Source organism: Bidens hawaiensis, unplaced genomic scaffold (assembly GCF_021521415.1).
Source record: "Bidens hawaiensis isolate Kalapana, Puna unplaced genomic scaffold, B.hawaiensis_p1.1 tig00015054_1, whole genome shotgun sequence".
Classification (NCBI taxonomy): Eukaryota; Viridiplantae; Streptophyta; class Magnoliopsida; order Asterales; family Asteraceae; genus Bidens; species Bidens hawaiensis.
The window spans coordinates 177209-249297 of NW_027492335.1; the positions used below are offsets into that span (position 1 = coordinate 177209).

General features: G+C 34.5%; 4 protein-coding genes across 4 annotated transcripts; 2 read left to right on the top strand and 2 right to left on the bottom strand.

Moving 5' to 3' along the window:
* Window positions 1-20245: 20245 nt before the first annotated feature.
* Window positions 20246-24158, top strand: LOC143548320 (calmodulin-binding protein 60 A-like). The gene is made up of 7 exons (XM_077039523.1): window positions 20246-20377; window positions 20595-20673; window positions 20756-20808; window positions 21061-21551; window positions 22011-22171; window positions 22384-22590; window positions 23391-24158. The coding sequence occupies exons 1-7, from the start codon at window positions 20271-20273 to the stop codon at window positions 23928-23930; spliced, it is 1638 nt and encodes a 545-aa protein (XP_076895638.1). The 5' UTR covers window positions 20246-20270; the 3' UTR covers window positions 23931-24158.
* A 5628-nt stretch (window positions 24159-29786) lies between these two features.
* On the bottom strand, window positions 29787-30299 carry LOC143548333 (uncharacterized). Its single transcript, XM_077039531.1, has one exon. The coding sequence runs from the start codon at window positions 30297-30299 to the stop codon at window positions 29787-29789; it is 513 nt and encodes a 170-aa protein (XP_076895646.1).
* Window positions 30300-33115: 2816 nt separating this feature from the next.
* Window positions 33116-35129, bottom strand: LOC143548321 (calmodulin-binding protein 60 A-like). Its single transcript, XM_077039524.1, has 4 exons — window positions 35060-35129; window positions 33940-33980; window positions 33405-33862; window positions 33116-33327 (listed from the first exon to the last, which is right to left on the bottom strand). Exons 1-4 carry the CDS (start codon window positions 35117-35119, stop codon window positions 33149-33151), a joined length of 738 nt encoding a protein of 245 aa, XP_076895639.1. The 5' UTR covers window positions 35120-35129; the 3' UTR covers window positions 33116-33148.
* A 14010-nt stretch (window positions 35130-49139) lies between these two features.
* LOC143548323 (calmodulin-binding protein 60 A-like) lies at window positions 49140-51361 on the top strand. Its single transcript, XM_077039525.1, has 5 exons — window positions 49140-49258; window positions 49330-49802; window positions 50189-50346; window positions 50424-50633; window positions 50740-51361. The coding sequence occupies exons 1-5, from the start codon at window positions 49212-49214 to the stop codon at window positions 51262-51264; spliced, it is 1413 nt and encodes a 470-aa protein (XP_076895640.1). The 5' UTR covers window positions 49140-49211; the 3' UTR covers window positions 51265-51361.
* Window positions 51362-72089: the final 20728 nt, after the last annotated feature.

The following is a 72089-nucleotide window of genomic DNA, read 5'->3' on the forward strand; positions in this document are numbered from 1 at the left end:
AAACTGAATTCCACGATTAGGCATACCAGTAGTATTATAAAGTGTTGTCCATTTAAACTCCTAGGGAGGCACGACGTGGCAGGTCATTGTTGGAGGCTTGAAGTAGTAAACGAGACGCACAACCACGATCCTGTTTGCTTTGAGCAGGGGTACGTGCAACTTAGGAGAATGATCAGCGCTGAACTTGATCTGGTTGCGACGTTACACCGGAACGGCTTAAGGCCGGGTCAAATTTACACAGCCGTACGTGAGCAGCTTCCCAGTTGCAGATGCAAAATCAAGAGCATTTACAACGCCGTGAGTAATATTAAAAGATCAGGAGAAAATTGGCGATACCCCCATGAAGGTGATTGAAAACCTTCCTATTTTATTATATAAAACCAATATTTATAATATTTATTAAAGTTTTATTAAATCCAATGCAGCTATTGGAAAACTTTTTCCATAACAATGGTTTCATGTTCTATACCCGGGAGAATTCTTCCACCGATAGGATGGAGGATATTTTCTTCTGTCATGATAAGTCGTGTAAAATTTGGGATGCATTCCTCGGGGTGTTGTTGATTAACATGACCTACAATACGAACATGTACAAGTGGCCGTTTTTTTCAGCTTTTGGTGTGGCGTCAACATCAAAGTCGTTCTGTATCGCCCGCACATTTTTAATTAGGGAAAAAAAGAAGAAATTCACATGGGCCCTCAAGAAACTTAAGGAATGCTCGAGGATTGTATGGAGTCACGCATGATAGTGACTGATGCGAATCGAGCCCTTATGAAGTCATGTAGTGTAGTCTTCCCTAATGCCACCAAAAATTTATGTAGGTGGCACATCTCTGAGAATATAAGGAAAAGGTTTAAGAGTCTTTATAAAACAGATATCGGGGAGGAATTCGCATACTAGTGGAAGGTTCTGTACAGGTTTCCGACGACCAAGTCTTCGACTATAATTTCCGTAAGATAGAGCGTCATTTAAAAAAACACAAGATACACGGTAAATCTTTCATGCGTATACAATTACTAAGATATGTTACTAATAGTTACTAACAGTCTATGATAGACATTTCATTAACATTTCCTTTTGTTTTGTCAGAGGCCAAAGTTTATATTCATGACAACTGGTTGGAGCCATACAAACAAAAGTATGTAGCTTGCTGGATTAACGATCGTCGAAACTATGGCGAGCACATAACAAACCAAGTTGAGAGCCAGAACGCCAACTTGAAAAGGTCAGTTTCAGGTCAGTACCGACTACTCTGACCGGTATCTAAGCTTCTGAAGGATGACCCCGCCTCATAACACGGTCATCTATTGTCATTTTATAAATGATTGTGACATCCGGGCTGTGACAATCGAGTACATCGGTGAGGGTACACCCTGGAGTTGATGTTTTACCATTTCCTACACCACACATCGGGAGCTCACACTAGAGTTTTACTCTACGGTACGTGTTAGGTATCATTTGCTTTTCAATTAACTTACCTGATATGGTTTAAAGATATACTTTTTAATATTGTTTCAGGGCTCGCACGGCGGGTACGCCGGAGACCGCGATGAGGTGTCAGGCGAGGATGTAGATGATCATCGTGGAGATTTCTTTTCACATGTTCGGGGACGATATTCACCTTTCTATGGAGGAGTTTTCCATGGCGATCGGTCTATACACAGAGGCGGAGGTACGGCTTCCTATTTACACAGAAAGCACACACCAGTTACCAGATGACGACCTGCAAATCTGGTGGAGCACGACTAGCGATGCTACTTTCGGGCCTAGGGCTACCAAAGCGAAGGTCTCTGCCATCATGGGCCCGTTGCATAGGTACATGAACAGCTTAACTCCAGCAAAGGGCTCTGCCCCATGGACCCTGCTAGGGGCTGCCACCACTAGGACCTCGCAACCAGGGTCGCTGCCCGTCGGACCCCAGTTCGTTAGGGGCTTCACTAACCTAGAAATATGATATGATTAGGAGTAGTTAAGTGATGCTTGTAATTTGTTACACAGTTATCCATGCCGATCTAAAAAGAGGTGTGACCATAAGCTCCGAAAGAAACAGGATTCAGGTGAGTTTGTAGCCCCTTTTCTCTTTTATGTTTTTCAGGGTTATGTGCATACTCCTATGTGCTTAGTTAATACACTTACCTTAGGTGATAAGTCTATGCTATATGAATGACTAATGATTGATATATAAATGATGTATAAATGTAAAAAAAGGTTAGAAGTATGTATGTAGATACACATGCATGATTATATATAAAGAAATATGTGTATGGTTGTATGGTTACGTGGGTGGAAGACCCTAATAATATCTGTGTAAGGAGGGTGGCAGAACCTAATAATATTTGTATAAGGAGGGAGGCAGACCCTAATAATATCTGTGAAATGAGAGTAGCAGACCATAATAATATCTGTGAGGTTATAGGGCGAAAGGCTCTTTAAAACGTAGAAATAATTATGTATGTATTAATAAGCTAAAACTAGAAAGTATGAAAATAAGAAAGAGTGTAAGTAAGAAAGTATAAAAGTATAAAAGTATGAATGTATGAAGGTATGTATAAATGAAAAATAACCAGGCTAAGTATGTAATATGTATCTCCGGATACGTATAAGTAAGTATGTGAATGTAATGTATGCTGCCTGATTAACTAGAACTCACTCAGCGTAACTGACTTTTAGTATGCACGCATGCAAATAGGTTAAAGCAGCTAGCTTGAAGAAAGCACATGGCATGAACGGAAGAGACTTGCATATGAGGAGGGACTGCTATGATGTTTTAGTTATGATGTTTGGAGTTATGTTTAAAGATAAGATTTGAATGTTGTGTATTGAATGGTTGACTTTTAATTATTTCGTGAAAAGTTTTAATTAACTCTGATATTTAGAACGGTGTTTATGAGTCAATCTAACATCTAATGTAGGGCATCCGGGCTCAGGGCCTTACACTGATGTGGGGAGCGGCGCGGATGCAGATGCTGGTGGGGACACGACTCTTGATCTGGATGCACATGAGATACATTTATTATATTATTGTTTAGGTTTACTTTTAATTCGTATAACTATTAAAAATTTTATTATTGTTTTGATATCAGCCACTGCCGCAGTACGTTCCCCATACATATCACGTCGTGCGTTTAGATACCAACACTGGCGCCCGATTACAACTCATGGAACGGGGGATGCTACAGATGCAGCAGGGGATGCTACAAATGCAGCGTCAGCTGACTTGGGTCGTTGATTACTTGGCTGCCACTCAGCGTGGTGAGATTTACACATGACCCCCCCCCCCCACCTAGTTTTGACCACGAGACGAGCACATCGGGCGTCAGACGCGGATGAGGAGACGGCATGGACGACACCGGTCAAGGATCAGGCCTTAGACGCATGGGCGACGATGACGACGACTTTCATGATGCGGCATTTTGGGGGGACAACGATGACTATGTTCATGAAGCGGCGTTTAGATAGATTTTTATATTTTGTTTTATTTGTACGAACTCGTTGTTTTGTATGAACTACATGGTTTGATGATATATGTGTTTATTGTTTTGAACAAACTCCTAAAAATCGAGCCGATTGTTAATAACAACTATTTAAAATATATTAATAATACATCAAAAAACAAAAATCAATAAAAGAATCTTTTTAAAAAAAATATTATATAAAAAGAAAAAGAAAGGGAAAAAAACATAATAAGACAAAAATGTGAGGGCTTTGCTTAAAAAAACCTATATGTTGCGTATAGATACATGCACGGCGTATAAAAGGGTTTTTTTTAGCAAAATCCCCGGTGTCTCTAGAAAATCCGATAAATTTTCAACATTTTGGACTATGTGTCCCTACATCAAACCAAGCTTCTTGTTTTAAACCACATATCATAAATCAATAAAGTAGTCACAGCACAAATAATGCAAACTGCACAAATTAGTGAATACATGAAAAATGTAAATTGTATAAATTAGTTAATACATGAATTAAAAGGGATTTAATGAATACCTTTATATGGAAAAATACACAATATACTCGCATGGATTTTGTTTAGAGGTCAGTTTATCCACTTTTAAGTTTCATATACAGTTTCTAAAGGCTGGAGTTTCCCGACCAAAAGGGTTTTTTAGAGCATTCTCAGTCCATTCTCTTAAAATATGTGAGGAAAATTTATAAATTGTATGGTATTGTTATGAGTGGTTGTGAGTAGAGGAGAAAGAAAATGTTATATGGGAAAGTTAAATTTGAGAATTCACTATTCATACCCTATAATTTTTTAATATTTTTGAAACGTGGATGTGAGTGGAGGAAAGAGAAAAGATAATGATAAAAGTATAAAAAGTATTATTTAATTAAACATGAGAGATAAAAAACAATAATTTGTAGTGTAATTATATGATATATATAAATATAGGGCAGGGAATGGATTGGGAATGCTCTTATGCTCTCTTTTGATACGTAAATATTTAAGGCACCATTTTCCATTGTCAATATTTAACGGTGTCCCTTTTCGTACACAATGACCAATAGTCGATCTTAAAGTCCCAAAGTTAAGCTTCAAGACTAGATGGGGACCATCAAAATAGATGACTAGCTAGACCGATTGTGGGTAATATCAGGTGGCACCAACATTGATAGTTTGATACCCTCTTCTAGGTTCACTCCACATATAAGCCAAGCATGAGTAATCTCAAAGAAATATCATATCGTCTATACTTCTAAAATCTTATTGGAGAGGGAACCATTTAAACACCCCTTCGATCAACGAAAGGCCGGTCAACATGAATATTAAGTGAATTAATACCATGTCCCAAGAATTCGACTTCAATCATGTAACCAAATCTACATTTGGATATATTTTGTTTTATTTTATTATTATTACTAGGATATTGGCTTGTGTAACACACGGGCGGAAAATAATAAATTTGTTAGGTAAGTTTAACATTTAAACTTATAATTTGTAACCTTAAAATTACTAATTTTTAAACTTATAATTATAAGGTAAACCTTGAGAAAACATAAATTTTATACGTTAAAAGCCTAACAATTTGTAAATAATGAATCTTTTAAATTATAAGTATTACAAAATAAATATTCATGAAACCGTTATTTTATCACTTGTCATTAACATTAAAAATCTACTATTGATAACTTTTAACAATAAAATAATATTGAAAATACCATTTAGATGTGCATGTTTATCAAAACCATCCAAGTTAATAACTTTTTTTTTGTAATAAAATTACATCTCCAAATATCTATATTTGTTAAAGCATCATACAACGTTTGCAAAACTTAAAAACTAAAGAAACCTTTGAAATCGGAAAATCCACTGCTTGGAAACGTTAGCTTGAATTCAATTCCCCTGCATTTAACAAATTTTAAAAATGAACTGGAAAATAAAATGCTTGATTTAATAATAATGCTTGATTTAAAAAACAAGTCAGCAAGATCATGAATAACATTTACGGAAAATAAAATAAGGAATCATCTAAAAATGTATAATATTATATCATTGTTTAGTAATTACCAATTTACCATACACTATCGGAAATCTTGATATAATGTAAAAGATTGACTTTGGAAATTTTTGCAACAATATTAATGTTATATATTTGAAATATTATTTTTGTTATTTTTTTTCTAGAATAAAAACGTTAGTTAATTATCATAATTAAGAATGTCAGTTGCGTATTTTAACTTTGAATTCTATTAACAAAAGAGTTTTAAATTGTAAAAAAAAACTATTTTAGAAAATTGAATAATAAAAGTAATTAAGTGACTATTGAATTTAACTAGTAATGATTAGGTGAAAATATTATAAATAGTAATTGATTATGTGGCATCCTATGTGGACAAGCTAGTATGGTGCCATGTAGACAATATGTTTTGTTTTAATAGTATAGTTAGATAGATAAATTATTATTATTATTTTTATTATTATTATTATTATTATTTTACCGCTTTCTTTTCTCCAAGTCGTCGGTATAACCCACAAATGTATAGCTTTCATTTTTAGTTTTAAAATAAACAAGAATAATGTATATGAACCCAATATAATGGATCAATAAAACACAAGGCCACATACTGATTCTTAAGCGTACTCCCGCATTATGAAGTGGAGTCCGATTGGTGTCGTTTGCGAGGGCGGACTAGAATCCAAACGTCGATGGTGGGCACATTTCACTTTGACTATTTGACTTTATTAAAATAGAGAGAGAACTTTCGTTTTCGTCCTTATAATTTGATCAAATCTGTGATTTTAGTTTCAAATTTGCGGTTTTCGTCTAATGGTTTTGTTTTCACTTGCAATTACCCGACCCAGGCTACCCGTTAACTCTAGTCGTTAAACCCATCAGTGTGCCCCTCACGTGAGGGTAATTTATTGGTTGTGTAATTGTTTGGCCCGTTTATCTACCAAATGTGTCATGATTGAAGTCACCATAGATGAATAGTCATTTGTTCTGTAAGGTTTGTGGAAGACGAACGAAACAACAGAGATATGCAATGGGATTAGGGTTGGGTTTATTTTGGGAGAAAAAGGATAAAATTGTCCCTCACGTGAGGGGCACGCTAATGGGTTTAACAACCATAGTTAACAGGATTAATTGGGTCGGGCTTAATTGCAAGTGAAAATAAAACTGTTGAACGAAAACCACAAATCTGAAGCTATTTGACTAAACAGTAGATTTCGTCAAAATACAAGGACGAAAGAACAGTTTCTCTTAAAAAAAATTAGTACTCCCATTGGCTACTTCATACCTTAAGAAAAAAATATATAAAGTGAAAAAAAAAACATATAATACACACTCCAATATACTTCAAACTCACACCCACAATATTTTTCTCTAAACCACTCTTACGCCTTCAAATATGAGCCCTGGTGATTATGAAAACCCACAACATTCTTATATTTAAATTTACGAATTCAATATAAAAAATATAAATTATTAAAAGCAATCTGTTTTATATTAAACAAATGTTAAAGTTGGTGTCGATAATGAGGTTGAGGTTTGTGGAGGTTTTATGTTCTAGAAAAAATAAGGTTTTTTAAAAGAGTTTGAAATCTGACGTAGAATGTTGAGGTGGAGGCTGGTAGCTAGGTTTCACTACTACAAAAACGTCTATTAACACCGGTCTATAAAATAATTTATTATAACATTGTGAGGTGTCCAACCGTTGAATGTAATGCAGAGCACCGTTTTATTTTGAACAATTATCCCAACCTGCTGTAAATATGAAGCAAACTAGCATTGTTTTATAGACAAAACCTTTAACAATAATTTTAACTATTATTTTAATACGGTTAATATCTTCACGTTAGATTCCGTTAATATATTTATTATTTGTAACAGTTCTTCAAAGACTCGTTATAATACTAAACGTTATAAATACTACCTTTTATTTTTTTAATAATTAAAATTACGGTTAATATTAATTTTACACCGGTTATAATGTAAACCTATTATAAGTTTAAAATAGTTGCGCGTTTATAAGTTGAAATAGATGTGTGATTTAAAATTAGAAGAGAAACGCATTTATAATAACTGGTTTTAATAAGGTAGGGCTAACTACTAACAATTAATACTGATTAAATGAGTTAGGTGCAACCATAATAAAATCATATCAATAAATAGAAGATCGATTACTTTGCAAATTTCAACTTGCTAACGCACTCTTCCAATCTACCCTGTCACTTTCAAAATTCTCTAATATTTCCTCCTCCAAAATTCTGATTTCACCAAATTATCTATAACATTCTGCTACGTCCTCTTTCAAAGCCACCTTACCATAGGTTCTTGAACTTTTTTTGTAACTGTTGGTCTCGGAAATATAATACCTTTTGAAAAACCTCTTGTCTATTTTGATTTTTAGATCGAACCCAGGTAATGAGAAATGGAAGGCTATACACATTGAATGAGTGTATCCAATGTGTTGGCCATCCAATGTGTAACCTGTTACATTTCTCCTAGATCTCTATTAGATTTGGAGTTTTTTGCTTTCAATGGTGTCTGAAGGTTTGACTTGGGGGCGGGGGGGGGTATTTGGATAAGCTTTTGAAATTGTTTAAGCTTAGCCCAACACCCTCTAAGACTGATGACCGTGTAGCCTTTGAAATGCTAAACGGGATATATTGGTGTAATCATGTTAATAAACACTTACTCGAGATCCCTAAATGTTATTTAATGATGGAGAATCATATCCAACTAACATATGCATCGGTGTAAGCGTGTTGATAAACGCTACCTGAGATACCAAAGTGTTATTCAAAGTTGGAGATTCATATTGTCATGTAAGTAATGATATATAATGTCAGATTGTTCATCGGAAACAGATCGTTGATCTTATCTTTGGCGTCACGGATGAATGCTAATATGCATTGGTGAAATCATGTAGATAAACACACATACCCGCGTGAAATTCCAAAGACTATTTTTGTTTAGAAATTCTTGTTGTACTAAATCCTTTATACCATTGAACTAATTTTGTTAGTGTTAGGAATATTGTGTTACTTATGTTGAATTACTTTGTTGTATATGACCAAATAATAATATAATGAAACACATTGAACATTATTTGTGTTTGACTTTAGTCAACTAGTCTCACAAGCATCATATCTAATATTGTTTGTTCATTTATATTGTAACAATTACTAGAAACTATCTAAAAGCACATATAAATATTATAAACAAATTAAAATAATTATAACTGATAAGGTAGAATATTTACAAGTAAAAAAAGATAGAAAGTAGAAAAATAATATTAGTCTAAATATTCTAACAGTTCAAGTAGAGTGATGGAGAAATGTGTATCTAAACCTAAGGTGGGTTTAATAGGAAGAGCACTTAGCAGAAAATCATGATCTTGATTAATTATTTCAATTCTTCCTTGATTATCCGACAACCCTAGCCATGGCAATTGTGACAAAATGATTCTCATAATTAATCTGGATACAGAAGTATCCCTCGTTCCTGTTCAATGTTGTCACAGATATCTCCTAGCAGATGCTTAGAGTAGTTGTAGGGTTATTGTTTCACAACAGCATGAACTATTTGCTGCACTTATTGTCGCACAAACTCCCATTCACTAACCTTGTGTGAAAAACACAAACAAAGTTGTGTGCAAAAAAATTATCAATCTTCATATAGGTGCTTTTTGTTCACCTTATTACAGTGAAATGTTCCGGTATAACCCATTTCCCAAAAAGTCTAGCTCACTTCATCTTGAGAGAAGAACTCTTTGGCTTGAGCATCATTTACTCGTAGAGCAGCGAGAATTTCCGCTTGACCGACAACGATTTCTGATCTATTTACCACACCATGAATTTCTTGTTCTAAATGCCCATTTATTGTATAGGTTTGAATAACAACGGAATCCCAAAATTGTTGTATCCATCATCGGTATACATCGACTTGATCACTTAGGGCATAGACAATAGGACTCGTCTCAGGAGTTTAATCATATTTTTGAAGTTTTCGAATTCTCTCCTGGCTTTCGTTCTAATTCGCAAATTGTGAGTTAACAGAAAAATGTGTCAAAAGTCGTAAGTATTGTCTTGAAACAGGAGTGTTAGGGTTTTTGCTTGTGGAAACCGCGATGAGAAATGTGTGAAGTTGGATGAAGAATTTATTGTAGATGACATTGGCGCTTTAGTTTCACAAAATGCGGAAAAAAACTAACGAAATGTAGTGAATTTACAATGGTTATACACAAAAGCGCGTTGTATAATTGTAAGACGATTCATAAAACCGTTCTATAATGTAACCAATACACGGGGTAACCGTTCTTTCTTATCACACATACATACATACATACACACACATACATGCATACATACATACATAAATACACACATACAGACATACATGCACACATACATAAATGCATAGATACACACATGCATACATGCACATACGCACATGCATAAACACATACATACATACTTCCACACACGTACACATATACACACACATACATACATGCATACATACATACATACATGCAGGCAGACATACATACACACATACATACATGCATGCATACATACATGTATGCACACATACATAAATACATACATGCATACACACACACACATACATACATGCATACATACATACATACATACTGTAACATCTCAAAAATACCCCATTCAAGTATTGGGCTAAAAATGACAATTCTAAAACTTAAAGGGGTTAAAATGAAAATTTTGAGTCTCCAAACCCATCGCGCTACGCGATGGGTGGACAGATTTGATCATCGCGCTATGCGATGCCATTCCCTAGAAATTCTTAAAAAGGGGGCGCCGCGCTACGCGATGGTCCAGGATCAAAAGGGCATCACGCTACACGATGACCCCATTAAGCAATCAGGGACACGTGGCCAACCACGTGTCAACACATGGCAGCCTCTCATGGATTGCGGCGTCGCGCTATGCGATGGCCGTAGGGAAAGCCCCATCGCGCTATGCGATGGTGGCCAAAACTCGCCTATAAAAGGGCAGCTACGGGTTCAACCCATTTCATCCTATTTTCATATTCACAAACACACACTTAGTGTTGGGAAGCGTGCTAGCTTTGCCGAGAAGTTCCGAGGTCCGTTTTCTTGAAGTTCGTGCGAGAATCGGAGTTCTGATGCGTCGTAGATCAGTTAAACGAATAGGAAACAAGGTTCTGCCAATCAAGCCATCATTCTTTATTAGTATTAACATTCCCGAGTACTTATTAAGGTAGGGGTTCTGCCTAAATATTATTTTATTATTTTATATGGCTTAGACCATAGTCAGGGGTATAGCCCAAAACCTTGATCATCATTATTATGATTATAAATGAAAAGGTTATAGTTAAAAAGATGTTTCTTCATGATTAAGAAACATAAGCTTTTATATACAAGCAGATATAGTAGTTTCTTCACAACTAAGAAACGTAAGATTTTACATACCAGGGTTATAGTCAATTCAATGTTTCTTTTTAACGAAGAAACTATCAATAGATGTTTCTTCATGAAGAAGAAACTCAACACATGATTTTTAAACAAATGAAAAGACTACGAGTCTAAATATTTTATTCAAACAAATGATTAGTCAAGGTTTAAAGCTATCAAAACCAGACTAAAGGTCTGCAGCTGGATCAAGAGACGATCCGGGTATTTATATAAACCTATTTTGTTATAGATCAGTCACCATTCATTCACAAGGGTTTTCAAAAGAGATCACCACATCATTCAGAAAAGACAATCACAATCACAGGTGAATACGTTAAACCTTTTTCAGTCAGTCAGATAAACGGGTTGTTTATCTTAAACAGTCAGTCAAACTTGAGATTACGTGATCTCTAATTTTTAAGGGATTACGTGATCCCTAAGTCACAAGGTAGATAATAAAAACAACTCAGACCGAGTACACGTGTGTCTGGATCCAAACATATCTGTTAACCTATCAATCAAGGCTACGTGACCGCAGGCTAACTGACATAACGAAAGTTCTCCAAGGAGGCATCAGTTCTTGGAGAACCATAATTGTGTGTGTATGGTAGTGGCACAAGTTCCCAGAAATAAGAGACGTTTCTGCTGAGTTAGTTTCAAAACTATCTTGTCAGTCAAATGTTTTCAGAGTCAACGATTCACCAGCATATAGCTGACGTACTTTTCCCCTCATTACAGGAAAGCAAGTATAGCACAGATAGCAAAGGATAGGAGTTACTCTTGGAGATAGATGCTCGCAGATAGAGATGGCTCAGTTTTTAATAAATAAAATATTGTAAACAAGAATAAACAAAGGTTTGTAAATCAAATACTTGAATATTTATTATTCAAGAGGTTTTCAAAATAAATTAATATAATCAAAGACTTCTACTAATAACCCGCAACTCTGATATATTTTCAAAACAGGTACCAACTACGGGTGTCACGCCTAGGCCCTAAGTCGGGGTGTGACACATACATACATACATACATACATACATACATACATACATACATACATATATACAAACATGCATTTATAGAGATATATACATACATAGAGATATTACACATACATAGATACATGCAAGTTGCATACCATAAAGATACATACATACATCTACACATGCACATAAACATACATACATATACATAGATGCGTACATATATACATGCATACATACATAGAGATACTACAAACATACATAAATATACTACACATACATAGATGCATGCAAGCAGCATACCACAAACATGCATACATACATACATACATACTTGCATAGAGATTCTACATACATACACACATATATAGAGATACTACATACAAAATATACATACAAATATCCACACACACATACAAATATACATACATACATACATGCATACGTAGAGATACTACATACACACACGTACATACATACATACATATATACATACGCTAATTTATTTGTATAAGATGTGATATTTATAATAAACGAGTTACGTGAGTCATCTGCCAACTCTACATTTAATTAAAACTTAAATGAGTTTGTTGAAACAATGTTAAATCTTAGAGGGAATGTTTTAAGCAATCCGTGCATGGCTCGATAAAATCACATTAAATTTAGAAAAAACATACTATACGTCCAATTAAGTGCATGGCTCGATAAAATCACATTAAATTTCGGTAGAATATGAAACGAAGATTAACTACTATAAATGATCATATTCAGTCGATAATATTTGCATAATTTTCTCCAAAACTAATCACTCAACAAATTAAAATACTCTCTGTTATGGCAAATCTACAACTTATGTACTGGAAACATTCAAATGGTTAATTTGTTATCAAATTCACCAACATGAGAAAGAGAATATGCAAGAACCCTAGGCAGGTAATGGCGATGTGCTGGAGAGTGTGTTGAGGCAGATGTACAACTACGGGGTGACTCGTGATAGCTCATGTAGAGCCTTTGATGAGCTCATGCAACTGATTCGCCACCGGTTCCCCAATGTCGTTAGTGATGATGATGATGATGACGACGACGACGATGACGACGATGATGATGATGATGATGAGGTTGAAGAGAATTCGGCCACGATCACAATGTGGGATTGGAATGAGGATACGTGGAAGGTGATTGTGACTACTCATTAAAATTATACCGTCACGGCTATATTGCTGTGACATTCGTGACAAAACCGGATACACCTTGGTATTCACAAACCGAATATGCGTTTAACGGCTTATTGCGTAACGAATGAATGATTAACTGAACGGGTCTGGTTATGACCCAGATATCTCGGGAGGCCATCTATAAGTGATATACGTTTATTATAAGCTAAAATATTAGTATTATGGCCTTAGTTCGATAGCAAACAAGTTAAACGAAAACATGTTCGTTTAACTACCCGCTATAAATTTAAATGCGAAAGATAGTTACAAACCAAACATTGTATCATCCGTTAAGCCGAAAAAGATTTACAAAACACTTAGTGGGAATGTTTTAAGAAATCCGTGAAAATATTTTCGATTTTTATAAACATATAGTATGTTTTTCTAAATTTACACAAAAATAGCCGAAAAACACTCGTTTTCGCATTGTTTGTCGTACCTGATATATTTTTCAAGCCAAAAACCGAACCCGAAGTAAATTTGGACTTGGCATTTCACATTCGGGCACGTAAATTGAGAAAAGTGGGCCAAACGGGCCCAAAAGAGGGCCCAACAAGCCCAGCCCGCCAAAGTTGACTAAGAACCCTTTGTTTTCCTTTCACATATAAACTAGTTTATAGATATTTTCACACATATTTCCACATAAAACTTCTGGAACTCTTCTTCTACAGCCAAAACCAGCAAGAAAACTAGGTAAAAACCGTATGATTAATCGATTTTTGATTCGTTTAAACTCGTTTAACAACATATAAACATGTCTTGATTGTTAAAAATCATTCCTAACCATGTAAAAATCCTAAAAATGGTCCATAAACATGTTTTGATCATACACATGGTAAGGAACCTGTTTTGATAGTTTTTTTTGGCCATAAACACGGATTAAAAAGTTGAAACGGCGTTTTTACGGTTCAAAAGTTCGTTTTTGTGCACTAGCCGAAACCCTAAGTTAAAGGGCTGTTCTATTGATAAAACCTGCTTGGTTTGTGATATAGGACTTGTATCTTGCTTGCATGGAAGCACAAGAACCTGAAAACTTGATTAGAAAGTCGGAAACGAGCCAAACCCGCTAAGGTAATGCCGAAACACTCGCTTACGGACTATTTAGGTTAAGGTTATGATGTGAATATTATTAGGACTTCAAATCTTACAGGGACATCAGGGACCATGTCAATAAGTCCCTGTTCAAATTTGGTAATTTTTCGACCATCCGAGAATATTTAGAGAATTTATTACCGAATTGGGACGTTTATTTGGGAAAAATAGCTAAAATACTTCAAAAATTATGAAATTTTTCTGGGAACTCAGATTTTATGTATTTTGATCACATATGAATTTTGGGATCATTTGGAGAAGTCTAAAGGTGTTTTGTGGATATGCGTTTGTGTGAATTTTTATAGCCGAATTTGGGCCGAAAAGAATATCGCACGATCTTTTTACATTCTGGAATTAATACAAGTTGATTTGGGACATGAATTAAGCATTAAGGAATTTTTGTGGAATTTTTGGAAATTGTTTGGGGTAAACGGACGATTTTCAGACAAAATATAGCTGATAAAATGAATTTTTATAAATTAATAAATCAGTAAATAATTTCAGAAATATTTTTATAAAAATATAAATATTTTAATTGATAAGTGGCTAAATTTTCATAATTTAATTATTAACGGTTAATTAATTATGCTAATTTAAAGATTAAACAAATTTAGTTTTTATAAAAACCGGCAAGTTCGCGACTAACGAATCTGCGGGAATATCAAAACACCAAGAGTGATCAAAAATCATATTTTTGGACTAATTAAGTAAAAACGAACTTTTCTATGAAAAACCTGGACAATCCGGATGGATTGTGCGCGTTTCTTCTTAAATCAAACTGAATAAATGGAAACGGGCCCCGTGGCTAATCCGGGACCCCAGTATGTGATCCTTCTTTATAACTTAATCATATTATTAACCAATACATTTACCCCTGCTTATTTTCCCATAACTGTTTTCTGAACGCGTAAACGAACAACTTGGCTCCGCTGGGAAAACGGAAATCTGAGCCGAGTTCAGTTTTAAGTATTAGACATTGAACAACATCACAACCTAAGCCTATTGCCACTTTCTGGGCGTTCCAGCTACACCCAGATTAGTTATATAGCCCAGTTTAGTATTGAGATTATAATAATATTAAAATATTAATATTATTATAATATTGATTATAGGAACTACTGATAGCGGACCGAACAAACCACGAGCTGATACAATATTGATTATCTACTAAACCGTGAGTTTCATGACCCCACTCTTTAAACAATTTTACGAACTTTCGGGGTGAAAAGCATGTTTGTTTATATCTATATACTTATCTGAAATGTACGATGATGTGAATTATCTAAGTGCTAACACATGAAAGTCCCCACTAACACAGTGATTAACTTCGAGCCAGTGGCTTGTGAATAGTACTATTGGTTTGACAAACCCAGGCGGGGCCAGCATGGTTTGCTGAGACATTATCCCGTTTACACATGTCCATATTTTTATGAATCAGCTATGTAGTGTTAGACATAGCTACTTGGGGCATAATGTGGGCGGAAGGCGAGGCACAGTGGTTGATTGAGCGTGGGAAATGGAGGCACACAGCACGAACAGTCCAGGCTTCACTGTAGCTTAGCATAATTACATCATTTACATACATACATACTTATTTCATGGTTACAAGTGTTGACTTGTGAATACTCATTACTGTTTTCTTGAAACTCGTGAAACTCACCAACTCTAGTAGTTGACCTGTTTTAAACTGCTTTTCAGGTATACCTAAATCGGAATGATTTGGTGATCTGTTAGTTGCCCAAGGTGTGTGGTTGATGCTATATGAATAGAAGCAAGGATACTAGTAGTAAGATAGTATAGTCAACGAACTAGCCTTGGTTGTATCACCTAGACTGTAAAACAATGATAGAACAAAGAAATGTAATATATTGTAAATTAGTTTGTAATGTTTCTTTATAAACAATGTGTTGATACCAGAGGTGTTTGTTAAATTCCCGTTTTACGCTTCCGCTTTGTGCTAGTCGGGGTGTGACAATTGCATTCTTCATGTAACATTCGTTACTTTTCAAACCCGAAAACCTGACCCATTCGAATTTTTGGATTTTTGTTTTCAAGTATTTATATATATATATATATATATATATATATATATATATATATATATGTATTATTAAATTCCCAAGATTTTGTTGACGTTCGTCAATGTTTTTGACTCGGTTTCTTGTTCAATGCATTTTTGTTCATTGTTTATATTCCCGACGTTTGATGTTCAATGTGCATTCGAATATTATTTCATAGATTCGTTTACAAAATCTCGAACTTATCATTAATCAACTTTCGGGTTAAATACGTAAATATCCAAAAGTCCTAATTATAAATCATAAAAATATAAATAAACTCTATTTTAATAGTCAAGGGTTATTTCTGTAAATTATATTATCAATTCAAAGTATAAAGAGTTTATAAGTTCAGGAGGGTAAAATGCAACATTTTCAAAATATTATAATTTAACCCAGCCCCACCCCTTACCCCGTTTTTCTGTCAGATAAGTCCGTTCGCCGGAATCGGGGCCGGCGAGACCCAAAACACCATTAAACGTACATTTTTAACTCAATTAGTTGTTGTAACGGCTTAAGTCAACGATAATAAACATTAATCAAAAGGTTTATTGCTTTATAACGTCTTAAAGCGTAGTTTAATCCCGTAACCATCACCGGGTATTGAGCCGTGATCAAATCATCAACATTAACTTGTAATTGACTCAATTGGTAGTATAAATAGACCAATATCATAAGCCTAAACCCACACCAAACACCAATTAACATCAAAGTACACCTAGAAGTCGTAATCAAGATTAATTCTGATCGTTTTCCAGCCATTTCCGTTCTCCCTCATTCCGGCATCATTAGAGGTAATACATATATGGTTTTAATTAAAGATTAACATGTAAAACAAACCCTAATCTAATTTAAACGTACATAGAACCAAATCGGAGAATTGAACATCTTGGGTTTTGAGATTAAAGTTGATCCAGGAAGTGTATTGATATAAATTCGTTTTCATAGTCTAACTTGAATATGGTCTTGGTTCAGTGGTTAAGATGTTCGTGTCCAAATGGTCAAACCCGGGTTCTAAACCCCGGATCAACCCTTTTTGTTATATTAAATATAATTATTTTAAAACTGTTGGTTATTATAATTAATATAAATTATTACTTAAACGAATATGTGTCTAGCTCAACTGGTTAATGCATTTGACTTATAAACAACCAGACCCGGGTTCAAAATTCCGAGTCAACCCTTTTATTTTTAAATGTTTTTAATTAATCTTATATATTTATATTAAGTCTAATAAATCATTTTTAAAATCATAATTAAATTATAGAAATCAGTTTAAATTAAATAAAAGTTATATAAATTTAGTATATATTATATCTCACCATTTTCACTTAAAAACCAAACTTCCACTCTCGTAAAACATTAATTAAAAATCGTTAATAATCTATCGTAACGTTTAAAATATTAAAACTTATTTCGTTAAGACGTCAAATAAATTTCTAAACTTATAATTATTAATTCAAGAATATCGAACTTTATAACCTTCACGTCGTCACCTATAAAATAATAATATAATATTATCGCATTTCTGTTAATTAAAATAATAATATAATAATCAAGATTGGTAAAACTTGTAGTATAATCTCAAAACCTCAATATAACTTATCAATATATAACCCCGTTATATTATCAATTGAGTCTCGTATTTGTTTATCCTAGCTAGTGCGGATCTTTCAAGTCGGCTTTTGTGACGCTTTCGGTTTGTTCGCCGTTTACAACCTTTACAACGCGTTTGGTTATCAATATCGTATCAACTCATAAGGTGAGTTTTCTCACCACCCCTTTTTAAACGTTTTCATATTTTGGGGTAGCATATGTATCTATTACAAATTCAAGTATTATGATTTCGATTACGAACTACAATTCACTATATGGACTTGTGTGTTACTTGATTACTTGCTTGAATTTACTTGCACGTGGTAGCCTCAATAAGTATGATCATACGCTCCCCTTTGCACTCAGGTCCATTGTATCGAGTGAAAAAGGGCCTCGTTATCAAAATACGTTGGTTGCTACTAACTAGAAAGGACCTTACTTGCGCGATCACCCGAGTACGTTGGTTGATACCAACTGGAAAGGACTTGACTTTCTCGTTTATCACTTGTCCATGAATTGTATGATTTTTAAGTATTATATCAAATTGTGGGAATCTCACTAGCTATGTTCGTAACTGACTGTATTTTATACATATGTTACATGTTACTGTGTAGAGATACGATGATGAAAGTTAGAAGACACATAGCATGCTTATAGGATATTCAAAGAAAACTTATCATTTTGTTTATTTATTTGTTACAACTTGTATTATTTGATAAACTTGTGTTACATGAAGATTTAAATAAATTAATGTTATTATGGTCTCCTAATAGTGTCACGTGTGTTTGAGCAATCTGTACGTCACACTCAGGTGTTTCCGCTTTAGCCGAGGTGTTACACTTCAATAAGATTGGTTTGAAGTAACTCAACACGCTTGAATTGGTCAACCCTACAAATGATGTTCGGGGAGTCGAGGTCGTGAGTTTTGGTGAGACAATTGGCTCTCCTAATAAGGATGAGGATGTGGATGAGGAGGATGAAGCTTTTGCTGCTGCTGCTGCTAATGAAGGGCCTAACCCTAATTAGTTTACCTATATATTAATCTCATTGTAGTTGTAATTCTTTATCACTTAATAGCATGCATACCCTAGTTTCTGTGTGTTGATGTAGGTCAGTTTAGGTCAAATCACATTAAATTTATTGTGCTTGTTTCTCGCTTATCACGTTCGATTATTTTTTCGGTTCTGGTTGCGTGTGATGTACTCCTAACGCTCGTATTATAGTTAAGTGAAAAAATAAGCATGAAGCATGTTAGTTTTGGTGCAAGAAAAAGTTTCTTAAAAACCGTCTAATGTAGAAGAATCATTGTATACTTAATAAGTCAATAGATTCAATAATGCGTTTTAGATAAAAAGAAAAAAATGCCAATTAGAGTGAGTTAAGAGTTTTACAAGCGTTAGAATATCCTCACGATTGCTAAGATCACATGAAAAGAGAGACGTGCCAAACAATGACTTAATTTTTCATGACCTTGAATATTATGTAAGTCGTAAACTAATATTCAAAAACCTGAAACAGTGATATCAAAAATGTCTTTTGAGGGTCTAGAAAGGCCATCTTAATTAACGAGTATAGATTAGCTCAACTTCTTGCTCTTTATTCTAACATGTCGGTGTAATAGGTACTCCTGTCTTTTGCAGGTCGAGAGTTTAAGTTCTACGGTAGATGGGTTATGTTGATTCAAAATTAGATTTTTTTTAACAGTTCAAAATTATGAATGCTAGCTGTTAAATGATAATAATAATAATAATAATAACAATAACGATAACAACAACAACAACAAATTAGATGGTAACTAAATAAACTATATGCGTGAAGATTGACACGCAGTTCATTTTCGACAACAAGCCGATAAAGATTAACAAAGTGTTAAGAGATATAAAGGTGTTAGAGATTTTTATGGATTAAAAATGTGATGAATTGTATGAATCTTGATTGAATATGTGGAAATCGTTGTTTTATAGTTTGTTTCTGTTTTTTTGGTCCCTGCATTTGCTACTGTCTCGATAGGAAGGGTTTTTTGTTTTTGTTTCATGAATGTTGCTATTAAAAAAAACAAAAACAACTATGTAAGCATTTAATGGTAACAAGGAGAATAGGAATATTTAGCCCATACTTAAAAGATTTATTATGTACTCGAGTATTTTAGTATAGGGACCAACTTTTGGCAGATCCCGTACTTTGTCCTTGCGAATGTAGCCCTTAAACTAATTTGTATTTTCTCAATAAATTATCAGAAACAGCTTCGGTAGTTTTGTCTTGTAATCTGACACCGCATGTTGGTCGTGTTTGGTTGATACTGTTCATCCTCACCGATTCATTCTTTTTTATCATTTCTTCAAACTCATCATCTTCCACCTGTAAATATATAATACTTCCACCATTCAAAACCCTACCCACAACGCCGGTGGTGGTGGTGGTTCTAATCATGTCACAGAAGCGGCAAAAGCACGATGACACCACGCCGGAGGAACATCAACAACAAGAACATGAACATGAACATGAACAAGATCGAAAACGCCCTTCTTTTAGAAGGTAAGTCTGACAAAAACCCTAGATTTGATTGAATATGTTTTGAATATGTTTTTGTTGATAGATGCTTAATTGTGGACTCTAGGAGATTACAAACAAACAAACAAACAAAAGTACTATAAAAACTAACATGTGATATATGAATCAAAACAGTAGCAAAACAAAAGGTACTGAAAATAATAATACAGTATATGTTTTCTTTCTTGATATATGTTTACAGTGCTGTGCTGGAGGTGATGAAGTTTTGTACCATTCACAAGTATGTTGAGCCGGTCTTGGAGCCATTGATCCGACGAGTGGTACGTAAAAATGTCTTGTGTGTTAAATTTTAGTTTATGTAAATCTTCTATTTGGTTATTTTATGATTGTGTTGGTGTGCAGGTGAGAGAGGAAGTTGAGGTGGCACTCCAAAAGCATATAGCTAAAATGAAGTGGTAAGGTGTATGATTTGATTCATTTCGGCCCATTTTATCTCTAACGAGTCAATCAAGCTAAATCATAAAATTAGCTTAAAGGAAAACGGATCATAATTCATAAGTATCCATAGTGCATATTTACATGTGAATGTTATTGTATCCTTTTATTTATAGATAATCATGCTCAACACAAATTATTTTGTAAAAAAGTTCAAATGTTTACATGACCCGATCCATAATATTTAGGATTAACCCGTGTTGCTCACACAGGGATAATGACGATGAGAAAGAATCAACTCTACCAAGGAAGTTAAAGTTAGAGTTCTTAACTGCATTATCTCTTCCGGTTTTCACTGGGACCCGCATTGAAGGAGAAGATTGCAATATTCTAAAAGTAGCATTAATCGATTCCCACACGGGGAAAACAATTTCAATCGGGATTGAATCATCATCAAAGGTGGAGATAGTGGTTCTTGAGGGGGATTTTGGTGATGACATTGGTGACAATTGGACACTTGAAGAGTTTAATGCTAATATTGTTAAAGAAAGGCGTGGAAAAAAACCTCTTATTAGTGGAAACTCAATTTTAAATTTAAAAGACGGTGTAGGTCTAGTGGGTGATCTTTGTTTTACAGACAACTCAAGCTGGACGAGGAGCCGTAAGTTCAGATTGGGGGCTCGGGTTTTGGATAATGTTGATGGAGTTAGAGTGAGGGAAGCAAAGACGGAGTCGTTTGTTGTTAGAGATCACCGTGGGGAATGTAAGTGCGTTTTATATTATATAGAGATCAATTTTGGCCCATTTAGTTAAAGAGTCGATTTGGGTTGTCTTTTATCTCAAACGGTCAAATCAGGAAAATAAAAAAGATAGCTAAAACTGGAACGGGCCACATGGGTTGAAAGTTCATCAAAGTCTATTTTTACTCCTATGTTGTTTTATATGAAGAATTAGAATACTATTGTAGTTGTAATACTGTTTTCTTAATAGCACATATAACATTTTTCAATATGAACTTTTGAACCCAACCCGGCCCGTGTCTAAAGTCTTAATCACCCATCTTTCCATCTCTAGCGTTTAACATTTTGGTAAAACAAGAGGTTTATGTCATTTTCTGCAAGTGTACTACTTTGAACAATCAGAATGAGAATTATATACCTTAATTGACCTTATGTAACCATTTTTAATAAAAATTTAATATACGATTTTTATTGTTTTTTAGTGTACAAGAAACACCACCCCCCTTATCTGTGTGATGAAGTATGGAGACTCGAAAAGATCAGCAAGGATGGAGCGTTTCATAAGCGGTTAAACAAAGAAAATGTCAAAACCGTGAAAGATTTGTTAGTTCTTTTCTTCCTAGATCCTACAATGCTTCGACATGTAAGATTTATTTTACTATTTTGCTCATCAAGAGTTCTAATGATGATTAAAATTAGATATGGCATTTTTGACCCGTTTACTTGTGAACGGGTTGGTTTAATTCAATTAAAATTAGATATGACAATTATTGTAATTATCTAATGCAAATACTAATTCAAGATTATTTACCAGTTACCACCTATACCTTTTTGACCAATTTATGCACGCTGCAGATTCTGGGCCCTGCTATGTCTACTAAAATGTGGGAAGTTGTTGTGGAGCATGCTATGAGATGTGTGATCGATGACAACAAATTGTATTTGTATTGTCCTCAATCCCAGAAAAAAGATGGTGTTGTATTTAATGTTGTGGGACAAGTTCTTGGAGTTCTTGCAGATTGCAAGTATGTTGTTGCAGATAATCTCTCGGACACTGAAAAGGTTAGCTTGTTAGTAGTTAAATTCATAATTAGCTAATAAACTGAGAGAAAAGTGTATTTGACCCCTTCTCTTTTGAACGGGTCAATTTGAGTCATGTTGTATCTCTGGGGTCAAACTGGTAAAACAGCTAAAAGGAAAATGGAATGGTTCAAGCGTGTAAAAGGAAAAGGGAACGGGTAGGGGTGTAAACGAGCCAATCCACTTGTGAACTACTCGAGATCAGCTTGCTAAAAGCTTGAATTGAGCCCGAGCCTAAAGGTAAGATCGTTATGAAACTAGCACGGGCCCAAGCTTCAGTCATTAAGCTCGAGTATGCTCGCAAGCCTAAATGTGCTCTATTATTTATATAAATTTAATTTAATATATTGAATATTTATTTCCATAATAAAATTAAACGAGTTGAGCTTTAGGGATAGAGATCGAAACGAGCCTAGCCCGAACTTAAACAAACTTGGGCTCTGCTCGTTTACTCCGCTTGATGGGTCAAACGGGTGAAAGGAAGAGTGAACAGGTCAAGTGGGTCGAAAGCCCAAACTGTAGTTTTAATTTGTAAAATCTTGGAATAGTTATATATAAATAACTATCAACTAAGGTTTAGATTATGATTATGAATATTATTTTATGTAATTTTTTCTATAAAGGCAATTTAATGCAAAGGAAAAATATAAAATGATCACTATGGTTGGCTTGCGACCCGATTGATAAACATTTTATTTTACATGTTTGGCCCGCTAATAAGTAAACGGGCCGGGCTTATATTTCAAACAAATCACTGACTCTACTCTAAATTCCATATCTAGGCAGAAGCCCACAAATTGGTATTACATGCATTTCAAAACTTGGACAAAGTTCTTCCCTATGACGATGAAGCTTCGTTTAAAAACAGTATTTGTTCTTTCACCAAAGATCTTTACCCGTTACACACCCAAACGATGAACCAAACCCCCGAAGGCAATACTACCCCGGTTCCAAAGGGGCGGTTTGATTACCCACAAATGAACCCTCCATCCCCAGATATCATCAGGCCTGGCTTGGGTGAGTATGGCCCGGACCACATGGACCCCATTGATGTGAGATTTGATCAACCAATGGACTTTGAATGCCGTGTGGATAATACCTTAATTTGTGACCCGAGTTCATCTATGCATCTGCAGTATCTGGGTGGTGATGGTTCACCCGGTGAACTGCAATGTGCATTTGACCGGTTTTTGTTTCCTTGTTCGGCTATGGTCAAAGCTCAGAGGAGATGGAAGATCGTGTCGAGTGTTGTGAAATGGTTCTCGCTTATGTTAGCGATACGAAAAGGGGATGTGTCATCAAATGACCATATGCGGTTATAGAGAAACATAAGTTCAGTTTCAGGATTCGGGTGTATATAAGCATAAACCGGTCCACTGGTCAATGATTTGGAACACATGAAACGGTTTTAGGTTGTTTGTTGAAGACCTTGGTCAAACTCTAGCTAATCATCACCCTAAACGAGTCAAAGCCGAAAAAACTTGGTGTCGTGAGCTGATAAAGGTTTTCATGTTCATAGTGGGAAAAGTTGTTTTTATGGCTTTTACTTTTAGTTTATGTAGCAATTGTTACTTTAAAAATTGAAACTGCATGGTTCGGGATTGTTATAGTCGAATTATTATATCATTGGTTGTTTTGTTGGATCTTTTTTCAGGATTGTTAAGTTTCTTGTTATCAACTTCATCTAATAGATCGCCATACACTGGGTCTTTAGGTCGATGTCATATGTTATAGAGTGAACTACATCCTTTTCGATCGCCACGCTACGCCCACTTTTGGGTTTAGGCTTCAAATTGATTTCATTGGATTCGAGCTCTAGTCTATTTTTTGTGTGGGTTTGATTCATATAAAGAGAAAACAAAGCTTGAAATTAAGGTTTTACATAAATCTTGGTGGCAGGAGATGGTGGATTGAGAAAGGGGTTTGGTGATTAATATTGTTTCTTTCTAGCGAGTAAAAAGATCATTTTTTTTAAATTATAATAATAAATTGTATGAATATCCATATTACTAAGGGATCTAAAAGAATGACAATTAAGTGAAAAGGTACTACACCTCTAATTTCTTAAGACCTTAAAAAATTATAATATCAAAGGGAAGTCTTTTTTATTTGAATTATAATCTGACTTACATCGTGGAACAATATATATAGGAGCCAAAACTAGAATCCTAATAAAATACATCATGCACCAATCCTTACCTTCTAAACAATAGAAAATAATAATAAAATATAAAAGATAAAGATAGATTTAAAAATTAAAAAATCAATACTCCCCCTCAAGTTGGACTGTGAAGATCACGAGCACCCAACTTGTCAAGTAAAAATCGTAACTGTTGTGCACCCAACGGTTTAGTGAACAAATCAGCTCTCTGTTGTTTTGTATCAATATGTACGGGTAATATTTCTTTTGACTCCACTCTCTCTTTGACAAAGTAACAATCCATCTCAACATGCTTCGTACGCTCGTGAAAAACAGGATGATTAGCGATGTGCTTAGCTGCTAAATTATCACAATACAAAGGCGTTGCATATGTGTATAGAACTTGAAAATCATTTAACAACCACCTTACCTATAATACTTCACTCACTGCAGTACCCATCGCTCGGTATTCTGCCTCAGTCGAAGATCTTGAAAAAATAGACTGTTTCTTGGTTTTCCATGACACCGGAGCCCCTCCTAATAATAACAGATAACCTGTTCGTGAGCGACGAGTAATAGGGCATCCTAACCAATCTGCATCACAATAAGCAACGAGTCCCAAGTCTCCTTGTTTGGGTAGAAAAATGCCTTGCCCTGGAGTAGCCTTTAAGTACCGAAGAATACGATTAGCAGCCTCCAAATGTTCTTCACGAGGATCTGAAACAAATTGACTTAGAATATTAACTGAATATGCTATGTACGGTCTCGTTGCCTGCAAATATAACAATCTTCCTATTAGTTGACGATATTGAGAGGCATCAGTTTTATTACTCTCATTGCAATGATCGAGTTTTAAGTTTTGTTCCAATGGAAACGGACTAGGGCGATAACCTAGTTGTCCACTATCTTCAAGAATATCAAGTGTGTATTTTCGTTGACTTAACACCATTCCATCAGATGACCGCGCCACTTCTATTCCCAAGAAATACTTCAAAAGACCCAAATCCTTAATACTGAACTGGTCATTTAAATAAACTTTAGTTAATTTAATCTTCTCAATATCATTTCCTGCAATAATGACGTCGTCCATATAAATCAAGACGGCAGCAAAAGATTGTTCTGAAACGGATAGAAATAATGAATGATCGGCCTTTGATAGGACATAACCAAACTTAACCAGAGATGTGGTGAACTTATGATACCAATTTCTAGAAGTTTGTTTTAATCCATAAATAGACTTGCGCAACCGACACACTTTGTTCTCCTTTTTGTTGGAAAAACCTTGAGGAATTCTCATGTATACTTCTTCCTCCAAATCTCCATGCAAAAATGCATTGTTCACATCAAGTTGATGTACCACCCAGTCTCGTTTTACAGCAACCGTAAGAAGAACTCATACTGTAACAAGTTTTGCGACTGGTGCAAACGTTTCATGGAAATCAATCCCCTCCATTTGGGTGAAACCCTTTGCCACCAACCGAGCCTTGTATCTTTCGATTTCTCCATTTGGCTTATATTTGATCTTATAAACCCACTTGGAATCTATGACATGTTTCCCTTCTGGTAGAGTTTCTAAGGTCCATGTCTTATTTGCCTCAAGAGCTTCTATTTCTCGTTTCATCGATTCAACCCAGTTTTTATCCTATATAGCTTGATGAAAAAACTTAGGCTCATCATTACGCGTTATGGCCGATAAAAAAGCTTTATGAGAATTAGAAAATTTATCATAAGACAAATAATTAGAAAGAGGATGTACCGTGGAAGAAGATTGATTGTTTGTGGGGTGTGAATGGTCAATGGACGGTGGCAACTTTATGTCGAAACCTTCAAACCATTTTGGATGAGATATATTTCTTTTCCCTCTTGTGTGACTAATAGACTCAATATCAGTCAAATTTGAGTCTTCCTCGGTCAATTGTTGTGATTCTGAATTGTGTCTATTAAGAATTTGTTCTGGGCCATGGGAATTGGATTGTTGTTCTGGGCCCTGTATATCATCCTCATTTTGTGACCCATGTAACTCTGTTTCTTGAACTAGTCCTTGCTCAACAAAACTTGTTTCTGGCCCATGAACAGTTGGGTTTATTTCTGGGCCCTTTTGACTAGCCATATCACCATGATCATTATTAACCACTTCGTCACTTTTTTCTTCAGTGGGTTTATTGACAAAAAATTACCAATATTCCTCATCAATAGGTGGTGGCTCAAACATTTGTGGGTCACTTGCTTTTGACTTAATTACCTCGAAAGGAAATTGATCTTCCACGAAACGAATGTCACGGGATATGACAAGCTTCCCATGTTCAATATCATAAATTTTATATCCTTTTGTACCTTGAGGATAACCTACGAAAACCCCGGGTCTCCCCCTGATTTGGAACTTATCTCCTCCTATCTCTGTGCTCTGATAATAAACCAATCACCCTAAAACTTTCAAATTTTTGTAATCGGCTTGTTTCCCGAAGACCACTTCATATGGCGTTTTGTTCTTGACAGCTTTTGTCGGTAAACAGTTTATGATATATGTGACGGCTTGAATACATTCACCCCAAAATTTCTTGGCAAACTTCCTTGAAACATAATCGAACGGGCTGTTTCCAGAAGATGTCGGTGTTTCCGCTCAACGACCCCGTTGGGGTGTGTGCGGACATGTGGTTTCCAATAAAATTCCTTCTTGGGAGTAAAAATCCATCATTCGGTTCGAGATGAACTCACCACCATTATCACAACGTATTCTTTTGATTCTTTTTCCAAATTGTGTTAGAACCATTTTTTGAAAATTTATCAAACACTCACTTGCGTCACTTTTGTGTTTAATGAGGTAGGTCCACACCGCCCTACTAAAATCATCAACAATGGTTAAAAAGAAGCTTGCATGTGAAGTAGACGGTTTACGATATTTTCCCCAAGTGTCACGGTGAATTAAGTCAAAGCAAGCATTACTTTTAATATGGCTTTTCGGGGATTTCAAACGAGTAAACTTAGCTTTATTGCAAGTGTCACAAGAATCGTTTTTATAACTTAAACAATTATTCTTAAAAATACCAATTCAACAAAATTTTTCGTATGAAGCAGACCCAATCTTTTGTGCCAAATCTCTGCATCTGTCTTTGACATCATAGCCTTCCTTTCTCTAACCACCATGCCCATACGATAAAGACCATTCACACGTCTACCCACTCCAATCATCTTTTTCGAATGTAAGGCCTGCATGCAACAAAAATCAGGAAAGAAGCTCACGACACATCGAAGATCGGTGGCTAATCTACCAACCGAAAGTAAGTTACAATTAAAATCGGGTATATGTAAAACTCTTGTGATTTTTGTTTGATTAGTCAGCATGCTTTCACACGTGGCTTTAACAAAAATATTTCCCCCGTTAGGAATCATGACGGGTGATTCATTCGTACATTCGACATGATTTTCGAGTAGGTTTAACGTGTGGACTATGTGCTCCGTTGATCCGGAGTCTATAATCCACTCGTCTTGTTGCAACTTACCTGCCATAGCCATGTTCACCATAGGTTTATAATCACCTTGCGGATCTCCTTTGGCATCTGTGAAGTGTTTGAGTAAAGTCTGATATTGTTTCTCATTTAGACCTCCAACTGTTGTGCTTTGGTCTGTGTTAGGGGTGGCAATCTTGACCCAAACCATTTCAAATAGGTCAATTTGAGTTATTTTAAAAATCATATAGGTTGGTTTGGGTCATAGATTTTAATAAGATGGGTCAAAATGGGTTACTTAAAATTCCACCTTCCTATTTTCAGGTCAAAATGGGTCGACAAATTTATATAAATGGGTCCATTTGGGTTAGTGTCTTAAGGAAATGTGGCAAGCTCGGGTTGAAACGGGTTTTGGATTGGAACGAGTTCAGTTTGGGTTCCGAGCCAACATGAGTTTTTGCACTGGACGAGTTGGGTTTCGGTATCGTTTGTTTCTTTTTGGTCAGTTTCGAAGCACTGGAAGGGTTGGGTTTCGATTTCTTTTGTTTGTTTTTGGTCAGTTTCAGATTCGTTTTCGACTTTTTGTTTTGTTGTTTTCTGTTTTTCAGTTTCATTTCTGTTAGTTTCAGTTTTTAGTTTCGTTTAGATCGATTTTTTCGGTTTCGATTAATTCGGTTCGTTTTTGGTTTATGTTTCGTTTCCGTCGGCTTTCAATTTCAGCTCATTTCTCGGTTTTTTTTTTTTTTTTTTTTTTTAAGAACGAGGACAACGGCGCAAACGTTTTAGTTTTTTTACATTTTTCGTTTTTGATTTATATTTTGAGTTATGATTTGTTTATTAATTTAATAAAAAAATCATAACTCAAAATATAAATCAAAAACGAAAAATGTAAAAAAACTAAAACGTTTGCGCCTTTAGCCTCGTTCTTAAAAAAAAAAAAACGATCCGAACCGTTTTGACCCGTTCCAACCTTGACCCATTTCTACCCGGACCCGTTCTGACCCAAACCTTTTGACCCTAACCCGTTCCGACCCTAACCAAAACAACCCTTTTTTAGTTGACCCATTCCGATCCTAACCCGTTCCAACCCATGACCCGTTTCGACCCAACCCAACCCATTTGCCACCCCTAGTATGTGTCAACACATCCGACCTTAGATTTCCCTTTTTCTCTTTTCGTTTTACCTGGCCACCAGTCAGGATAACCAATCCTCTTGAAACAGGCGTCCTTATTATGTCCAGTTTCCCACAATGGGTGCAAAAATCCGCTTCATTATTGCGTTTAGCATCTTTCATCCCTCCTTTGTACTTCTGTTGATTGAGAAAACTATCCCGTTTGCCCTGTGATCCTCCGATCTGAAAAGCAACAGGCTCATTATGTGGTCGTTTGGCGGAAGCAATAGACCTTTGTTGTTCATCTTCCGAGGCTAAACGGTAAGCCTCTCCAAGCGTCGGACCTGGTTTCATGGACAAAAGATGAGTCCTTATTGTGGCAAAATCAGCATCAAGGTCCATTAGGAACTCGAACAGTTGCTCCTTCTCCTTAAATTCCCTCATCTTTCTTCCAATATTGCAAGAACAGTTACCGCAATCTCAACGTGGTGGCAGTAAGACCGTTTGAATTTCATCCCACAGAGAACGCAGCTTCGTGTAGTATGTGGAAATTGACGATCCATCTTGTCGGATCAGCGTGAGATCCTGCTTCAACTCATATGCACATGGTGCACTTTCTTTACCGAATCGTTCCCTTAGATCAGACCATATTTCGAGGGATGAGGTAGCGTATTTCACACTGCCTCGAATTTCCTTTTCCATGGCGGTAGTTAACCATCCCTTGATCATCGCATAACATCGTAGCCAAGGCATGTACATATCCTTACTTTGATCCGGCTTCGGGATGGAACCATCGACGAAACCCATTTTATTTTTGGCAAACAAAAAATTCGTCATCTCTTGACACCAATCGCTGTAATTAGAATCGTTAAGGGGATCATTGGCCTGCATCTGTCTGGGATAGTCGGAAGCATGGATGTAGTATGGTGAGCTTGGATCGATGGTTCTCTCGCCGTTCTTGTTTCCAGCAAGACTATCTTCATCTCCAGCCATGATTCTTCGTTATGAGCAATTAGGGTTTATTATGTTAACCCCTACTCTGATACCATAAAAAATTTTTAATATCAGAGGGAAGTCTTTCTTATTTGAATTATAATCTAACTTACATCGTGGAACAATATATATAGGAGCCAAAACTAGAATCCTAATCAAATACATCATGCACCTATCCTTATCTTCTAAACAATATAAAATAATAATAAAATATAAAATATAAAGATAGATTTAAAAATTAAAAAACCAATAGACCTATGGACAAATTTCAAGCTATCACATAGACGATGTGTTTTAACACTAAAGTTAAGACTGATAGGCATCTCACGACCAAAAGTGTGAGTAAAGAGTACTGGCTATAGCCGTATTTCTCTTGAGCTAGAACGAAAGGTAATAAAAGTGGAAATTTCAGAAAAACATTTATCTGTGTTATTGTTCTTCGGTCTTTGGATGCTAGAGAATTTTTCACAGGACCAAGTCACCGAAATTAATCAAATTTTATCGTAATATACTTAGGATCAACAAGCTATTAAAAGATGGCAAATCTTCCACGAATTCAAAGTGAAGAAGACTTTGGGGCAATTTTCTGAGATGATATTAAGTCAAATCTTTGTAAATAACAACAAAGAAAAGAAAAACTATAAGCATAGCATGTGATCATCGAATCATGGTCAAAGTAATGATATCATGGGACTAATAACAGCTAAGAACATGTATGCACAAAAACATGCTCAAGAGCCGGTTGGGACTTGGGTCTTTGAATCATCTGCTTGGGTTGGGCTTTAACTGTTAGGCCAGCCTACTGAGTTTCTTCGTGGGCTGCTTGTGTATGGGCTGGGATGTTTTGTTATTGATAAGACATTAAGGCCCATGTTAGAGCTGAAAGTAACCCACAAATGATTGTGTTTAATTAGATGCACATCTTGATTAGAAGTTGCATTACCCTTTACTAACAAGTTGAGACAGGAGCTTAAACAATAATATTGGTTAGGTTACAAATGAAATGATGATTTACTTCTGGCTGTATTTAACTTTGGGTTTATAAAATCATGGGTATTTATTTATCTATTTTTCGTGTTCACTGTTATGTTACTGCCAAGCATTATGAACCGATTTTCCTTCATCTTGACTTGAATTTGATAATATTTCAAAGCCGTTTTAATTTGTACAATAGAATATGAAAGCCTCAAAAACTTAAATTTCGACAGCAGTCTAAATTCAGTCAAAATGACATGTTTTTGTTTATATTAAAACTAAAAGAAATTAATAATGTCTTACAAAGACACAAGATATATATGTGTTCACCGAACCGTGATGAACAATAACTCTCACTTGGCATCCAAATTAAGTATTCAAACACAACATGAACCTTTACTTTAGAACTAATTGAAACTTCTATACATGCCCCAAACCCTTTCTAACCTGATACCTCATTCGACCGGATCATTCATGGTAGGTATAGGGGTCCCTTGAGCAAACTCTAGGACTAAACAATAAAGGTTAAATAATAATTTTCTATATATATCACACTTAACGGGAAACAAACAAACACACCTTATCTATACCTTTCTATATGTATAGTGGTATGTCTATTTTAAAACCAATACTATGTTAAGGAATGCAAGGAAGATAATCAAATTAGTGGGAGAGAGAACATGTGGTAGTTACATAATGTCTTATGTATCACACTCAAAACACAAGGTACAAGTGTATTGTACGACGTTCACAATACTCACAATATTATTGGTTTCAGAACCAATAATATTTTGACAAACGCGAGAACTCCATAATGCATTTGCACCTATTGCTTTGAATGTGACACAGTTATGTAGCCGCTAGCGTTTCTCTCCCACTACTTCTGATCATCTTTTATGCACCAAACGCAAGTGCACTATGCGATTCTCACGGTTTCGAGCATACTAAAACGAACGTGGGTATTCAAACTCATGGAAATCTACCATCATCGTGCACTATGACAATCTTTGTTTCTTGCGAGCATGAGAACCATTGAAACTTCTGTTCGGCAAGATTATGGTGAATCTTACAACCCAGAAGAACAACTTCCACAATCTTTTACAGGACCGGTTTTCCACTTGTTCAAGTCGTGTGGAAGTACAAAGACCCTTGTACTCGCGATAAACCTCATCATAAGATTCAGGTATTAATTGTGGGTACGAATCTTGTTCATTATGAAGCAGGGTTTTTTCAAGGAAACGATTGCAACGTGCATCGAGTTGGCCCTTAGTAAAGCGATTTACATCCTTCCAGTTCTTAAATGCAGAAATTACCAACTCCTTGGCAAATTCCTGCTACCACATATACACTATAAAATTAGAGGTGGTAATATGATAAAGAAAGCATAAAAAGGCGCTTTTATGAATGATTAGAGTGTCAATTATTAGTTAATAACAGAATTAATAGTCTGTATTTTGAAGAAAATGATTTAGGAGATTTTATACATTTGCCAACTTTTGACCCATTTTACCTGTCAGAAATAAAACACTCTTCATAACTAAATAGGCCAACTCTAATTAAAAAAAAAAAAAAAGATATTGTAATGTGATTCTAGTGTTTGGATGAGAAGCAATGCCTTTTGGGTCTCTTGGAGTGTATGTTTGGAAAGAAATGAGTCCCCATGGTACAATCCCAAAACATCACCCGAGACATTGAAAACAGCCTCAGTTTTTTGGTCAACACTAGAACGGTACGTGAGTATAGCTTCACATTTTCGAGCATGATCCACAGTTTCCTCAAAGTTTTTTGCTTTTGTGCACGCTCCACCATAAAATATCTAGAAATTCCAAGTTTAATGGACGGGGGCGATAGTACAGTCAGCGAAATGGAAAAAACTATAATATCAAAGTTACCTCCTCGAGACATTGACGTCGCAAAAATAGGTGCACAATAAAATCTTCAACCGTTTTGATACCTGCATTGATCAACCTTCCTTTTATAGGTCCCTGTCTGTCAATTTTATTTAATCGCCATACACCGTCATCCAGAGATGGAATGGGATGCTTCCTGTTATCTGCAAAATAATTCTCATTATGCCAAAAACTATTGATAGTTTATTTGACATCTAAATATTGATAAAGGTTTGCTCACCTTTATCACGAATATCTTTGATAAGGAAGGGCTCTGTATGTGCATCTTTAACATGAACCCCATCAAAGTTGTCCACAAACCTTGCTTGCAGCCTAAGGTTGGACATATTCATCGACGCTCTCTCACGCATAAACCAAATCTTAGGAAGGTCAACGGTACCTTCTAGAAGCCTCAGAGGAAATTTAGTCACATAAACATTCTTTTTTCCTCCATTGTGGCTAACAAGTTTGCACTCAAATTCATTTCTTCCATCCTCAGCTTCTGCTTTAATAACTACTATTTCCACTTTCCCAAAGGCTTCAGGCCCTGTATTCACTTCTTCGTTGGTTTGACTGTCTACTAAAGTCACAGTAACAGGCATGCCACCTATGCATTCTATGTGGTCCCCGGTCCACAAAGAGGAAATGTTGGTTGAGATCCTTAACTCTAAATTTCTTCTTAGTACAGAATTGTTGGACCTATTAATTAATTAGCAAGCCTGTAAATGAAAAACTCGATAATTCAACCTTTTACTGTAAACATAGAAGGCGCTCACCTGTGCGTCGCCTGATTTTTACCTTCACTTTCTTCTTTTACCTGAAAACGTTTTTCGTGAGACACTTTACACCTATAAACAAACATTATGATATGGAGCTCGGAAAACAGGCCCAACTTAAAACGGGCACAACTTGGAATACAAGTTACAGGGCCCATATGTAATGGACAGAAATGCACCGACGAGCCAGATCATGTGGCAAATGGCCTTCGGTGGCCTAACCTTCGGACCTAAATTCTGTTATCTGGAGCCCCATTTTTGTTTTAACCTATTTCCTTTTCTAATATGTAAAAACATGTGTTCACGTGTTTATCAAGTTTCATAATATTTAAAAGCTTGTTAGATTAGCATTTATATTTAACTAAAAACAAAGGTTAGTAGTAGTACGATAAAATTTAACTTACATAAGTTGCAAGTGCTGGCAAGATTGAAGAGAAAATGATTATAGAGAAATGGCTATAACATATCCGTCCAAACCTTTATTGATCCAGGTATCATATCTATACAAACGAGGGAAAGAAAGCAAAAGAAACTATCGTTGGATGGAGAAATGACTATGACACCTTTGTCAATTGTCGTTAAATCAAACTAACCACACAGAATTTCTAAAAACAAACGACAAATCAGATGTCATTGACAACATCATAGAACCCAAAAACAGGATTAACATTAGCATCAAGTATAGATCGTAATCACAACCTGAAATATGTGCCCTTGATCTAACACACAAATACGAGATTGAACAACTTGTTCGACTCTTTTTATTAATATAAAATAAAGAACACAAGTTACAATAGCACTAACCACTTAAACTCTATTTTAATAAATAAATAAATAAATAAACTCCTAGATAAACATTAAACCTTATTAATTCAAACTAATAATTATTCATAATTTTAATATAAAAGACTCAATAAATAATTCTTTGAGAATTATCTATACCCGTTTGATCTTTATCTCCTAAATTCAAGATTAATATCTTCAAAATCCACCTTTGAATTTGGGATAACACTCCTCCAGAATTATGTTCAATTTCATAAGACTCAAAAATGATATCTACTATTAAAGAATTTACCAAGTTCAAAAGTTTAGTACTAAAAATGAATGTAAATGTGCTTACAAGAATACGAATCCATTTATCGTATTTAAACCGCAGAGTAGGTGGAAAATGGCTCAACATCTCTTTCAACTCATACCTGAAAAAAGACGAATATCAATCAAACTTCGTTTTTAAACATTTATTTAAAAAAAAAAGTAGAATCTTACTCTCTATTAGCAGAGAATTTGATTTCGGTGTCATGAGCTTCAAAATTGATTTGATTGTTGTAATCATTAGACGACATTTGGAACTGGAAGCTGGGTTTTGGTTAGAAAATCTAGGGTTTGATCGCATGATTCGACAATGATACGGACAAAGTATTTGTAGAAAGTAGAAGCAGAAAGTTAGATAGTGACAGATTCGCCTTCCACGCGTCTTCCTTGTAATTGCCAAAACCGGTTTTAACTTGAAAGAGTGTGTATGGTTATGAGATGCCTGATCATCTCTTTGGTGTCTTCTTGTCATTTTATATTATTATTTAGGGATATATTATTCGTATATCTTCGGTTATTCACACACCCTACATACGATAGGAACTAGACTATACTATCGTATGGAACCCCACATTAAAGAGAGTGTGGATAGGATAGGGGTGTGTGAATAACCAATGCCTATTATTTAACTAGCTTTAAAGCCCGTATAACACACGGCATGATTCAAATAATAAATTATAAATAAAGCAAATAAGTACATACTGTATACGAAAAAATAATTACGTTTATGGTTATATCTACATTATGTGTACTGATTTTATTTATATTATAAAATGATTTTTTTTCAAAAAAAAAATAAACATAATAAAAAATAATAACAATAACGCAAGTGCATAAACGGTCCATCTATTGGAAATTTGATTCTCGGTATCATATATATATATATATATATATATATATATATATATATATATATATATATGGAAGAACTCTGCTAATGAACCAATTTCAAAAACGACTTTTCATACAATAATAGTTCTAAGCTACACCATGAAAATAATTTTTATAATTTTGAGGAGGCTTCTAGACTTTGCCATAATGATAATTGACAACACAGAAAAATAACACGTTAACTTGTTCAATTTGCTTTTGCTTCACTTAAGCATAGTTTTGTATGACATGTTTCACACACTACATTTTAATCACCATTAAAGGAAAAATCAATGCTAACACAAATGTTTCAAATTTGATAAAAGTTAGAAGCATTGATAGGCCTGGAGATAGCATGTCGAAAGTGTTCGCCGTCTTTTCTTAAATTTTAATAGTTGTGAGAAAAATAGTCAATTAGCCAAAACCCAAATCTTTTCATTATTTCCAAAAATGTCATTAAAAATAAATTCGAAACCTAAATCACGTTTAAAATTCTATTTTCAAGTCAAAACTTTGAACCCGTAACAAATTTGATGATAAATCTACCTGCATTCTCAAACTTTTAAAATACTCATATTACCCATTTTTGGCTCGAAACAAATTTTAAGCCAAATGTAATTAACTTGTACTAAACAATCTATTTACCAATTTTTGACTTGTAATAATCAAATTTAAGTTCCACAAAAAGCCTGAAACAATCATTGATAAAAAAAACCGAGAAACTGACTATGATAAATTTTATTATATATGAAAGTGAATGGTACATATTATTGCATTTTAACATATATGTAGTTTAATAAATTAACTGAAAAAATAAATGAATATATTTAAAACATATATTTATAATTTATAAAAATATTTATTTTTATAAAAATGTATAGTATATATAATAAAATAGAGTTTAAAGAAAAGTAAAAAGTAAATAATTTAATCATCTTATAGATATAATATAAATGGAGTATAAAAGGAAAGTGAATAATTATTGATATATGACATAGTTATTAGTTTGGAGGGAAAAAGTTATGAGGTCTAACCACAAACTGACACGTGTCCACAGTTATTTTACTTTATTAGAATAAGTAGATTTAAAAATACACTTTAAAAATATAGGTGCAAAACGGGTTATATAAATAATTCTTGCATTTGGTATATCGAAAAAGAGTATGTGTGATTATGAGGTATCTACTCATTGCAAAATGTCAAACCCGTAGGGAAAATTTTGGGTCTATCGCTGGTTCTAATTAAGGTAAGACGATGTAACTTCATAATTGTTTATGTTTTGTTATAATTGGTCAACATTGTGAATAAGTTGCTTATATGATTTTTCTACGTATTAACGGTTAACACCTAAATCGTTATAATTCAAAGAAGAAGTCGGGGGATCAGATCCCTTGGATTGGTTGGAAGAAGTTATAATGGTCTGGATGGGTGGACATCCATTGGTTCGGTCCAACGGAAGCAAAGACACTACAAAACAATAAGTTTATTTTCTTGTAACGTCATCTACTGAGGGTTTTACATGGGGTACATGTTTATATATAATTAAGTTTGGCAAACAGTCATGTTGGGTTAAGTAACGGGTCAAATTTGTTCGACAAAACATGTTTTAAAAATATCAATTTAATTTTTGTCAAAATGATTTCTCATCAAAATAAACTCAATCTAAAATGAATTCTTTTAAAGACGGGGGGGGGGGGGGGGGGGGGGGGGGGGTTGGGTTTAAAAAGGTAGCAGCAGCGTTGTGATAGCGTTGATGGGTGGAGCTGCCAACAATGATGAGGCAGTACCGGCAGTGGCACATGGTAGTTGTGTCGATAATGTTGATTACAATGCTGAGGTGGAAGTCTTGATATTGTTGGCAGTGACATTGGTAGCGTCAACGATTGTGGTATTGTTGATTATGGCAGGTAAATGATGGAAATAAATAATGATTGTATAATCATCAGTTTAAATTTATTTTATATTAACAACTTTTTGAAAATAACATTTCTTCAACCCTTGTGTGGGGGAATAACCTTAGTTCTAGACCCCACTAGGAATCGGGCCCGATCCTACCCGACTTGCAGGTATGAAGCAAGTTTCGGTTCCTCAAAAAGTTCGTACCTGGACCGACCCAACTAAAACTCGGCAAGCTTGATAAAAAAATCTGACCATATCCGGAACCACCCACCCGACCTATTTCTTGACTTTTGTTGATCAAAGTTAGAACCGGTTCCCACTCGATTCCGATTCCTAATACCCAATTTATATACCTCTAGCCCCTTTTTGTAACTTAAATGGATCCAATTATACGTTAGAATCAAGATTTTCTAAAATCAACCATTTTCAAAGAACGAAAAATGTATTAGTTAATTGAGATGTTACTTTTCTCTTAAATGATCGGTTATAGTTTCGTGAAAACAAAGCTTTTATTTTATTCGGTTACTAACGGTTTAATAAAATAATCATCTTAACTAGTTTCAGTTCTCACTTCTCACGTGCTCCTTCATTCCTCTAGTCTCCACTCTCCAGATGCCCTTTCTCCCCACACTCTTACCTCACACGCCAACCATCTTTTCCTCCCTATTTCTCAAACAAATAAATAAAAATATAATATTAAATTATATAATTTGCCATATCCATACTCAAAATCTCAAAAACACTTATAAACGCGTTATTATTCTTTAAGCATGTATTTTCTAACTTTACAACAATGTTAACTAACAAATACTGAAGCTGTGTGTTGCAACAATATTCTAGTTTCAGAGTTTGTATCCTTACAAGTATCACAACATACAAACATTTGCTAAATCCGTTAAAAAGATTAGACTGAGTTATAACTAGTGATGGCACTATTCGTACCAATTAAAAACAAAATAATAATAATAACAAAAAAAAAAAAATATCTTAATATACTAAATAAAATTAAATTAATTTAAATAATTTTAAGTTAGCTTTTCTAGACCCTTTACCTTCTTTTCTTGTTGTGCATAAGTGAGTCGCATCCTTTCTTTTTAATGTGAGTGTTCACATGATTCTGACTGATTATTGTATCGGTACTTCTAATGAAACGAACAGTCGTTTGTTGAAACACAAATGATAGAATGAAATTAGATGTCTAATTAAATAAGAATGTGCGTATTAGTTAGATCCATGGCACTATAACTACGCTCCGTCCATATTTTATTGTCGTTTTAACTCTAGATTATTCATAAGCTATGTTGGTATTAACCTGGACCTTTTATCTCTACCAATAGTGTTTGTCACAATCTTTGACACGTTTTACAGTTTTAATACGTATATTTTATGGCTTTTTTTAGCTCCTGACTGTTCATAAGTTAAGCTCGTTTTAAGTTGGAACTTCTTGTATCATCTATATATCACACTTAGGGACTGTTTGGTAGCTTTTAACTGTCATTAAGAGGCTACCTACAAAGTTTCTTAATAGTTAAGACTAAGTCCGAAGAGGCTTTGAACCATCCATCGCCTCCACCCATAGTTTGAACAGCTCAGCAGTTCCGACGGTTATGGTGACGTGATTGTTGGTGATTGTTTGGGCAGCGGGTGGTTACTCTATCCACCCCCTCCGCCCTTAGTTTGATAAAACAATTATCTATATATAAGTAAAAGTGATGGATGGCGCCGCAACCAGCCATTTTTTAGTTTTGGTACCATAACAAACGTAACGCTAACTGACTGAACTCTTTTGTTTTAGTTTCGGTACCGTAATGAATGTGACGAAACCGACCGAAACGTTACGCTAACCCACCTAACTCTTTTGTTTTAGTTTCGGTACCGTAATGAATGTGACGAAACCGACCGAATTTGGTGATGGCTGGCGCCGCAGCCGGCCATTTTGTTCTGTTTTTATAGTTTTGATACCATAACAAACGTAACGCTAACCGACCGAACTCTTTAGTTTTTGTTTCGGTACCGTAATGAATGTGACGGGACCGACCGAAACGTAACACTAACTGACTGAGCTCTTTTGTTTTAGTTTCGGTACGGTAATGAATGTGATGGAACCGACCGAAACGTAATGCTAACCGACCGAACTCTTTTGTTTTAGTTTCGGAACCGTAATGAATGTGGCGGAACCGACCGAATTTGCGTATACTCACCGCTTTAACACCCGAGTTTGACCAACGTCATCCCGTTGGCCCACCTCAATTTATATAAATTTGTTGTTTTACTTTTGGTACCGTAACGAATTTTTTTGTTTTTGTTATGGTACCGTAACATACATCATGGAAATCGACCAAATTCACGTAGATTCACCCACCTCAACGCCCGAAACCGACATTGCTCGGGTTTTACCAGCATCCGATTTTAATGACAGACACCACCATATTGGCCCGCATCAACATTTATATGGTTTGTGTTTTTGTGTTTGTTTTTGTTCCATCACCGTAACAAATTAATGTAACCAAAAGCGTTATGAACCAACTTTGCATAGAATCATTGCCTCAACGCCTAAGTTTGACAAACGTCTGGGTTCGATTGACCAACGCCAACCCATTGGCCCACCTCAATTTATATATATTTTTTGTTTTACTTCTGGTGTCGTAACGAACATCATGGAAATCGACCAAATTCACGTAGACTCACCCATCTAAACGCCCGGGGCCCACACTGCTCGGGTTTTACCTACACCCGATTTTACCGACTGACACCACTTTATTGGCCCGCCTCAATATTTATATTGTTTGTGTTTTTGTGTTTGTTTTTATTCCGTCATCGTAAGAAATGTAACCAAAAGCGTAATGAACATGACGGAAACCGACCAAAGTTGCATAGAATCACAGCCTCAACACACGGGACCGATAATGCTTGGGTTTTACCAACGCTCGAGTTTTACCAACCGAAATCACCCAATTGGTCTTCAATTTTTATATTTTTTTTTATTTTTGTATGTTCTGGTAGTGTAATAAGTGTTACCGAAACTGACCAAACATACGTCAAGTTAATGCCTCAACGCCCGGAAGCCGCACAACACGCGGATAAATTACTAGTTCTAAATAAAACTCAAAGTGATTCACTAATTTTTATTCTAGTTATTTAAAAAACCTGGTACATTATCTCTTCATTCCTCTCCCTACATGTGTTCATCTCTCTCTTATTGTTTCCCACGCCAACTACTTTTCCTCCTTTTTTTCTTAATAAATGAATACTATTAAATACCTCCGATATAGTTTATTATTATTTTAACGGCTAATATTTCTTCCACCTATTTAATCTAATTGTGTTACAAGTGAGACTAGAAAGCATAACCAGTTAATTGCAGGACATACATCGTTATCACTAGACCAAACTTAATATCTGAAATACAATAAAAAACGGCAATCCCCTCACACAATTTCAACATATTTCTATTTCAAGAAGTACGAAAATTAATATATCTCACGTTTATTAAAAACTAGCTTTTATCCCTCGTGTTACATAGACTTTTTTGTTTTTTTTACATTTATCGTTTCTAATAGTGTGGACATATTTTTTTGGATTTTAATTTAGTATATTATAAGGAAGTTTGTAATAACTTGGACCTATTTTGATCCATTTATGTTTGGTTATGTTCGTTTATATTTATTTTTGGATGAAACATTAAATGAATCATCTAATTCATGTGTTATATTTGTTTGTTTGTGTTCATTTAAGTGTATTTATTTATATTCGTTTGTGTTTCTTTACGTTTTTTTCATATATGTTCATTTATATTCGTTTACCTTTGTTCAATTATGTTCGTTTACGTCCGTTTATGTTCATGAATTGGTCATTTAAATTTTAAATGAACGAACATTTAACTTGGGTTTGTATCAAAGAGCACTAAGATCAAAAACTAAATCAGGCATGCTTTTATAAATTTAAGATGACATAGTATGCTAATAATCTACCACTAGTAACAGCCTTTCTAGGCCTAAAATTAATGTTGGCATGTGGTGGTATGAGTGATGAACATGAAAACGGGTCGACTTGGATAGAGTTTCAAAAATAAAAGAGGGGTAAGGGGCAGCCATATTTGAACTAGTGGCCGATTAACTGTTGTTCATTCGGCGAATTAGGAGAAATTCAACAAAGAAGGGGCAGTGGATGTTGGTGATGATGGTAGTTGATGCATGAGAGCGGAGGTTGACGATGGTGGTTGATGCATGAGAGCGGAGGTGGACGATGGTTGGTGGTAATCGGAAGTTAGCCGGTGACGGAGAGGATAGACCAGCGACGGAAAATATGTACAGGACAGAAATTAAATTAGGACTTGATGATTTAAGAGTTTCACAAATAAATAAGATGTTATAACCCGTTTAAGGGCTATCCGGGTTTTGTGAGACCCATGACCTGCGAAAATTTAGTTTGATTATGAAAAAGTTTTACAAATAAATGAAATGTTATAATTAACTCGTTTAAAGGATATTCGGGTTTGATGAGATCCATGGCCAGCGAAAATTATTGTTTGATGATGAAAGGGTTTAACAGATAAATGAGATGCTGTAACCCGTTTAAGTATTATCCGGGTTTGATAAGACCCATGGCCCGCTTATTTTTAACTTAAACGATCAAACACATCATATAGAGTATAGGTGTTAACTTAAATATAAAATGTTTAATAAAAAGGTTGATTGTGTTATGTTACCTCATTTAAGGTTTAAGTGTTTTACGATTGTTTCTATGTTTCTATTGCCGCTGGTTTTAAGCGTATGCATAGGTCGGTTTGAAGACCAAACCAACTCAATGACATTAAATTCATTGTTTTGAGTTAAAATAATCATTTAGGAATATTAATTTAATTTAGTAACACAAAGCTCTGTTAAATATAATAATATTTTAATGAAAAAAACTATCGTTTTGTAACCAATACTCTGATATATTTTTAAAATATGTATCAACAGCTGGTCACACCCTTAAGCTTAGAGGCAGGGTGTGACATATTTTTGGGGCATTTACATATTTCTTCTTCCTAAACTTTGAAATTACATATTTCCTCAAACCATGCTTAAAGAGCATTATACATTTTGCATTAAAAACTTGTATTTTAGGGAAATATGTAATTTCAAAGGTTAGGAAGGGGAAATATGTAAAAATCCCTATATTTTTATAAACTTTTCCTAACTTTATAAAAACTTCGCATCTTGATAAAATTGTTATTAATCTTTATTATATTAATTACGTAATTCCATCATATTCAATATTTGACGTAGAATCCTCATTTAACACTTTAATAATTACGCTTGTTAATTCCACCATCTTTAATCATAGTGATGATCACTCAAGCGTTAAGAAAACATCAATGAACTAATACTTTTTCATGTCAAATTGTGCTAATTTGATCATTATCAAAACAATTGAGGTTGATTAAAATTTAAGCCATTGTTTTCCCAAAATATTGTTACCTGAAACATAGCAACTGCAGCCAACAATGTATTTCAACTGCTCAACAAAGCTTTTATTGTCAAGGTTCTTGGCACACTTATCTACTTTCTCAGGACTGAGTTTATCTCTCAAGGTAAAGATATTCATTTTAACAAAAGTACATTCATAATCCCATAAAATGTACTAAATTTAGCGAGTGCAAGCAAATTTCATCTCATATGAGCACCTCCTAACCTTTTGTCTCTTGACGACAATTCGTTCTTAGATAATCCGTCAAACAACCGTGAACTAGTTGGGGCACTACAATATGCTACTCTGTCTAGGCCCGATATTACCTTTGTAGTTTACAAAGTAGGCCAATACAGGACCATTGTGCCGTTGCTAAACGCATCCTTCGATGCTTAAAAGGCACGTACTATCGATCAAGATTTGCTTATTCATCACAACTCGAACTTTCATATTCTAGCTTTACTGATACACATTGGCAAGAAACTTTGCCTGTTCGTGCATTCTCGAATGCTGATTCGGTTGATTGTCCAGAAGACCGTCAATCCAAGGGGGATTTGCCATACATGGGTTCCAACCTCATATACTGAATCACACGAAAGCATAAAACTATACTAGATCATTTATAGAAACCGAATACAAGGCTTTAGTTGATACCATGGAAAAAATAACTTGGCTAGAATTGCTTCTAAAAGAACTAGGGGCATATACTAAAGATGTCCCAATTCTCTAGTATGATAACCTTGATGCAACCTATCTTGCTGCAAATCTAGCTTTCTATGCAATATGCAAGAACAAAATACAATGAAGTTGACTATCTGTTTGTTTGAGAACAAGTTGCAAAAGTAAATTACAAGTATAATTCATAAAGACAGAAGATCAAGTTGTAGACATCTTTACAATTACAACTACAGATTTTTCCCGGCCATAGCTTGTAGAGGAATATTAGGCTCGTATAACTAAATAATTTTAATTTAAAGATAGTTTATGTAAATATGGGCAGGGTATATCTCATTCTCTTTAATAAACCCTAATTACAATTATCAATACAACAAGACACACTGACACCTTTGTTTACAAACTTAAATGTTTCAAACTCCGAGTAGGACAGGTGAATGTGGTTTGTCATTAAAAAAAGTAAAAATAAATAAGTTATTATTATTTTTTATTTACATAGCGTAGCACCATTGGTTCATCCAAACCAATTATTAACACCCACCTAACACAAGAGTTGAACAAGAAATGGATGACGTTGGGACAAATAACCAACCAACTGATCAAAAAGGTTTAACAACACCTTTTTCCCAAGTTTGGTGTTGTCATGGCGTCTGAGATGAACGCGGTGTGGTGGACCAGCTATGCTTCGCCTTTAAATATTATCACATCACTCGCAGGAGAATCTTACCTACACACACTTGGAGCTTCAACTGATCTGAAATGGTACTGCTGTCTAATCCACTGGTGGAAGATGATTGCAATCGTCCATCAGTAGCAACCACCACTTCTGACACAGCTTCAAAAGAGTAATTTTCCTTGTTGATTATATATATATTATAATCTATTGATAGCTTAATTTAAATTATTATTTTCATAGGGTGGACTTGAAGCCGAAAATGATCCGTCTATACAAAAGGATGTTTGAAGATGATAGCACAAGTTCAACTGCTTCAACAATAGAGTATATATTTCTTCTTAAATATTAATTTATGGATTAATTTACTCACTCACATGAAACTGCATAATATGTTAATAATTGCTTTAGCAGCGCGGAAACGGAGGTAATGATCCGCAAAATATACAAGGAAACTATATGCCCTATGATTTACGCAGAAGTGAGTCTCATTCATGTCTCATTCTTTATTTGTTTAGATGATTCTGATTGGTACTTTTGGGAACCAGTGGTGGTTTGTATATCACTACAAAAAAGATTGCTATTTAGGACTGAAAAATTAGTATATGATACTTCACAATCAGTAACTAATGGGTATCAGAGACTGAGTTACCAGTCCCCAACCAGTAACAGATGCTTAGTCCTAGATAGTGGTTTTAGTAACTAAAAATCAGTTCCTATTGCATAGCACCAACAGAGACTAACAGTTAGTCTCCAAAACATACAAATTCAGTCCTCAATTTTTCCCTAGTCACCACGTCGTTTCAGTCCCTAAAAGATATCTTCAACAACTGAAAATTAGTCTCGAATTTGATGATATTTTAGTCCCTAATGTTAAACTGTAGGGACTGAAAATCAGTCCTATAAACAAGACTATGTTGTCCCTAATACATCCCGTTCCACTCGTGACTCCGCATTAAATTAGTCTCTGATACAATGCATTAAAGACTGAACATTAGTCTATGGTGGCACTCTGATTCAGTCGCTAACATGTCTCTTTTTAGGGACTGAAAATTAATCTTAGATGGTGTGTTATTTTAGTCCCTAGTATGTACCTATAGAGTCTGATAATCAGTTTAAATATGTTATCTAGGACCGAAAAATTAATATCTAATACTCCACTTTCAGTTTACAATAAAATGCTTTAAAGACTGAGAACTGGTCCCCGGTACCACTCGATTGTAGTCGCTAAAATTCCACTTTTAGGGACTAAAAAATTAATCTCAGATGGTATGCTATTTTAGTTCCTAATATGAACTTTTAGAATCCGATAATCAGTCTGCAATAGCATTTATATTCAGTATCTAATATGCATATTAAGGGTTTGAAAATCAGTCACCTAAACTAGTCTAATGTGTTTACAACGACCATTGTTTTACAAATACAGGTCCCGATACAATTCAATTTAGTCCCTAACATGTATTCACAATCCCTAACCGATCCCTTCAAGGAGTGAAAAACAGCTCTAATGAAGTTATATAATGGTTTGTAGTTTTATTTATACTATTATCATTCATAAATTTGTTTATTACTTTCTCAAAATCCAAATATCTTCAAGCATTATTATCATAACATTAACTAATAAAAAAAACCATTCAATCAATTCTAGTGTTGAAAGTATTAGAGAAAATAAAAAGAAACAAATGTCTGAACTCATTTCCTAGATAGTGTTGTCATTGTCATCATCTTCATCACTCGCTTCAATGGCTATTGTGCTCTCAAAGTCAGGAAACTTTGCGCTCATGAATTCGAACATTTTTTCATATTTCTCCTTCTCTCATTTCTGTTTCGCCTCGAGTACAATAACCTTATTTCTTAGCTCTTCTTTCTCACTTGATTCTCGCAGAGATGATTCGGCTACTGATTTCATCCAACTATCTTTTTTCCTCAACGCAGGCCCAACACCAATCTCCCATGCTGATTGTATTGTTTTCTTCTTGCCACAAACAGCTTTTATGGCTTCTTTCTCAAGCCCGTGTTCCATAGCAATAGTAATGGTAGTTCCCTCATAATTTAATTTATCCACTGCCATCTGTTTATGCTGGATAATGTTTTCCTACCATAATATAAGGTACGGGAATAACATTTAAACTAGTACCAACAAAAAAAAAAAATACTTAACAGAATATAATTAACAATTTAAAAGCTTTTAACAATGATATACTTACATATTCAACACGTGACTCATCATTTAGCCATCCTTGTTTCGCGCCGTTGTAATGCAGCTTGTGATATACTTCTAATGGGCTAGGCGGAATCTGAGTCTCGGGATTTGTCTGTTATCATAAAATTTATAATAATGAAGCAAAAATATACTCTAAACAAGAAATTGCATTATGATTTGAAAAGTTTAAATCTTACCATTTGGAATGTATGATTAGCTATCAATCGAGAGCCTCCTCTGCTTATATTAACTTGTTTTCCTCTATTGGCTTCCATTTGATCACTATATTTCTACAAAATTCATGAATACTTAGAAAATAATTCATGAATATGAATTCTGATTCGTAAAAAAATAGCATACCCGAGTTTTTTCTAGCTCCCAATAGTCGCACATGGCAAAAGCATATTTGCAACTGAAATTTAGTCTCAAATAAGGTTCCTAAAAATTAGCGACTAATTATTAGTTACTAAAATATGATCCATAAACATCAGTCCCCGATGCTACCAACAACTGAAAACTCAGCCCTTGATACGAAGTATTTGAGACCGAAACATCAGTCTCTCATACTTTAGTCCCTATTGGTCACTAATTTTTAGTCTCTAATATGTTCTTTCCATATTAGAGACTAGAGATCAGTCACTATAAATTTGCGCCATTGTTCATTGTGTATTTGGGACTAAAACTTAGTCGCCAAAAAGTTTCCCTTTAAAACCTTATATTTCTTAGACATTCTTAGGACTGAAATTCAGTCTCAAATAAGGTATCATAATACTAGCGACTGATTATCAGTCACAAGCATTAGTCACATGAAAATCAGTCTCTATTATTATTTGGGACTGATAAATCAGTCCCTGATATTATGTATTCGGGACTGATATATCACTCCCTCATAGTTTAGTCTCTAATAGTCACTTTTTTTGTATATATATCATGAAAACACAAAAGATAAAACAGAATACCCTTTAAAGGAAAACGTGGATGGTTGAGGAAAAAATCCATATTAGGCGAATTTAGCCGGATCTAGGGAAATCAGTATTTTCACAACGTACGTACATCTAGTTAGTGTTGGACGTAATTTCCAACTTAATAGGCCAATCACGTGTAGGTGACAGGTTGGACCTATTGGGCCCGTGGCGAATTTAACCGGATCTAGGGAAATCAGTATTTTCACAACGTACATACATCTAGTTAGTGTTGGACGTAATTTCCAACTTAATAAGCCAATCACGTGTAGGTGACAGGTTGGACCTATTGTGCCCGTGGGATTCATTAATATATAATGGGTTTATGGGTGGCAATTAGGGTTTTATTATATTTGGTAATGTCTTGGCTAGCAAGTTAGGTTCATCATCATCATCATCATCGTACTCAGTATATCCCACTAATAGCAAAGCTATGGTAGGGTCTGAGGAGGGTAAGATGTAGACAGCCTTACCTCTATCCTATAAGGATAGAGAGGCTGCTTTCGGTGAGACCCCCGGCTCGATAGTAGTTTTGCATCAAGCCTTGGACATAAGGCACATAGCACTCAATCATCGGGACACCGGCTGATCGGTGCATGTACCCTTGTCTTTCGGCTATCAACGCCACTACATGATGCCTGATTAACCGTCCGTCACTTTTAACGTTATTTTCACGAGATTAGTAAAATAACATCAAAATTAGTGCAATTTCACTTTTGCCCACCCGAGGGTTCACACATATATACATCATATGTGCGCACCACAAGCAGGGCTAGCTAGCAAGTTAAGTTAGTCTATATAAACTAAGATATGTTAGACATTATAAAACGTGTGAGGTGTAACCGAGTTAGGGTTCATCTAGACACATACGAGATGTTACTGAGTTAGGGTTCATCTAGATGCAACCGAGTTAGGGTTCATCAAGAGTCAAACCGAGTTAGGGTTTGAGAATTGTAATCTTTCTGATTATTAATAAACGATAGTTATTCGTTTACTTGGTGTTTGATTATCGATCTGGGACTTGAGTTAGTTAGGTTATTTTCATCCATATTTTACAGCCACTTAACTCCTAACTGATCAAAAGTTATGGCAGCTCTTGGATCAGCTCTCTCTGTGACTCTTTTCTTTCTTAAAGTGAAGGTTTTATAAGCTCGTGCAACTACTTTATAATTCAATCCCTGTGTTTAACTGATTCATTTCAATATATGTGTAGTAACTATATCTCAGTGTATATAACTTCATATATGGTTTCAACCTACCAGAAAGGTCAATGCATGATTCTTTATTATGTATGCTTCTTTTTCTTTGTCACCGGCCAAATCTGTGACACCATTAATTGTTTCTATAGCTACTATGATCTTGATTTTTATTCTGTTATATTTAGTAATGCCTACTGTTGCTTCATGTGTTCCAGACTAACAGAAAGCATCAAAACTTTCTTTTCATGGTAAAAGAAAATTTTGGTGTGGATTTGTCAACAAGAATGACATGGTAAGTACTACAACCATTAAATACAGAAAGTGGTAGATTTTGCAGCTTACACATACATCGTCTTTTATCAGGAATCTTTGTAACACGGACGGTTCTTTGCAACTCAAGTTCTTAAATGGAATCTCCACACCAGTTTCTACTGGAATGCCTATTAAAGGAAATGAGCAAAAACCCTTATTAGTAGCTTTGATAGATGAGATATCGGGCCAGATTGTAACTACAGGTGATGAGGCTGAAATGGAGGTTGAAATAGTGGTTCTTGATGGCAATTCTAATGATGACGAAGCAGATAACTGGACTTCTGTTGAATTTAATGATAATATTGTTAGTAAATGGAAAGGAAAGGAAGTGCTTACAGGAAATAAGATTGTGAAATTAAAAGAAGGTATTGTTTCTTTAGATAAGATTTCAATCACACACACTTCAGTCTGGAAGGAGAAAAGAAAGTGCAGGATGGGTGCAAGATCTGTGAATGCTAGTTTTCCCACTCGTGTAAAAGAAGCAAAAACAGAATCCTTTCTGATTATGGACAAACGCAAAGACTGTAATTTTTTTTTTCTCTAATACAAGTATTTTTTTTCATTAAGTAGATTGTTTGTATATTTGAGGAAACTTTTTGGCCCCATCGTTGATGCGTTAATTATGGTTACAAAAAATTATTTCGATCAATAATAATTTGAATATGGAATAACGCTTAGAAACTGTATATATATTAAGAAAATACTTTGTGGGAATTTCAACCAATTGGACGTGTGTAGCTGATGTTTTTATATGGCCCGTTTGGGATGATACACAACCAAACCAACCATTAATCTGTAAGTGGGTTGAAACCTAGCTACAACCTCTAATTACATACAGAAGTTGGTCCTGTTGCTTAGTTTATGTTTTGGTTCTTGCACATCACTTATGTTTTTACTTTGCATTTTGCAGTGTACAAAAAGCATGAATTTCCATCATTATCTGACCCTTTATATAGAGTACACAAGATTTCATGGCGTGATGGTTACAAACGATTGTGCAATGAAGACATAAAAACTGTGATGGACCTCTTTACTATTTATGCTATAAATCCACAAAAGTTAAAAGATGTAACTATTTACTTGTTTTTCCATTACCCTTTTGTCCACCAATGACTTTTTGGTGACAACAGTGTCCTATTTTGCAGATACTAAATGTTAGTGCTAACAAATGGAAGATCATAATGGACCATGCAAATATGTGTAAGGATGATAAGACCAAGGCGATACACTTCTACCGTTATCCAAAGGATGATCAAAAGATTAATGGTGTGGCTTTTAATATTTCTGGGCAATTGGTGGGCATAATCGCAGAATCTTGCTTTGTTTCTTGCGATAATCTTCTTGATAAAAAAAGGGTATGTTTTATTTAGTTATTTGAAACGGGCCATGTTTAGTATCAGTTGGCCCACAAACACTTGTTTTCAGTTTTTAGTGAAATAGACTAAATATTAATCCCAACAGGCTGATGCACAGAAGCTGATAGTGTCTTCGTCTGAAAACTGGAAGGAAGTAGTATCCTTCAAAGACCAGGATTCATTTAGTATCTATCTTCAGTCACGACCCGCATTGATCCCAAAGTCCCATAACAACCTCAATGTGGTGATTTCTCAGACAACTGACCCACATAATCACAAAAACCTTACTTCTCCTAAAAGTCAAAGCCCTAAACGGCCTGCTTCTGAGCATGCGATCTCAAACTCCCCAAAACAAGCACGATATGATCATCCAAAGTTGAGCCCCTCTACATGCAGTGTTGGTATTGGTACTAGTAACTGCCATAAAGAAAACTGCTTGGAACTATCTCAAGATGACGATGATGATTATTTGAAGTATCTTAATCTGAATGATAAATGGAAGATCGTGTGCTACGTGACGGGATGGATTTCTATGATTTCAAAACATCGCAAGAGGAGAACGACAATTTATGATGGCAATACAGTTATGGTGATTGCAACCTCAGTTGAGCATGCTGGGACTTTTGACTGAAAGGCGAGCAGTTGATATGTAAATGAGTGCTGCAAGGACATCTTTCTTTTTCCGGCCTTGCAAAAGTTAAGGAGCTGATGTACGAGGAAAGGTGTTTGAGTAGATTATTATGTTATGTCTATATGTTATCAGAAAAGGATATTTGTTTGTCTGAATGTGCTCTAAATCTTATTGTGACTTTTACATATTGTTTTTGTTTATGTATAAGATTTATAGACACAGCCTTGTACTATAGGCCATGTAGAACCAACGCAAAGTCAATCATACCTAAACTAATACAAATCACATGCCTATTATTAACATCAGTTTAAATGGTAGATATAATTTCATTCAACTAAGAGGAGTTAACAACTTGTTAACCCAATATGCAATATAAGCATCTGATTAGTTACATAGAGAGAGCCTATATTGATTGATTGTCCAACACAGGGCACAAATTATGTAAAGACCAACAAATAGTATTTCCTTTTACTAAGCTAACTAATGGTGAAATTAACAATTGCATAATATACTATAACACTGTTGGCATAATTGTTGTTTGGCCCAAGTGTAAAGCCCAGCCCAGGAGTTATTAAGGTTTTATTATATATGGTAATGTCTTAGCTAACAAGTTAGGTTAGTCTATATAAACCATGTCATGGTTAGACATTATAATAAGAAGTTGGTGCAACCGAGTTGTGGTTCATCAAGAGTCAAACCGAGTTAGGGTTTGAGGGTTTGTAATCAGTTTTTTGAGTGAGATTTTCTTATTAGTATAAACGAGAGTTAGTCGTTTACTTGGTGTTTGATTATCGATCTAGGACTTGAATTGGTATCAGAGCCAAGTTCAAGAAATCGATAATCGAGTTAACGGAGTAGCGGTATTATTACGACGTCAGCAAGTAGGTTGTTCGTGGCTTCGTGCGATAGCAACTCGGAAACAACAGGTTTCTGGTTTGCGGGGTTTCAGTTTGGAAACCGGTTGCTTGTTTTGCGAGAAGGAGGAAAGGAACGGAATCGGAATTGTGATTTGCGGCGTTTCAAGTTGGAAACCCGGAAACGTGTGTTTATAATTGCGTTCTGTTTGCTTTGTTTTGATTGGGTGTTGGGTTGTGGCTGGCTAATCACCGTTGCGGTTGGTTTCACGTTGGAAATTAGTTCACACAAGGATTTAGTAAAGGCCTAAAAGTAAATTCTTGAATTGGAATCCTATAATTTAATTGGTGGCTTGGATAGAAAGTCAAAGTTGAGAATTTATTTGATTTTTGTTTTCGAGGAAGTTAAGAAAAAAATTAAGTTAGTTTGGATCTTTTTTCTTTTATTGGTTAAACAAGTCGGTTTAATCACTCGTGCTAGGTGTTTTATTTGGGTTGGACAAGCAGGTTCAATTCAGAGTTCGTATTTATTGGGTTAAACGAGTTAGGTTTTAACTAAGGTTTGATATGAGCAAGTTGGCTTGGTTCTGAAAAGTTGTTCGGAATTGATTGGCTTGTATTTTTTTCAAAGAAGTGGAGCAAAAAAGGGGTTCGACGTCAATGTCAGGTGACGAAGAAAGACCGGTAATCCAACCCAAAGCGAGTGGGGGGATATCGTTACAGGTTCCAAAGCTTAATGGAACTAACTACATCACATGGGTGATTGTAGTGGAAGCAATTTTGGACGATCAAGGGTTATGGGAAGTTTTTCAACCAGAAGAGGGTACGGTTATTGATGCGAAGAAGAATAAAACGGAAAGATCGTTTTTGTTTCAAGTGGTGGATAGTGATATTCTTCTTCAGATTTCTCAATACAAGAATGCCCGAGATATATGGATGGCTTTGAAGGCACGGTATGTTGGGGCCGAGCGAGTTCAAAAGGCTCGACTGCTAACTCTGAAAAGTGAATTTGAGAAACTCAAGATGGCGGAAAACGAGATTGTTGACGAGTTTGCAGAAAAAATAACAAGTATGGTTTCAAAGGCAACAAGTCTAGGTTACGCGTTCGAGCAAGATGTCTTGATGAAGAAGTTATTAGATGCGGTTCCAGATAAGTATTTTCAACTTGTAGCCTCAATCAAGCAAAGTGTTGATCTCGATAGTTTGATGTTTGAAGATGCTATTGGAAGACTTAAGGCGTTTGTAACACCCCGGCTAAAGCGGAATACGCCTGGGTGTGACGTACAGATCACTCATAAGCTCGTAACGCTACTAAAGCGACAATAATTATATTTATTTCATTTCATTACATCACAAATACACAATCAAATAACAATACGATAAACATTGAATTTCATTGTTGTATTTCTAATACCCTAATGGTCCAACTAATCTAGTCTTCAATCCTTACTTCAACCTGCAGCACGTTTAAAATAATATAATTTGTCAACAATAATGTTGGTGAGAATTCATAAAGTTTTGCATATGTATAATACGAAAGTGTAAAATTCACAAGTCAAGATGTATAGTCTCAATCATATAACAAAAGAAAAGTAAATACATGATATTCCTATTCGCTTGACATAAGTCAAATCTACTAAGGAACCCCCGTTCGCCGAGCTACTTGGAGTATAGAATATGATACCGCCATTAACAAATGGACGGTGCAGGTACGTCCTGTCGGACCCTCCCGCTATGAGTATGAATATGATACCGCCATTAACAAATGGACGGCGCAGATATGTCTCGTCAGACCCTCCCGCTATGAGTATGAATATCCACCAACAAAAACAGTAAACAACTAGCACATAATCACATAGTTCACAATCAATATGATACAAAACAAATACATACAGGACACGCATGTGAATTTTAGTTTGACATAAAAAAACCAAGTTTGGACGTGCTACACCCCAAAACGTGTAAAAGTAAAAAGGGGCTATGAAAACTCACCTTTGATATAAAGTGAAAAGTAAGTATAAGCCGAAAAGCGTCAAGTGAATCGAATCGGTTGAACCTCACGAGCTATAAGTAAAATAGATCGAGTGTTTAACGACGATTTAATGGGATTAATAAGGTTGATTATTGTATAAATTTATTAGGAAATAATTGTTATTTTATTCTAATTTTTTACTATTTTTAAAGTCTTTGATTACTTTAATAATATTTTATGTTTTAATAACCTTTCTAATATTATTTTAATATTTTAACATAACTTACGAGAATTATGATAAATTATAAGTCTCGGATTTAAAGGTTACCAATTTTTATGATTTTTCTAACGATATCTAATGAATTTTAATAGTTATCATTAACGAATTAATATTAACGAAACGAATTTTTTTATTAACGGTTAATGAGTTTAGAAAATGGTTTTTATATGCGAAATGGTGAGTTTTTATTTAACTTATTTTATAAAAAATTTTATTTAATTCAAGATGATTTTATTTAATTTATTAAGATTTTTAATTGATTTATTAACAATATATATATATATATATATATATATATATATATATATATTGTATTATATGTTAAAAAAATTCAAAAGGAAACATGCAGACTCTGGGTTTCAAACCCGGGTCCTCATTCCAATATAAACATTACTTAACCGGCTGCACTAAGTCTTCATTCAGTTTAGAAATAAGAAATATTATATTTATATAAACTCTCAAGTTCATCCCTAACCTCAAAAACCCTAGATTTCAATTCCACAATTTCATTCCATGTTTGATCGATTTTAGTTAGGGGTTTCATTAAACTGATATAAACGAACAAAAGCCCTATGTTGATTACCTGGAATTGGACTTAATTGATGTTGAACACGACTTGGCCGGATTCGAACCTTGGATGGATTAATTGGGATTATAGAGTGTGATTTAGAGATATAAGTTGTTATGAGCAAGTTGGTATGAAGAAGCATGATCTATTTATAGTGTAAATCAAGCCGTTGGAGGATTTATTGTTGTTAATGGTTACCAGCCGTTTTCCGACCGTTGGAGCGGATTAATTAGGCCGTTACACTACGTTATTACCTGTTAATAATATCGTTTAATGTTATACGTTGGTGGAGATGGGTATTGAATTCATTAATTTGTGATAAAACGCGTTTTTTGGTCGTTATTAAGGTCGCCGGAGTTCGAACCTCGCCGGTGTAACGCCCGTAAATTTTGTTAATCGGCTCGATCATTTATAAATGTTTGTTTCAAAAATCCGGGGTTTCGTCTTTCTAAATTAGAGCCTTGTAATACATTTTAAAAGTCCGTCTATCCATCCTTTTGCTCAAAACATCGCCTTTTATGACTTAAAGCGTTAGATTAGTATGTAGCACCCAGCATTTTCGTTTATCGGCATGAGACATTTGTAGAGTTTGTATATCTTTCGGGATTGAGTTGGCATTCTTCGGGGACCTCCTTGTCATTCTCGTAAGTTAAATTATTTAACCTTTCATCCAAGTTATTACATTGTACAAGTTTGAAGGGCTAGAGTGTAATTATTTTATTATAACATCAAAACACTAACTCTTTCCCTCCTCCCTCTTGTTATGTCCGATCTTTGCATTCCCAGCAGCCCCCACCTCGTTTTTCGTGGAGCCCCAGCCGAGTTCCATCCCTCCCCAGTCTAATTCAAGGTTAGTCTAACGTCCATGCAACTCTTTTTAACCATGAAACCCTTTATTGAACAAGTTAGGGTTGAGTTTTGGTTATAACGATTTCTGACAGATTCGTACTCGTTGATTGTTCAGTCTGTAACTCGATGAAAATACATTGTTTTTGATCGATTCTTGTTTCGATGATGTTCTACGTTGAGTCTAGTTTCTAGAAAGGTATAATATGTAATTTTTGGACGAGATTTGAATACTTTTTATGATTTTATAAAATCGAGTGTCAAACCTGATGCGGGATGACGGATTTTTTGGTCTGTCTTCCCGACATCATAACTCTTTTTTGACAAGTCCAAATTGGTTGGTTCCACTTCTGGAAGTTAATATTTTGAGTTAGGAACCAAACCCAATTAGAATCTTTTAATTTGGTTGGGTAATGATTTTTACAAAAATAAAACCATTTTGTTGTGCACTGAAATAGCTGCACATACCTTTCTGTGTTGGAGGAATTTTTATGATTTTTGTGTCTTCTAGAAAAATATAATAAAAATATTTTTATAAACCTAAGACATTTATTAAAGTCTGGTAAAACTTTAATAATTTATTTCAAAGGTTATCCTATGTAATTAAATGCATCTTCGCATGCTAAAATCTGCACGTTTTACTTGTTATTGATCGATAAGTTCGTTTTAGGCTTAACCGGTGGATGTTCAATTGTGTTCTTGTCGGGGCTGTTTGAAGTGAGGTTTTGCTCCGTCATCTTCCTAGGTATGTCATATGTGTTTTACCTTAGTATCGTGGGCTATGAAGCTCGTTTGATTGATCAATTGTTAATAGATTGAAAAACTAGGATTTCGTTTGTCTAGTTTGTTGATTGTTGCGTTTAGCGCGTTGTTTGAGGGAACTAACAACCAATTCAGATTGTGTAGCCTCGATATGTTATACGGGCTGTGAAAAACTAAAATTTTATGTTAATGGGCCTGAATTGGTTGTCGCTTACTCAGACTGGTCGGTACAACGCGAATTCGCGTTTATTGGTAGTTTGTGCATCGTGCTTGCGAATTACCGACCCATCCAACTCGTGTAGCGTCGTGTGGACTTGTTGGCTGTGATTTTACTAAATCCGGTCCACACGGGGCTGAGTTGGTTGCTAAGTGCATAAACAACCCGTTAACGCGCGTATTCGATAAAATTAACAACTTTCGGGTGTAGTTTGGAAATCCTTTGTCCCCGGAATTAACTAAGGGTGGTTATGGTAAATACATGGCCTTGGGGGCTGATGTAAACGGTATTAGTATGGTTGGAGCTTTAGGTCCATCAAACCATATTAGAAAGCCTCATAGGATAAACGAGTCGATTCGGTACAGTTAGTAATTATTGTTCGTAATCCGACAGGCTTTTGAGTTGTGGGAGTACTTAAGGGTCCTCTAGCCCGTTGTGATTGTGTGCCTCGTGTCAGGTGAGTTCATGATGCCCCTTTTTACTCTTTTCAAGTTTAGGGCTAGCATACACACCGTATTACAATCTTACCCAATTTTACTCGTTTAAACTCTTTGGATGGTATTACATAGCCTTATTTGTATTTGTGGCCTTATGAAACTATGTGTTAATTAGTCGTTATCGACTAAGGATGTTTGCGTATGGCTACTTTGTGTTTGCATACGTTGGATGGAATGTTACGTGTTTGGGTTGTACGTGTGCTCGACCCTGATGTTATTACTCAGATGTTACGTGTTTGGGTTGTACGGGTGCTCGACCCTGATGTTATTACTCGGATGTTACATGTTTGGGTTGTACGTGTTCTCGACCCTGATGTTATTACTTGAATGATAAGCATAGGGATATAATTATATAGATATATAAGTATGACTACTTATGGTTCATTATGGCCTAACTGTTGATATCCCATTTTATATTTTAAACACTTGGAATGATTTATATAAATGTCAATATTTTAAACACTTGGAATGATTTATATAGGTGTCAATATTTTAAACACTTGGAATGATTTATATAGATATCAATATTTTAAACACTTGGTATGATTTATATAGATGCCAATATTTTAAACACTTGGAATGATTTATATAGATGTCAACATTTTAAACACTTTGAATGATTTATATAGGTGTCAACATTTTAAACACTTGTAATGATTTATATAGGTGTCAATATTTTAAACACTTAGAATGATTTATATAGGTGTCAATATTTTAAACACTTGGAATGATTTATATAGTTGTCAATATTTTAAACACTTGGAATGATTTATATAGATGTCAATATTTTAAACACTTGGAATGATTTATATAGATGTCAATATTCTAAACACTTGGAATGATTTATATAGATGTCAATATTTAAAACTTGAACTCACTCAGCTCAAGCTGACTTTGTGTGTATGTTAGTGTGAGTTTCAGGTTAAGAGGAGGATGCTTACCGCTTGGACGTACCCGAGACTACTCGGTCGGTTGAAGGCATAGCTAGTCGGGAAAATTTAATAATGAAGACTGTTTATTTTTAAGTTATTACTTAACGCATTTAAATTTGGTTTTGGGCATATTTCCCGGTTTTTGGGAACTTGTTTTAGTGCTTGTGAATTTCCGCTGATTTTATACTCTGAACTAGTTTTTAAAATGAAATGGGTTGCCTTGAGTTTAAAAGAAAATTTTGTTAAGTTTTGGGAATCTTGGCACTTATTATTCCGCTGTTATTTACTCTGAATCGGTTTTAAATAAAACGAAAATTTTCTTGGTTTTAAATTTTTATAAGTTTCTTGTATGATTACCAACTGTAGGATTCCCAGATTCGGGGTCTTAAAGCTGGCCGGAGGTCACGCCGGAAAACCGGGGAAGGAGGTGGGGGGTGGGGACCGGGTTATATATTATATATTATAATTTAAATAATTTTCACTTCTGGTCCCTCAAGTTTCTAAAACCTTTTAAATGTAATTAAATTTCTTTTTAAGTTAATATAAGTATGTAATGTTTACAATTCTAACCCTAAACTTTATAATTAAATTTTATAGTTTTCGGTTTTGGATTAGATAAACCTCGAGTAATGGAACGTAATAATAAATGACCAACGTTTGAACATAAATTTCCGGAATACTTATTAAATAATCAATAATACATCGAAACGACTCAAGGGATCGGGTTTATAATTACGAATACGAATCGAAAAAATTGACAAATGTCACAGTGTTTGAGGAACGTCTACGAGGGATAGAACGCGCTTCAAATTCACAAGGTCAGTTACTTTTTAATCTATCAGAAGGTAATTACACAGGCAAGTCGTATGATCAATCCGGTAGCCGAGGTAAGGTTCGGCCGAGTTCACAAGGGCGTGGAAGAGGCCGTGAAACCGGAGGTCAAGTTCGAGACGATGAGGACCAAGATGGTTGTGAAAACCGAGATGGTCAAGATCGTGGACCAAGTCATAAGGGACAAAGAAGAACCAATGATCGTCAAAGGGGAAAAAAAGGATAGATCACAGGTTTAGTGTTACCGTTGTGATGAGTTTGGTCACTTTGCGTCTATGTGCCCGGAACGTATGAAGAAAAAGGAAGAATCTAATTTAAACAAAGTTGATAATTTTGATCCAACTTTATTTATGATTAAAGGTAATCAAAAGACAGTTTTACTTAATGAAGACGGTGTGATTCCAAAGCGTTTCGAAACCGAGCCGATGGAAAAAGATGTTTGGTATCTCAACAACGGAGCATCAAATCACATGACGGGTAATAAAGCGTACTTTTATGAATTGAATGAACAAGAAACAGGAACGGTGAAGTTCGGAGATGAATCTTGTATTGATATTCGGGGAAAAGGGTCGGTCCTAATTGAAGGAAAGACGGGGGAGCAGCGCCTGTTGACCGATGTTTACTACATCCCGAGTCTACATTGCAATATCATAAGTCTTGGTCAAGCAACGGAAGGTGGATGCGAGATTCACATGAAACATGATTTGCTAATTGAAGGAAAGACGGGGGAGCAGCGCCTGTTGACCGATGTTTACTACATCTCGAGTCTACAGTACAATATCATAAGTCTTGGTCAAGCAATGGAAGGTGGATGCGAGATTCACATGAAACATGATTTGCTAACCATTAAAGATGATACATGTAAACTTTTGATGAAGGTGACAAGGACCAAGGACCGATTGTACAAGATTAGCCTCAAGATAACAAGTCCCGGTAAACGAGCTATCATTGGAATGAAGAATTTTGCAGGTAGGGATCTTCAAAGTATTGGACTGAAAGAAGACAAGCCAGGTACGAGTCAGATTCCAATCAATGATCCAAGTTCCAAAATTCAAAGTACAAAGAAATGTGTTCAAGAACTTAAACGCGTGGTCAAGGAAGAGATTCAAGCCCAAGGGAAGACGTCTAATGATCAAACAAAGCAAGTGTTACTTCAAGCTAGGTGGAGCCCAAAGAACATTGCAAGAGGTCAAGAAAAGCCTATAGAGAATCAAGAAAATAATGACAAGCGTGAAGTTGAAGATCCGCTAATTTCGAGTAGGAAATTAGGGGGTGAGTCGGGTGAGTTTGATACAACAATTGGGGGGGGGGGGGTTGATTGTTGGCACAATTGTTGTTTGGCCCAAGTGTAAAGCCCAGCCCAAGAGTTATTATGGTTTTATTATATATGGTAATGTCTTAGCTAACAAGTTAGGTTAGTCTATATAGACCATGTCATGGTTAGACATTAGAATAAAAGTTGGTGCAACCGAGTTATGGTTCATCAAGAGTCAAACCGAGTTAGGGTTTGAGGGTTTGTAATCAGTTTTTTAAGTGAGATTTTCTTTTTAGTATAAACGAGAGTTAGTTGTTTACTTGGTGTTTGATTATCGATCTGGGAGTTGAAACACGCCCAACAATAAACAGAACCAAGCAATAATCACAAAAATATATATGAACCCAATAGTCACAATTCTTAAATTTTCATGTGTTAGAACAAAAATACTGCACGCTAAAGTTGAACGTAATAATCAATAAAATTACCAACCTCCAACTTCTTTGCTTTTGAGATGAGTGGCCCATGCCTAAGAGCATGCACAACGGGACCGAATCTCAAGGCCCGGATCTACATGACGGATGGCGGGCAAGGTGGTAGCGGACTTCCCTGTTGTGGAGCTTAAGTCTGTGGGCTGGAGTTTTCATTTGTGTATTTAGGCGGAGAAGCGAGTAGGTAGGCCCCCTCTCTCACATCACACATATACATATACATTATATATGTAATTTTATTTTAATTTTTAAATAGGCTTGTGAAGGTTTGTTGTTGTGAAAGAAAATCATGGTCTTTTAAAGAAAGTTTAAAATATATGGTGAAACTGATATACTGTTGTTGTGGGTGCTGTGACCATAGGTTTCCTAGTTAAGCATTTGCTTAATTTTATTTTTTGGGCTGCTTTCAAATTCGCTAACTAGAACCCAGGCTAAACATCTCCAAAATAAGAGATACATATAAGAGTTTTTTTATTAAATGGGTGTTGATGGAAAAAAATTTACTAATTTAGTGTACTTTGAAAAGTATCTACCAATTTGATGTAGCTGGTAAATATGTTTCTCTTTCCTAATCTTATTTGACACAACTTAATTCATTAATTACTAAAAAATAATAAGGTATTGTTATTACTAATTATTATCAACTTATATTTACTATTTATTATCAAAAATATATAAAATTAAAATAATGAATTAAAAAAAGATTATATATATATATAGGGGATGGATCATGCGAGAAGTGATATTATAGCGAGAAGTGCGAGAAGTCGATTTCAACCATTGATGTTACTAATCAATGGTCATTAACGAAAGTGGCATTTTTGCAATTAATAATAATTTATTATAAGGATTATTTTAATTAAAAAGGGTAATGTGGTAACTTGTTTACCAAAATTAAAATAAAAGAAGAGTATAACTCCCAATATTCCTTGTTAAAAGCTTCAACCTTTAATTTTCATTGATTGATAATTAATTGAATTCAATTCATTTGTGATTTATTTAATTTTCTTTGATTTCATCTATTATTATGATAGTCTTTTTTCTTTTTTTTAGTGTTTTTTTGTCAGACTAGCTTGCATATTGCATACACGTACAGTGTTTGTGATATAAAAATTTGTGTAGGATTCACACACACACACACACACACACACACACATATATGTATATATAGTGTGAATGACACATACACGTACAGTGTTTGTGATATAAAAATTTATGTAGGATCCATATATTGTTGTTTAATGTAATAAAAAAAAGTTTATTTTGTAGTATGTAGTTTCATATATGTATTGTGTAGGTGGTATTTTAATTGTGTGTGTCTAATTTGTATCGTATGTAGGTTCATTTATGTACTAGGTACTGTGTAAGTTCGTATATGTACTGTGTAGGTTCATATATGTACTGTGTATATGGTATTTCAAATTGTGTATGTATAAATTTTTATCATTGACCATTTATGTACGGTGTAGGTTTATATATGTACCGTGTATGTGCAATTTTTTTATCGTTTGTAGGTTCATTTATGTACTGCGTACGTTCGTATATATACTTTGTCGGTGGTATTCTAATTGTGTGTGTGCATGTATATTCACGTGTAGGTTCATTTATATACTATGTAGATTCATTTAAGTACTATGTGTAATTATCAGCGCTATTGAATTTTGGAACTATTATCTAGACAAATATATGAAATTCAAATTAGGAGAATAAAAAAAATAATATGGATTAATAGACAACATTGAATTTGACTAAAAAATCAAGAATTCAACATTGGTTTATTTAACTATATATTAAAAAATATAAAAAAAATTATAACTTCTCCATAAATTATGACCTACCAAATATAAAAAAACACATGATGCTTTACTATAACGCCCTGGCCATTAAATAAATGATAAAGTAAAAGAAAAAAATGTGATTGATAGAATTCATTTCTCGCACTTCTCGTAATAAGAAACACTTCTGAAATGAACCTAATCATATATACATATATATATATATAATTTGAAACTCATTTTTTTTAATTTCAATAATATATGGTAACGAAACATATGAGAAGTAAACAATTCAACTATTTATATTATCTAATTATTTTAATTACATAATTAACTAATTACAAAAATAATTTCATCCAAAGCTAATGATAATAATTAGTGGGATTCCCCACTTTACTCAACGGACATTGATTGCGATAATACCGATACTTGTAAAGATGTTGCTCAAACGGTATTAGTATAGTTCGTCAAAGTACCAGTACTGAAAAATGATACTCGCTATAGCTTATGATACAAAAAACCCTATCGTGAATAAATTCAGTTTTCAACGGCATATATACCGAAACGTTGAGAAAAATAGAATTAAACACAATTATTAATCATTTTTTAAAAAAACATTAATAACGTAAGTAATTAGAAAAAAAAACAAATTACGTCAGCAAGTGTTTGACTTGTGTACAGGTCAAAGTAGAGCACTAGAAACCTTATGGGAAGATACAGCCTTTGCAGATACTCGAGTGGAAATGGGAACACATCACTATGGATGTCATAACTAAGCTACCGTGTACAGCTAAGAATTATGATACCATCTGGGTGATTGTGGGCCGTTTAACTAACAGTGCTCACTTTGTGCCTATACGAGAGGCCATCTCGTCATAGACGTTAGCGAATGTGTTCATTAAAGAAGTTGTGACGAAGCATGGGGTGCCGTTGTCGATCGTATTCGACAGAGATACCCGCTTCACTTCTAGATTTTGGAAGAAGTTCCATAAAGCAATGGGAACGAGATTGAACATTAGCACGGCGTACCATCCTCAAACAGATGGACAGTCGGAGAGGACTATCCAAACACTTGAGGATATGCTACGTGCATGCGTGTTAAATTTTGGAGGGAGTTGGGATGATCATCTTCACTTAGCAGAATTCTCTTACAACAACAGCTATCATTCGAGTATTGGTATGCCTCCTTTCGAAATGTTGTATGGTAGACGTTGCAGAACTCCAGTGTGTTGGGGAGAGATTGGCCAGAAAGAGATCGGTAATTTGGAATTCGTGCAAGAAACCTCCTCAAGGTTTGATCAGATCAAGGAAAGAATGAAAGCTGCTCAAGACCGTCAGAAGTCTTATGCCGATAAGCGGCGACGACAAATTGAGTTTAACGTTGGCGACAATGTGATGCTTAAGGTCTCTTCGTAGAAAGGTATTATTCGTTTCAGGGAGAGAGAAAGTTGAGTCCAAGATATATTGGACCATTCAAGATCGTAGCTCGTGTAGGAGAAGTGGCGTATAAGCTCGATTTACCTGCAGAACTGGAAGGGATTCACTCTACCTTTCATGTTACTCATTTAAGGAAGTGTCTCTCGGACGACAAGTCTCACGTGCCATTAATGGACATAGAGGTATTTACATCGAGCAGCCAGTTGAAATTGTTGACCGAAAGGACAAGCAACTTCGTCACAAGGTCATTCCATTAGTAAAGGTGATTTGGAAACACCGTAAAGGATTTGACGCAACATGGGAAGTGGAGGAAGAAATGCGTAAGTTCTATCCTCAGTTGTTTGTGTAATAGATAGTGTAAGGCCACAATCCCGATAACCTTACATTCGGTGTTGGATTTACTCATAAACTCAGTTTGTTACAGCGGAAGTCTACACAAATCGCAGCGGAAATTTAAACTTTTTACATAAGATCTTATTCTCTAACTAATCTTAAAAATGGATAGCCTCGTATACGCCTCAAGCTTTCCACGTCACCAATACTACCTGCATGCATACTAAAAGTCAGCTACACGCTGAGTGAGTTCTAACATTTCTTTTTTTTAATTAAACTTCGAATTATAATTAAACCACATTATTATTTATACGCGGCGTAATACTTGTCTATAACTAGTCTCGTACGTACTTGCTCGTAATTGAGCCTTATATTCTTACCCGTAATCGACCATATCAAATTAAAGGGATTTGCCATCCCAACTTGATGCGCGTGCATGAGGCCCGAAGGCTCTACGCATGAACATGTGTAGGTATACTCAATTCTTGTGTAGGTACGCTCGATTCCTGTGTAGGTGTGCTTGATTCCTGTGAAGGTGTGTTCAATTCCTGTGTAGGTTTGCTTGATTCATGTGTAGGTATGATTTTAGTTTATTATGTCGATTCATTTGTAGGTACGATATAGAATGGTGTAGACACATAATGAATCAACTATGTGGTATATTGTTGGAATAATTTTCGTGAGTGTATATAACTACAATATTTAGTCTTGGTGAGAAATTTTAATCGGTTTTGTATATGTTCTTTCTATGTAATTGTGTATAATCAGTGTTAAAAATGTGTTGATTCAGATATAAACTAATGGATAATTCAATCTTATTTTGGTTTTATTATGACAGTATGTAGGAATTGTGGTTGTTGAAGATTTAGTTTATTGTGGAAGTTAGGTGTGGGGAAAATGTTTCTGCGAAGATGGGAGAGATGGACATATGATTGAGTGTTAACTGAAGATATATGTTATGGAGGAGGTTATGTGTAAGGGGACTGAATCCATGTTATGCGTATGATTAAATTGTTTGTGTAGGATTTTTGTCATATGTGTATGTGTATGTTAATTTTTAAGCCGGTTTAAAATGTTTGTATACTAATTACCCCAATTAGTATAATTTATAATGTCACATAATATACCTTTTTTTACTTAAAAACATGATGTGATAACGTATACTGTGTAAGACATATAGAAGCTTTGTAGGATGTTTAATTATTTCTATTGGAATAAATTTTGAAACTCTGTATGAGTTCTCCATTATTTGTGTAGGATATATATTAGTTATTTAACTGTTGGACATTGTATTGTATGTGTAGGGCATGCTTAGTTTTTGTAGTTTTCAGATAGGGTCAACGTTTAATTGACGTGTCTTTACGTTTTAACATTGGTTGTTAGTTTAAAGATTCTAAATAGGCATTTTTCATTGTTGAATTTGTTACACATGTTTTCTTTCTGTATGTTTTTTTTACCATGGTTTCACTTGTAAAATGTGAATTTTTTTTCGCAGGTCATACTTAATAATTCATCCACGAGCAGGACTATGCTTTCAGACATAAAGATAAAAAGATCACATATTTTGGAGGTTTTATAATCTTAATGAATGTTAGGCTGGATAATAAGATACTAGTTGGCCAAGTGTTTTTGATGGTTTTAATCCATTTTTCAATTCACATTTTATTTTTGTTTAAGCTAAACTAGTTTGTCAAGTGTATATGACCTGTTTATGCAAGTTGGATAAAGTTTGTTCATAAGTGTTTCTGTTTAATGTGATGAACTCATAACCTTTGTATGAAGTTTGTTTATATGTAGATTGTTTATTGTTTGTAAATGCACAAAAATGCATTTATGGTTTCGTAACGAATTCCAAATATCAAATGGAATCTATAATAATAACAAAGTTGTTCATTATAATAACATCACTATACAAATCAAATATGGTGAACTTCAACTAATGTTCGTATTATCGATTTCATCTAGTTAAATCATGGTTAACTAAGGAGATGAAATATTTGGATCTTGATTTGGGCGAATGAGGCAAAATCAATTTGTCTTTTAGGTTCGACTAGTTTTTTTTACCCGCCGCGTTACGCCGGGCAGCTAACAAAATCCCATTGTTGAAACCCGGGCATCGGTAAAACCTGAGTATTATGACGGTGAGACGACTCGAATTCACTTGGTATCGGTTGTATTCGTTAGGGTATAGACGCTGCTGATAAAATTTGAGCGTTAAAACCAAAAATTAACTCGTCAAATTAACATATAAAAAGATTAATATATTAAAAATAAAATATTTAAAATGATGTTTATTTGATCGGCAAGCCCGGATGGTGGTAAAATTTGAGTATGGTCGATCCCGACATTGAGGCGGTAACATGACACTAATTCGATTGGTTTCGACTACGTTAGTTACGGTACTTGAGCTAAAAAATAAAAAATATATAAAAATTAAGATGGACCAATGGCCAATTGGGGGTTGGGGGGCGTAGATCAGTAAACTTGCGCATAAACCTGAGCATTGAGACAGTGAGTCTACGTGAATTCGGTCGGTTTCCGTCAGCTTCGTTATGGTACTGGAACTCAAACGAAAAAATTAATGTTTGGTCGGTTTCCTTTGTGTTCGTTATGATAACTGAACTAAATAAAAAAAAACAAATTTCTTAAACTAATACTGTACCACCAAGTTGCCCAATAGGGCACTTGCGAAACTAAAGTTCATATTTATGTATATTAGTAATTTGTGTAAAATACAACAATATGAGAATACCCAACAACAAAATTAATGTAAATAGCAATATTGAAATTATTAATCAAAATAATAACTTTGAATGAACAGGAGAATATTCAAATTTACAGTAATGTCTTGAAATGGATCGATTTATCATGAAGTAAATAGAGTTAAAGATTAGATAAATAATAATGAATATATAGAAATAATGAATTGTAACTTAGATATAATTTAATTAGAATTAGTTACCAAAAAGAAAGACAAACATATTTTACTAATATACCCCTGTATTTAAATAATCAAAAATTAAAAAAGAAATAACGTGATTGGTTAAAACCACTTCTCGCACTAATAATACTTCTGAAATGAACTGAATCATATATATATATATATATATATATATATATATATATATATACATATATATATATAGGGGATGGATCTTGCGAGAAGTGCGAGAAATAAATCTGAGCCGTTGATATGCTTGATCTATGGTTCATAATCATAATGTCATTCTTGTAATAATATGGAATTAATTTATAAGGCTTTTATTGAAAATGGGTACTTTGGTCTTATTCTACCATAATAAATACTTATAATTCAATGAATTCCCTAAACATTTGCTAATAAATCATTTAATGATTAATACTAGCATAATATTCCTATCCGCATTTAATACCAATGTTTGACTTCATTTTTTTTTCTTTTCTTTCAAATATACAAATATTGAAATACATCACGATATAACTTCAATTTGTTGATTTTTATTATTTTTTTCATTTGTTCAAATCATAAATAATTTAATTCATGAAATTATTTTACAAACTATTTTACACAAATAATATTATGTAAGTTCACATATGTATTGTGTAGATGATTTCACGAATGTGTATGCGGAAATTTTACAAGTGTAGGCTATTAGCAAGATCTGTTATTTATTATATGTAGTTTAATGTAAAAAAAAATTATTTCATAGTGTGTAGGTTCATATATATACTGTGTAGGTGGTATTTTGAATTGTATATGGATAAATTATATCTTGTGTAGGTTTATATATGTACTGTGTAGGTGTTATTTCGAATTGTGTATGTGTATATTTTATAGTGTGTAGGTCCATATATGTACCATGTACATGGTATTTTGAATTGTGTAGATGTAAATTTTATCGTATGTAATTATGTAAGTTCATGTATGTACTGTGTAGGTGGTATTTCTAATTATGTATGTGTAAATTTTATCGTGTGTAGGTTCATATATATACACTGGGGAGGTGGAATTTTGAAATGTATGTGTAAATTTTATCGTGTGTATGATCATTTATGTACTGTGTATATGATTTTACGAATTCAGTATAAAGTTGAAAATCTTCATAAATTTGGTTAAGTTCAAAAATTTAAAATGAAGGAATTAATCATAAATTAAAAATACAAAAAAACAAGCAATTAAAAAAAAATAGTATGCAACTTAGTTATATTTGTTGATAAAATGAAATTATGAAGACCGATATTTTATGCAAATGAAACTAGTTATATTATAAAAAAATATTTAAATTAAAAACAAAAAATATGTAACTCATCCCACATATAAGTTACTTGTCATATATGAAAAAAAAACTTTTTATTAAGATGCAAATTCTATTAAAATAAATCATAAATAAAAGAAAAATTATGATTGGTTATAATTACTTCTCGCACTTCTCACAATAAGAAACACTTCTGAAATGAACCTAATCTTATATATATATATATATATATATATGTATATGGGTGGGTTAAAGTAAAAAAATATAGTTTTTTAGGAAGAGTAAGAATAGATCTACGCCCTTGGATCTAGGATAGTTGTTGAGATTAGTAGTTTCTAAAATACCAAATCGTTTTTATAGGATCTAGGATTTAAGCTACATAGTTTCATAGATATGCTCATATAGTTAGATCAAATCTTCAAGTTTGTTTGGTGAAACTTAAATGGTGTAGGAAGTTGTGCTTGATTGGTTGGAATAGTTTAGAAGAGACTCTTGAGGTTTCCACATGACAAAACTATTTAAATATTTGCAATTCAATAACATTGAATAAGAAATTCAATTATGTATTGAATTAGTCTAGACTCTTTGCGTGGCTTTGAAAACCTTATAAATAGAGGTTTTTGTTTTTGTTAAAAAGAAGGAAAAAAAATCTTATGAACAATACATCACACACACATCCAAAGGAATTTCTAGACTTCTTTGTTTTGCACACTTTTGTTTCAGGTATAGTTTCAGATGCTAGGCTAATCTCAGCCGTACAATCTGCGTTGGCTGATGTACCATGGAAAATAGACGGGTTCACCTTGGTGGCCGGAAAATCTGTTTTAAGAGAAGTGTGTTTTACACGTGCCTCAGTCACCTTGTTTCTTTCTTTGTTCTTCTTTCTAATATGTTTTTAACTTGGTTTCTATATTGTAATTTTCATTTCTTGTTCATGTATTGTAATATGGATTATTATTAATAAAATTTTTAGTTTTAGTTTATTTTATGAATGGTATTCTTACAAGCTTAAAACAGATTTTTTAAAACAACCGTTCTTTGTTTTGAAATTTTCTTTTGAAACTGCTTCTCTTTCAACAAACCTTTGTCTAAAAGATTGTTATACGGCTCTTTCGCTTCTTTTGATTATATTAAAACACTAGTTTTAAAGCTCGTGTCACACACGGGATGATTCAAATTATAAAATTACAAGTATAGCAAATAATTACATAACGTATATGAAAAAATGTATTACATCTATGTTTGTATATATATTATGTGTACATAAATTATTTTATTTATATCACAAAATGATTTTTTTTATGAATTTAATAAAAAAATTGACGTGCAAAAACGTACTCGAGAACACTCTTTCTATTAAAAATTTAATTCTCATTGTCATATATATATAGGGGGGGAAGTGAACACGATGTTGTCAGGCGTGTAACATTGCACGAAAAACCCAATTAAAACTACGCAGTTTTCATTCAAAACCCTCAATTTTCTTTAAATCCTTTCCACTATTATAAAAAGGGGAAAGTGAATACGGTGCTGTTAGACGTTTAAGCTTAAACGTAAAACCCATCAAAACTACGTAGTTTTGATCAAATGTTTACTAAAATTCCTCATTTAACTAAAATCTCATATAATAATACAAGACTTTAAAGATTAATCAGTTGCAAAAAGAAAAACCCATTAATTACTTGAGAAAAGAAAAACCCATGTCCATGTAAAAAAAAGGAGATGGATGATGGTGAGCTAACGGTATGGATCTAATAGTTCCGTGTTTTATAGGATATAAAGTTGCTAATAGAATTGTGAATTGTAACTGGTACAACTTTAAGACTCATTTGTTTAATGAAAAATAAGATGAGAATATTAATTGAGTGCGTGTTATTGAGTAAACGATAAGAACCATTTTGTTTAGTGAATAACACGTGACGTGTGAATTATTTGTTAACTCACATTACACCTACCCTTGGATAGCTAAATAATGTATTTAAGATTTCTATATCATCTTGATTTCATCTCAAAATCTTTTGTGAAGAACTGCTAGGAGTACCACCAAAGTGGTGGCGGATTCACCATCATGAATTAATACCCGGGTCCAAGCCCATTTCCAAAGCCCCTAATGGAGTAAGAGTGGAAGGGAAAGAACTAAAGGGATAACTACATTAGTTAAATGAGGAATTTTAGGAAATCTTTAATCAAAACTATGTAGTTTTGAGGGTTTTACGTGTAAACTTGGACGTCTAACAGCACCGTATTCACTTTCCCCATATGTATAATTGAAAGAATTTTGGTTATCAACCAATTTCTGGAATAACACTTCTCATACAATAGTAATTTTAACCACTCAGCCTAAATACAGAATGTGACATTCGTCAGTTTTTCGATTCGTTTTCGTATTTGTAAACCCGACCCGATGGGTCGTTTCGATGTACTAAATATTTTAATAAAGTGATTCTCGACATTTAATATTCATTATTCGATGTTCGTTGTCATTCAAGTATTTATAAATTCCCGAGCCTTAAAGTAATCAAGCAGTACGGGTTAAACACGTAAAACCGAAAACTATTTAATTTAATTATAAAGTTTAGGGTTAAAAAATGTAAACTTGAAAACTTTATTTAACTTAAAAGATATTTATATTATCATTTAAAGGTTCTTTAAACTTCAGGGGCTAATAGTGTAACATTTTTAATTCAATTTATATTAAAATAAAACCCTACCCGCCTCCCCCCCACCCCCGTTTTTCCGGCCATCCTCCGGCCGCCGGAAGCGGCGCCGGAGGTGACCCAAACACCACCAAAATTCGTCGTTTTAACCAAATAAATATGTAAACGCGTTTCTCCGTCAATATAAAACATTAACCAACAAGTTAATTGCGTTTATTCGCCGTAAATAGACCCGTAATGGTCGCCGGAAAATCCGGATAATCAAATCAACGAATTAATGTGAAGACGCTCCTCCACCTAGTATAAGTAGACGCCTAAACTCATAAACAACTCGCTCATTCCTCTCAATCCCCCTCTAATACACCGATTTGTCTGTAATTGGGAGTTTTCTTATTACTTTTCCGGCAACTGGGTTTCGATCAAAACAAAATCTTATAAGGTAATTAATATATGCTTGTTAATGTCGTTACACCAATAAACAAAACCCCTAGTCTAATTATAACGAACATGGAACAGAAACCTCAATTGATAAATTAGGGTTTATGTTCTTGAAGATGAAGAAGATGAAGTTGAACATCTGTTTAAAGTAAACTGTTTCCATAACTTCATTGAATTGCTTCCTAGTCCAACTGGTTAAATCGTTAACATTGTAAACATGAGACCCGGGTTCGAAACCCGGGTCAAGCGTGTTTTTTCTTTTTGTGTTGGGCCCTGTATTGTTATTATTATTATTTGTATTGTTATTATTATTATTATTAAAATCCATTTCAAAGCTCATGGTATATTTAAGTATTAAAAACCATAATATAAACGAATATTGTCACCAGAGCAGTTGGATAATACCCAGAACTTATACCACCAAGACCCGGGTTCGAAACCCGGG

What these genes read in the sequence shown, in the direction of transcription:
- LOC143548320 (XM_077039523.1), top strand. Translation starts at nt 20,271, where the DNA reads ATGTCACAGAAGCGGCAAAAGCACGATGACACCACGCCGGAGGAACAT. An exon ending in AGCCATTGATCCGACGAGTG is followed by an intron (nt 20,674 to 20,755) that starts GTACGTAAAAAT and finishes GTTGGTGTGCAG; the next exon opens with GTGAGAGAGGAAGTTGAGGT. An exon ending in ATCCTACAATGCTTCGACAT is followed by an intron (nt 22,172 to 22,383) that starts GTAAGATTTATT and finishes TGCACGCTGCAG; the next exon opens with ATTCTGGGCCCTGCTATGTC.
- LOC143548333 (XM_077039531.1), bottom strand. Translation starts at nt 30,299, where the DNA reads ATGGCTGGAGATGAAGATAGTCTTGCTGGAAACAAGAACGGCGAGAGA.
- LOC143548321 (XM_077039524.1), bottom strand. Translation starts at nt 35,119, where the DNA reads ATGTTGAGCCATTTTCCACCTACTCTGCGGTTTAAATACGATAAATGG. An exon ending in ATAAATGGATTCGTATTCTT is followed by an intron (nt 33,981 to 35,059) that starts GTAAGCACATTT and finishes AAACGTTTTCAG; the next exon opens with GTAAAAGAAGAAAGTGAAGG. An exon ending in CAAAGATATTCGTGATAAAG is followed by an intron (nt 33,328 to 33,404) that starts GTGAGCAAACCT and finishes ATTATTTTGCAG; the next exon opens with ATAACAGGAAGCATCCCATT.
- LOC143548323 (XM_077039525.1), top strand. Translation starts at nt 49,212, where the DNA reads ATGGTAAAAGAAAATTTTGGTGTGGATTTGTCAACAAGAATGACATG. An exon ending in TATGGACAAACGCAAAGACT is followed by an intron (nt 49,803 to 50,188) that starts GTAATTTTTTTT and finishes TGCATTTTGCAG; the next exon opens with TGTACAAAAAGCATGAATTT. An exon ending in ATCTTCTTGATAAAAAAAGG is followed by an intron (nt 50,634 to 50,739) that starts GTATGTTTTATT and finishes TAATCCCAACAG; the next exon opens with GCTGATGCACAGAAGCTGAT.